At 36.5% G+C, this 69,029-nt stretch overlaps 8 protein-coding genes and 1 long non-coding RNA gene across 18 annotated transcripts; 5 read left to right on the top strand and 4 right to left on the bottom strand.

Annotated features, from left to right (window-relative positions):
* Positions 1-6,482: 6,482 nt before the first annotated feature.
* Positions 6,483-11,583, top strand: LOC121985537 (transcription termination factor MTERF15, mitochondrial-like). Its single transcript, XM_042539056.1, has 2 exons — positions 6,483-7,730; positions 11,175-11,583. Exon 1 carries the CDS (start codon positions 6,561-6,563, stop codon positions 7,677-7,679), a length of 1,119 nt encoding a protein of 372 aa, XP_042394990.1. The 5' UTR covers positions 6,483-6,560; the 3' UTR covers positions 7,680-7,730; positions 11,175-11,583.
* A 14,513-nt stretch (positions 11,584-26,096) lies between these two features.
* On the top strand, positions 26,097-31,470 carry LOC121985536. Of its 3 annotated transcripts, XR_006113210.1 has the most exons (4): positions 26,098-26,264; positions 26,352-26,890; positions 26,972-27,638; positions 31,085-31,470. XR_006113210.1 is itself a non-coding variant. In XM_042539055.1 (3 exons), exons 2-3 carry the CDS (start codon positions 26,469-26,471, stop codon positions 31,137-31,139), a joined length of 735 nt encoding a protein of 244 aa, XP_042394989.1. In that variant the 5' UTR covers positions 26,097-26,264; positions 26,352-26,468; the 3' UTR covers positions 31,140-31,470. The 3 variants fall into 3 exon arrangements, 1 of the variants encoding a protein (XP_042394989.1); XM_042539055.1 differs by having other exon boundaries at positions 26,097-26,264; positions 26,352-27,148; XR_006113209.1 differs by having other exon boundaries at positions 26,103-26,264; positions 26,352-27,638.
* A 464-nt stretch (positions 31,471-31,934) lies between these two features.
* Positions 31,935-33,428, top strand: LOC121987777. The gene is made up of 2 exons (XR_006113723.1): positions 31,935-33,086; positions 33,140-33,428. It is a non-coding gene; the product is annotated as an uncharacterized LOC121987777 (long non-coding RNA).
* A 218-nt stretch (positions 33,429-33,646) lies between these two features.
* On the bottom strand, positions 33,647-38,868 carry LOC121985534 (Golgi SNAP receptor complex member 1-1-like). Its single transcript, XM_042539052.1, has 5 exons — positions 38,684-38,868; positions 35,273-35,500; positions 34,987-35,151; positions 34,081-34,194; positions 33,647-33,974 (listed from the first exon to the last, which is right to left on the bottom strand). Exons 1-5 carry the CDS (start codon positions 38,717-38,719, stop codon positions 33,861-33,863), a joined length of 657 nt encoding a protein of 218 aa, XP_042394986.1. The 5' UTR covers positions 38,720-38,868; the 3' UTR covers positions 33,647-33,860.
* A 208-nt stretch (positions 38,869-39,076) lies between these two features.
* On the bottom strand, positions 39,077-43,138 carry LOC121985535. The gene is made up of 3 exons (XM_042539054.1): positions 42,827-43,138; positions 40,975-40,998; positions 39,077-39,570 (listed from the first exon to the last, which is right to left on the bottom strand). Exons 1-3 carry the CDS (start codon positions 43,044-43,046, stop codon positions 39,269-39,271), a joined length of 546 nt encoding a protein of 181 aa, XP_042394988.1. The 5' UTR covers positions 43,047-43,138; the 3' UTR covers positions 39,077-39,268.
* Positions 43,139-43,784: 646 nt separating this feature from the next.
* On the top strand, positions 43,785-53,579 carry LOC121985530. 5 transcript variants are annotated; one of them, XM_042539043.1, is made up of 15 exons: positions 43,785-43,974; positions 44,075-44,236; positions 45,432-45,635; positions 45,730-45,911; positions 46,858-46,984; positions 47,062-47,259; positions 48,266-48,308; positions 48,387-48,524; positions 48,642-49,030; positions 50,415-50,500; positions 51,237-51,288; positions 51,389-51,475; positions 51,551-51,594; positions 52,475-52,549; positions 52,625-53,579. In XM_042539043.1, exons 2-15 carry the CDS (start codon positions 44,135-44,137, stop codon positions 53,160-53,162), a joined length of 2,265 nt encoding a protein of 754 aa, XP_042394977.1. In that variant the 5' UTR covers positions 43,785-43,974; positions 44,075-44,134; the 3' UTR covers positions 53,163-53,579. The 5 variants fall into 5 exon arrangements, with proteins under 5 accessions (XP_042394977.1, XP_042394975.1, XP_042394976.1 ...); XM_042539041.1 differs by having other exon boundaries at positions 44,091-44,236; positions 48,266-48,524; XM_042539042.1 differs by having other exon boundaries at positions 48,266-48,524; positions 48,663-49,030.
* A 537-nt stretch (positions 53,580-54,116) lies between these two features.
* Positions 54,117-56,763, top strand: LOC121985532 (bHLH transcription factor RHL1-like). 2 transcript variants are annotated; one of them, XM_042539049.1, is made up of 7 exons: positions 54,120-54,752; positions 54,839-54,937; positions 55,032-55,202; positions 55,432-55,497; positions 55,619-55,684; positions 56,039-56,107; positions 56,282-56,763. In XM_042539049.1, the coding sequence occupies exons 1-7, from the start codon at positions 54,240-54,242 to the stop codon at positions 56,606-56,608; spliced, it is 1,311 nt and encodes a 436-aa protein (XP_042394983.1). In that variant the 5' UTR covers positions 54,120-54,239; the 3' UTR covers positions 56,609-56,763. The 2 variants fall into 2 exon arrangements, with proteins under 2 accessions (XP_042394984.1, XP_042394983.1); XM_042539050.1 differs by lacking the exon at positions 55,032-55,202 and having other exon boundaries at positions 54,117-54,752.
* A 790-nt stretch (positions 56,764-57,553) lies between these two features.
* LOC121985531 (omega-6 fatty acid desaturase, chloroplastic-like) lies at positions 57,554-61,355 on the bottom strand. 3 transcript variants are annotated; one of them, XM_042539046.1, is made up of 10 exons: positions 61,170-61,355; positions 61,022-61,073; positions 59,971-60,206; positions 59,758-59,901; positions 59,263-59,600; positions 58,999-59,121; positions 58,691-58,868; positions 58,483-58,601; positions 58,079-58,193; positions 57,554-57,938 (listed from the first exon to the last, which is right to left on the bottom strand). In XM_042539046.1, the coding sequence occupies exons 1-10, from the start codon at positions 61,206-61,208 to the stop codon at positions 57,777-57,779; spliced, it is 1,506 nt and encodes a 501-aa protein (XP_042394980.1). In that variant the 5' UTR covers positions 61,209-61,355; the 3' UTR covers positions 57,554-57,776. The 3 variants fall into 3 exon arrangements, with proteins under 3 accessions (XP_042394980.1, XP_042394982.1, XP_042394981.1); XM_042539048.1 differs by having other exon boundaries at positions 59,449-59,600; XM_042539047.1 differs by having other exon boundaries at positions 59,971-60,194.
* Positions 61,356-62,657: 1,302 nt separating this feature from the next.
* LOC121985533 (probable WRKY transcription factor 40) lies at positions 62,658-64,254 on the bottom strand. Its single transcript, XM_042539051.1, has 5 exons — positions 64,112-64,254; positions 63,677-64,045; positions 63,452-63,568; positions 62,956-63,358; positions 62,658-62,846 (listed from the first exon to the last, which is right to left on the bottom strand). Exons 1-4 carry the CDS (start codon positions 64,178-64,180, stop codon positions 63,014-63,016), a joined length of 900 nt encoding a protein of 299 aa, XP_042394985.1. The 5' UTR covers positions 64,181-64,254; the 3' UTR covers positions 62,658-62,846; positions 62,956-63,013.
* Positions 64,255-69,029: the final 4,775 nt, after the last annotated feature.

The following is a 69,029-nucleotide window of genomic DNA, read 5'->3' as shown; positions in this document are numbered from 1 at the left end:
AATAAAACTACCTTTTCAAAAGAAAAGGTGTAAAAGATTTTGAAAAGGTGTAAAAGAAAAATAAAATAAAACTACCTTTTCAAAAGAAAAGGTGTAAAAGAAAAATAAAATAAAAATATATTTTCATGAGAAAATGTCAAATTAAAACTTATCTAAAATAAAAAAAAAATCTAAAATTTATTTTAAAAAGAAAATAAAATTAATAGATTTATTTGAAAAGATCATTAAAGGATCTTATAGCCGTAGTATCCCGCCATACTGCCGACCCAGTAACCTATTATCCTCCTCCTTCTCCACTGCCTCCGCAGTTCCTCCGCTGAACCGGTTTTCCGTTGTCGAGTACCTTGTAGATTCCTGGGGTTTATCTGCCGCCGAGGCATCCAAGGCCTCTCTCTCCTTATCTGGTCTCAAATCTAGTAAGAAACCCGACTACTTCCTCAACTTCTTGAAGTCCCAGGGATTCACCGACTCCCACATCAAGAGGATTATCAATATCAGCCCCGCAAGCATCTGCATTAAGGTGGAGCCAAAGTTCCGATCTTTGCTCGACGCGGGCTTCTCGCAGTCCGACCTAGTCGAGATAATTACATCATATCCACGTATCCTCTGCCATAGCATGCGTTCTGTCGTCCCCAGGTTGGAGTTCTGGGATCGTCTGTTTGGATCGAGGGAGCTTCTTGTTAAGCGTTTAAAGCAAAAATGGTTTTTCGGTGGCAGTGTCGAGAAAAGAATCCTTCCCAACCTCAAGTTTTTTATGGACGTGTGCGGAATGTCTGAAGAGAAGGCGTATCAAGCAATGAGAAACCACCCTGACTTCCTTGTCCAGAAACCAGATTCACTCCAGATTTTGGTCCGTAGAGCCGACGAGCTGGGCGTCGCCCGACAATCTTCAATGTACCCACACTTGCTCATTACTCTTTACGGTATCAACAAAGAAAAATTCGAGGCCAAACACAAATTGTTTACGAGCCTTGGTTGGTCGGAGTCAGACTTCTTCACTGCAGTCAGGAAGACGCCAACCTTGTTAAATATTTCCCAACCTGAGATACGGAGGAAGATAGAATTTTTCGTCAAGAAAGTTGGCTATTCTCCTTCTTTCATCACTCAACATCCATTAATTCTGCTATATAGTTTGGATAAAAGGGTGGTTCCTAGGTTTCAGGCGTTGGAGTTGTTGAAGTCCGAAAATTTATGGACTGGAAAAATGAGTCTGCTCTCTTGTATATGCCTATCTGACAAAAAGTTCATTGAGAAGTTTGTGCTTCCATATAAAGAGAAGGTCCCTAAGCTAGTTGACATTTATCTCTGGCCGTCAAGGGAGGTGTCCGTCTAATTTTCAGCTCTAGCATCCCTATAAAAGAGATTTTTAGAATATGTATTCAGGTGCGAGACTCTTCCTTAGCTAACAGATAAATCAACAATAATTCTGCACTGATCTATTTGTGTTTTCAATCGATCTTGTTTTCCGAACATTTTTCTGGATACTCTCTGCTTCAAAATTCAGTTTATTTAACTAGTGATTGTTTCTATTAAACACCCTGTGATAGCTATTATAAATAGTTAACTGGTCAATGACCTTTCATCATAAGTTTGTTTAAAGAATGTCTTACCATGGATCATAATTATGCATCTCATTATGTAGAAGTCATTCAGGTGTTGATGGGTATGTTTTCCTAGGTATAGCACCAAATGAACCCTTCCATCTGTTTGCCATTTGAATGGTTGCTTTGAAGGCTCTGCATTGGTATCAACAACATATTGTCTTCACATTCAAAATGTTGTGTCTATTAAACAGTTGCAGTCCATGTAGTCATTAGAAAGTACCTATTTAGCAACCAACTTCCACTACGATTGAAAGGTGCTCTAATTGTGACATTCTATGGTAAACATTCTATTGATGCCAAAACTATAATCTGTTATTCCTATAAGTATGTAACCACACTGCGAAGTTCCAAAAGTCTCTTTTCTGTTAACAAGCTCTAAGATGTTCAGTAGAATATGAAACAAAGATGATCCTTTGCATTCTTAGTTGATTCAGATCAATTTTTGCAGTTGCCTTAGACAATAAGCTTAGTTGCTATCTTATGCTTCTCATTTGCTTTTCTTATATGCAATTATTTATCACAAAGTAAGCAAATGACAATTTTGCTATACTAGATAGGAACATTCCTGCATTTGTAGATTTGTATTCTTAGGACAGAATAGTGAAATCCTATAACCTAATTGGCGCATTGCTTTCAAATGATATTGATCCAACTGATGAGAGTTTAAATAGATTAACTCAAAGCATGAATTGTGGAGAGAAAGTTTAGAAATCAAATGTTTTAAGTTGAGCAGATCTAATATTGAATATATGATATAATCCACCAAAATTAAAGACTAAAAAAATAGTTTGGATGGATGGACTTGAAATTCAATAAGAAAGAGACATTAATGAAAATTTGAAGAAAGAAAAGGAAGCATTGGAAGTCATATATTATCTTTGTGTGGCTCTTTGGTCTGAAGGGATTTTTTTAAAGAAATATGGTATAACATGCCATAATATATTAGAATGTCAAACAATTAGGAGATAACACACATAAAGAATTGATGTAGGAGAGAGGAGAATTCTCAAATAGATACATAGAGTTAATATAGAAGATAAAATAAAAATGGTATTTTACGGAACCACGTAAGCAAGTTTCAATATTACTCATTTTATGTACCCAAGTTTCAAAATTCAAAAAATAAGTAGCGTTTTCCCATTATACCTTTTCCTTCTTTCCACATTAAAATTTTTTTCCCTACCCATTCAAAAATTTAGGGTTCTTAATTTACGTTGTCAAATTTATATCTAAGGACATGGATACATTAAGGAGGCTTGTAAGAGCATATTGGTTTTAGTTTGAAATAATTAGGAGTTCCCTAGGTCTATCACCTAGTTTCGAACAAAACTGGTTGATGGAACTAAATAACTCTAAATCACTTCAAACCAAAGCCAATATACTCATGGAAGTCTCCTTAATATATCTATGCTCTTAGATCTGAATTCGACAATGTAAATTGTGAGTGGTGAATTTTTAAACTCGTAAAGGTTTAATAAAATTTATCACAAACTCATTATAAGACCTAGGACAATGATACTCACTAACCAATACCATCAATGGGTTCCTAGGACTCTTCTGACTTGAAAAATATCAAACTTATGAATTTTCGAATGATGTAGGTCCATCAACGGACAAAACTGGTTGATGGATCTAGAGAACTCCGAATCACTTCAAATCAAAACCAATGTACTTCTAAAAGCCTTCTTAATATATCCATGCCTTCTGATTTGAATTCAACAGTGTAAATTAAGAGTAGTGAATCTTTGAATGGGTAGAGCAAAATTTGAATGTGGAAAGAAGAGAAGGGGTATAATGGGAAAGTGCTATGTGTTTTTAGAGTTTTAAAACTTGGATATGTGAAATGAGTAGTACTGAAACTTACTCACACGATTCAGTAAAATGCAAAAATAAAAAATACTGCTATCAATGATCAATTAGGAGAGAATATGGTACGAAGATGTGCAAAAACAATTTATAAATCTCTATAGTTAGATATGTTGAACTGAATATAAGATATGTTGAATTGATTTGAGTTGAAGGTATAAGAATAACACATACAAAAATTTGATGTTGCAATATGAAATTCTAAGATGGATGCACAAAGATACTAGAATAGATAAAATTAAATAAAACAATACTACTACCATTGAGGAAATAATAGAGAAAACATATTAAGATGACCTGAACACCTTTGAAGATGATTAATGATTAGGCGGCCACCCAACTACATAGTGTCTAAGAAGTCGACATTAAAATTATTAACATAGGCATAATGATATTAAGTTAAGAATGATTAATATTAACTTCTATATATAACAACTGAATCCTTGTCCTAGGGCCTAGCCGATGTAGTCATCATTTGGTAGGTTTGCAGAACTAGGTAAGGGTCAATTCTTGGCAAAATTGGCGAAAATACCCTCTCATGTGGTGACCTACTCGATTTCTTAATTTACCTCTCTACAGATGACTGTGGGCTAGCCGTGTAGGGCACTTGTGTCAGCATGACCTTTTGCATAAACTGAATCCTTAATCTATTAAGATAATTTTTGCAATCACAAAAATAACATATTATAATTTATAAATAAACACTAAATAATAAGCATAACCAATAAACTATTTTATATTTTGCATTTTTACAATAAAACATAAAATTTAATAATTCATAGTCATAAATTTAAATTGCAAGAAAAGATATAGTAAATTTATAATTAGTGTTATATTGCAATATTAAAATTAGAAAAGTTAACTATGTCAAATGAATAAACAACTTATTAAAAAAAATCTTAGACTTGTTTAGATCTCGGCATGGACCCCTTTTTAAAAAGAGCCACCTAACCACTAGGTTGAACGACTATTGTTGAAACCTCCTAGGATGCCTTTTTGAACAATCCAATTCATAAAATTAGGTAGATTTGATTTATAATAGTTTGAAAACATTACATGTACAAGGAGGTCAAAGAATGCGTATTACTAGAGATTTATTTCTACATCAACCTCAATGGAGATGAAATTCAGGTAGCCAAATGCAAATGCTTAAATAATTTAGACTTGGATTAACCTTCAAACTCATTTTTTTTATAACAGTTCAAAAAAAAATTGATGTTACATTTTGGCACATTCAACTATCGCGGCTCGAGACACACTTGGACAACTTACCCTGCTCAAACTTAAGCATTTCACCATTCACACCATTCACACATTTGACGACTCAAAAACACTGAATCTGAATTCTTAATTGGCACATCAATAACTATAGCTTGATAAGAAGTCAAGATTTGCTATATTCAGTTGCCATTGATCCTAGAATTATATCGAGAGAGAGAGAGCAAAGAATGGCATGAGCGTTTCAAGAGAACTGATGGTATTTGAAGCAGCACCGATCTCACAAACATGAAGATGTAAAGGGTATGGTAGTCTAATGTTTTGGAATTTATTGTGTTTTAGGAGAAGAATTTTCTCCATTTCAATCCTACATGATTTGAGTAGCCTATCTTTACGGCTTTGCTGCCTTGCATCCCAATTCATGCCGTTTGTACCATAATTTTAATCAGAGTGCAGATTGAATCATCGTATTTGACTTGGAAGGAGGATTGTATTGTAGTAAAAGGTGATTATACTCATCGTAGGTGCCTTGCACAATCTGTTTTTTAAATTGTGTGAAGGGAGATAAATTATACAGTTGACTTATAGTCGACCGCATTGAGGGATGGGTGGAATTTTTTTTTCCGAGAGTATTCCTCCGTTGGAAATTAATTCTTTGTTCCATTGTAGTAAATTTAACATGTGTCATTTGCTACCATTTGTCATTTTCTAACCGTTATTCAACACTTGGTTTCCATTGTGCAACTTACAATTTGAATAATTGCATTATATATATATATATATATATATATATACTCTGGAAGCCTCAATATCATTTGCAAAATCATGAGCATCTAAAATCAAGTCGCTCGTGATGTTATTTAGGTTTCGGTTTAAAAAAAAATTCATTCAATTATGTTAACTGAGTCGAACTTGAGTTTGATTTTGTGGTCGAAATCATTATGGAGTTGAGTTTAAAAATATTATTAGTATTTGATTTGTTAATCTGTAAACATGTTCGTTTAAAGTCTTGTATTTTTTTTTTATATAAAGAGGTTCGTGAATATATTCCATCGTTTAAGGAAAATTCAATCCCTCTAAATTTAAATTGGACGGAAATCAAACGGAAAGAAAGAATAAAAAAACAAAATGACATTAAAAACAAAATAATCCTTCGGCGGATAATAAAATTAGGTTTTATTTTCCCTCTGCTCTTTCTGTCATCCGTCGTACCAGCGCGTCCATATAATTAGGGACCGTCACAGCGACGCAACAATTTGTTCTGTGTAACAGTCCATATAATTATGAGCTTTCAATCTCGGTGGCCTTTTGTCCATTTGTCGTTATCAAAAAGCTCGTTTCCAATTAATGTCAGATGAACACCTCCATTTAACACGAACAACGGAAAATTCTTAACTTATTTCATCATTCGGCCCTCTAAAACTAGCAATTAATTTGTATAATAGCAATTTTATATATTTTAATTTTACTTTTCTGATAATTTAGTTAAAATAACATTTCATTTTAATTAGGCACTCGCTATATGCATATTGTTTATACATGATTTTATATTATTTTAATTTTATCTTTTTAAATGAAACTTGATTAAAATACTTCATCGAGTAAAATAAATATATAGATTCCATAATATTTATTACATATAAAAATTAGTATGTAAACTAGCTTCTACAATAATATGGAATCAATGATAAAATGATAGGAGAGCGTCCATTTGATTTAATTTGGAACGCCCTTCTAATTTTCCCCCAATAAAATTTATATTAAAACGTGTCAGCTTCACAGCAACACGTCACTTTTCTCTGCGTAACGCTTCCCATAAGGTAACTAGGTTTCGCTTCTCCGTGCGATAAACACTCAAACTGCGCCGCCGCGATGCTGGCGTTCGTCATCCGCCGCCATAGCCGTAGTATCCCGGCACACTTCCGACCCAGTAACCTATTCTCTTCTTCCTCCGCTGCCTCCGCAGTTCCTCCGCTGAAACCGTTTTCCGTTGTCGAGTACCTAGTAGATTCCTGGGGTTTATCTGCCGCCGAGGCATCCAAGGTCTCCCGCTCCTTATCAGATCTCAAATCTAGTAAGAAACCCGACTACTTCCTCAAATTCTTGAAGTCCCAGGGCTTCACCGACTCCCACATCAAGAGGATTATCAATATCAACCCCAGAAGTGTCTGCGTAAAGGTGGAGCCAAAGTTCCGATCTTGGCTTGACGCGGGAATCTCTCAGTCCGACCTAGTAGAGATAATTACATCATATTCACGTATCCTCCACTATAACATCCGTTCTGTCGTCTCCAAGTTGGAGTTCTGGGATCGTCTGTTTGGATCGAGGGAGCTTCTTCTTAAGCGTTTAAAGGAAAAATGGTTTTTTACCTGCAGTGTTGAGAAAAGAATCCTTCCCAACCTCAAGTTTCTTATGGACGTGTGCGGTATCTCAGAAGAGAAGGCGTCTCAAGTAATGAGAAGCCGCCCTGAGTTCCTTGCCCAGAAACTAGATTCACTCCAGACTTTGGTCCGTAGAGCCGACGAGTTGGGCGTCCCCCGACAATCGGCAATGTATCCACTCTTGCTTATTGTTCTTTACGGTGTCGACCAAGAAAAATTCGAAGCCAAAATCAAATTTTTTAAGAGCCTTGGTTGGTCGGAGTCAGACTTCTCCACTGCAGTCAGGATAACGCCAACCTTGTTAACTATTTCTCAACCTTACCTTCAGAGGAAGATAGAATTTTTCGTCAACGAAGTTGGCTATTCTCCTTCCTTCATCACTCAACGTCCATTAATTCTGCTATATAGTTTGGATAAAAGGGTGATTCCTAGGTTTCAGGTGTTGGAGTTGTTGAAGTCCGAAAGTTTATGGACTGCAAAAGGGACTTTCTTCTCTTATATGAGACTATCTGATAAAAAGTTCATTGAGAAGTTTGTGCTTCCATATAAAGAGAAGGTCCCTAAGCTAGTTGACATTTATTACTTGCCGTCAACGGAGGTGTCGGTCTAATTTTGAGTTCTAGCAATCCCTATAGAAGATATTTTTAGAATATGTATTCAGGTGCGAGACTCTTCCTTAGCTAACAGATAAATCACAATATATTCTGCATTGATCTATTTGTGCTTTCAATTGATCTTGTTTTCCTAACATTTTCTGGATACTATCTGCATTAAAATTCATTTTATTTAAGTAGTGATTGTTTCTATTAAATACCGTGTCATAGCTATTATAAATAGTTAACTAGTCAATAACCTTTCTTCATAATAAATGAACGGCGCGTTTGTTTAGAGAAAGTCTTATCATGAATCATAATTATGGATCTCATTATGTAGAAGTTATTCAGGTGTTGTTGGGTATGTTTTCCTAGGTGTATCACCAAATGAATCCTTCCATCTGTTTGCCATTTGAATGTTTGCTTTGAAGGCTCTGCATTGGCATCAACAACATATTGTCTTCACATTCAATTTTTTGTGCCTATTAAACAGTTGCAGTCTATGTAGTCATTAGAAAGTACCTATTTAGCAATCAACTTCCACTAGGATTGAAAGGTACTCTAATTGTGGCACATTGGATGTGATAAAAGCATTTTTTATGGTGTAACATTCTATTGGTGCCAAAACTATAATCTGTTATTTCTATAAGTACGTAACCCAACTGTGAAGTTCCATAAGTCTCTTTTCTGTTAACAAGCTCTAAGATGTTCAGTAGAATATGAAACAAAGATGATCCTTTGCATTCTTAGTTGATTCAGATCCATAAATTAATTCTCACAGTTTCCTTAGACAATAAGCTTAGTTGCTATCTTATGTTTCTCATTTGCTTTTCTTATCTGCAATTATTTATCACAAAGTAAGCAAATGACAATTTTGTTATACTACATAGGAGCATTTCTGCATTTGTATAATTGTATCCTTAGGACTGAATTGTGAAATTCTATAACCTAACTGGTGCATTTGCTTTCAAATGATATTTGATCCAACTAATGAGAGTTTTAATAGATTAACTCAAAGTATGGATTGTGGAGAGAGAGTTTAGAAATAAAAAATTTTAAGTTGAGCAGATCTAATATTGAATATATGATATAATTCACAAAAATTAAAGATTAAAAAAATAGTTTGGATGGATGGACTTGAAATTCAATAAGAAAGTGACATTAATGAAAATTTGAAGAAAGAGCGACTGAGATGAAAAGAAGCATTGTAAGTCATATATTATCTTTGTGTGGCTCTTTGGTCCGATGGGACTTTTTTAAAGAAATATGGTATAACATGCCTTGATATATTAGAATGTTAAACTATTGGGAGATAACACATACAAAGAGTTGATGTAGGAGAGAGGAGAATTCTGAAATGGCTACATAGAGTTAATATAGAAGGTATTTTAAACCGTGTAAACAAGTTTCAGTATTACTCATTTTACGTACTCAAGTTTCAAAATTCCAAAAACATGTAGTGCTTTCCCATTATACCGCTCCCTTCTTTCCACATTCAAATTTTTGCTGTACCCATTCAAAATTTCACTGCTATTTACGTTGTCGAATTTATATTTCAGGACATTGATACATTAAGGAGGCTTGTAAGAGTAATTGGTTTAGTTTGAAGTAATTAGGAGTTCTCTAGGTTTATTTGCCAACAAAAGTGGCTAATGGACTAGAGAACTCCAAATCACTTCAAATCAATACCAATAATCTGAATTCAACAATGTAAATTGAGAGTAGTGAATTTTTAAACTCACAAAGGTTTAATAAAATTTATGACAAGCTTATTATAAGACCTAGGATAATGACACTAACCAACACTAGTTGATGGACTTAGAGAACTTCGAATGACTTCAAACCAAAACCAATGTACTCTTGAAACACTCTTAATGTATCCATGCCTTCAAATTTGAATTCGTCATCGTAAATTAAGAGTAATGATTTTTTGAATGGGTTGAGCAAAAATTTGAATTTGGAAAGAAGAGAGGGGTATAATGGAAAAGTGCTACGTGTTTTTGGAGTTTTAAAATTAGATATGTGAAATGAGTAATACTGAATTTGTTCACGCGGTTCAGTAAAATGTAAAAATAAAAAATACTACTATTATGGAACAATTAGGAGAGAAAATATGGGATGAAGATGTGCAAAAGCAATTTATAAATCTCTATAGTTAGTTATGTTGGACTGAATATAGATATGTTGAATTGATTTGAGTTGAAGGTGTAAGAATAACTCATACAAAAATTTGATGTTGCAATATGAAATTCTAAGATGGATGCACAAAGATACTAGCATAGATAAAATTAAATTAAACACCATTGAGGATATAATAGAGAAAACATATTAAGATTGTCTGAACACCTTTGAAGATGATTAACGATGTTTCTAAGTTATAGGCGGTCGCCAACTACCTAGTGTCTAAGAAGTCGACATTAAAATTATTAACATAGGCATAAGGATATTAAATTAAGAATGATTAATATTAACTTCTATGTAGAACAACTGAATCCTTAATCTATCAAGATAATTTTTGCAATCACAAAAATAACAGATTATAATTTATAAATAAACAGTATATAATAAGCATAACCAATAAACCATTTTATATTTTTCATTTCAATTAAGAAATTAAATATTACAATAAACATAAAATTTAATAATTCATAGTCATAAATTTAAATTGCAATAAAATATATAATAAATTTATAATTAGTGTTATATTGCAATATTAAAATTAGAAAAGTTAACTAATGTCAAATGAACAAACAACTTATTAAAAAAAATCTTGACTTGGTTAGGTCTCTGCCTGGGCCCCTTTTTAAAAGAGCCACCTAGCCACTAGGTGGAACTACTATTGTTGAAACCTCCTAGGACGCCTTTTTGAAAAATACAATTCTTAAAATTAGGTAGATTTAATTTATAATAGTTAGAAAACATTACATGTAGAAGGAGGTCAAAGAATGTGTATTACTAGAGATTTATTTCTACATAAACTTCAATGGAGTTGAAATTCAGGTCGCCAAATGCAAATGCTTAAATAGTTTAGACAAGCACAGGTTTAGGATTTGATTTGCTGAATTTTGATTGACTTTCAGTATGATTTTTCTGTTGATAGCTGAAGAATAATTGAAATTTGATGAATTTTCCAAATAGCTTAGACAAACACAATTTATGGATTTGATTTGGTGCATTTTGATTAACCTTCAAACTCATTTTTTTATGACGGTTCAAAAAAAAAAAAGAACTTTGATGCTATACTGGCACATTCAACTATCTCAGGTCACACTTGGACAACCTACCCTGCTCAAATTTAAGCATTTTACAATTCACATCATTCACACATTTGACAACTCAAAAACACTGAAAATCTGGATTCTTAATTGACACATCAATAACTATAACTTGTTAAGAATTCAAGATTTTTGCTATATTCAGTTGCCATTGATCATTGTCTTTTAAAGTTGTAGTATTGCTATTCTAATGGTTCATTAAAGAAGTAATAACTAATCCTTGAATTATATCCACAGAGAGATCAAAGAATGGCATGAGACTTTCAAGAGAATTTTGTGATGGTATTTGAGGCAGCACCGAGCTCACAAACATGAAGATGAAAAGGGTATTGGTAGTCTAATGTTTTGGAATTTAGTGTGTTTTAGTAGAAGAATTTTCTCCATTTCCAGCCATCATACATGATTTGAGTAGCAGAACTTTACGGTTTGCTTCCCTGCATCCCAATCCAAGCCGTTTCTACCATAATTTTGATCAGAGTGCAAGATTGAATCATCCTGTTTGACTTGGAAGGAGGATTGCATAATGCTACGATGTGTCATTTGCTAACATGTATTCAACACTTGGTTTCCAATGTGCTACTTGCAATTTGGATATCTGCATCACAATTTTCATCTTTCAACACAGTTTATTGTGTTCCTCGTGAAATATGTCTACTCTGAAAGCCTTGATATCATTTGCAAAATGATGAGCATATCTCCGTTGTCTTTACTTTATTAGCTCAGTGTAAACGAGTCAAGTTACTTGCGAGCTCGGGTCTCATTAAAAAAAAAAAGTTTATTTGAGTTCATTCAATTAAGTTAGCGAGTTGAGCTCGAGTCTGATTTCGAGCTTAAAAATATTATCGAGTTGAGTTCGAACTTATTAGTATTCGGTTTGTGAACTCGTGAATATGTTTGTTTAGAAGGTCACGAACGTATTTATTAAGAGGCTAGTACATAGTGTGTGTATATATATACTAATATTTTTTCTTTTTTTCCATCCGATTATCATCATTCAACAAAAATATATTATAGTTAACATCATATTATATATACACACATACACACAAATTTGATATCCCGGGCGGCATCCATGCACGAGGCGCCTCCTATGCAGAGAGGCGTTCATGCGTGTCATGCACGGATGTCGTCGAATATATATATATATATATATATATATATATATATATATATATATATATATATATATATATATATATATATATATATATTACCTTATTTACTTTATTGATGTGGGTTCGACAGAGTAATTTTTCGAATGTCATAACTTTTGGCTTAGGGCACATAATCAGGCTCTATCAGTGCTTGTGCATGTAGAATTCAGAGATCTACATTTATTATTAGGAACCCGTAATCACCAAGTTTTGGATCCAAAAAACATCTTTTAGGTCCTTTTTGGAACCTCCGAAGATCTTTTTGCTATTTTTAATAATTTTTATTTTTATGATATTTAGGGTAATTTTGGTATTTCTGATATTTATGGGTTCAAGCTTCTCTTTGTTAATTTTTATTTCTGTTAAGATTTTTTTTTGGAAGAATTTATTTTCTTTCTTTATAAGTTAGAAAAAAAGGTCCATATATTGAGATTTCTTTCCTTTCTTTGACTGTTATTAGAGTCTATATAAATAATTGTTTGAATTGATGTAATAGATAATTTTTTATTAATGCTATTTTTGGCTCCCGTTTCCTCCTTGGAATGATAGGCTTTTTCTTTTTCCTGATATTCTTGTGTGAATCAACAGGAATTAGAAGGTTATTTTTGGTATTCGTGTGTAAATAAATAGATTTGATAGTCACTTCCCATATTCGTGTGTGAATCAACGAAACCGATAATTATCCGCTGCATCAGTTTGGTATCAGAGTCAAGTCGTTCTTGTGGAATCATGCTGCCGAGAAGACAACAACACATTGACGATATCAACTTGTACGAATGTGATTTGGAGCAGCAGGTTCGAGCTATTAGTGAATGGATGGAACAAATGGAATTGGTTGTGGAAAGGATGCTACGATGCTTGAAAATTAAAATAGAAGAAATTTGGTTTAACACCCACATTGGGCAAACTTGAATGAAATAGATGATGGAGAGGAGGAGGATGTTTATGAAGAGGAGGTTTCTTATCGGCGACGCATAACAATAATAGAGGGTAATCGCAAGTGCTGGGAGACGAGATTGAGAACGGAAATCCTTGAGCTTTATAATAGCTTACAACTTGAGGAGTTCTTGAATTGGTTAGCCTATGTGGAGGAAATCTTGGATTTTAAAGAGGTGTCTGAAGACAAGTGTGCCCTTGGTCACAACGAGATTGTGTGGTAGAGCGATTGCATGGTGGTAACAATTAAAACTGACACAAAATATATTAGGCAAGACCAAAATTTCCTTTTGGGAGAAGATGCACAAACTCATGTGGAAAACCTTTTTGATATACAATTTCTAACGAATAATGTATTAAATTACATAATCTAAAGCAAGACACTCGATTAGTGGAAGAATATACTTCTTATTTTTTTAACTAATTGCAAGGAACAAAATTCATGAGACGGAAGATCAATTGGTAGCGCGATATATTGGGAGTTTGAAATACTAGATTCAAGACGTCGTTAATATGTTTGACCATGTTTCTATATCTACGGCACACCAGAGGACGTCAATTGTGGAAAAACATACATGCTGAACAGTGAAATTTTTCCTACAAGTGCTGTTAGAGGGGGTTTGAGGATAGGGACGGTTGAAAATGACAGTGATATGGGAGTCAATAAAGGTAGTGAGAAATTTAATAGAAGTACTGGTAGAGTTTGCAGCCTAAAGTGTTTCAATTGTGCAGAGATTGGACACAGACAGTGAGAGTGTAAGAAGGTGCTAGGAAAGAAATCACTGTTTTTGACAACGAAGATTGTGAAGAGGAAGAAGTAGAGATCATAGGAGACCTAGTGTTTGACGAAGAAGCCGTAAAACGAAATACTAGTGGAGGGAGATGTTGGGATGACATTGGTCATACGACACTCCTATTTGATGCCGAAGGTGGTAGCGGATGATGATTTACTATGGCGCAGTGTTTGAAAAAATGCCTTAGGCGGCCACCTAGGCGTCGCCTAGGCATTGTGCGGTAGCAAGTCGCGCCGAAAACTAGCCAGGTGGATGACCTAGGCGGCTGGGCTGCCTCGGCGGGCTTTGGCGGCCATCGCAGGCTTCGGTGGGCCTAGGTATTTTAGGCATATTTTAGGTTTTTTAATACTAAATCGGATTTGCCGAGGCGCTTAGTCTTCTTTCATCACCTACTCTTCGTCTTCTCTCATCGCGGCTTGCTTCGGGTAAGTTTTTAACTTTTTATTTTTCGTTTCTGTTAATTTATTTGTTTGTTTCTCACGTCGCGGCAACACCGGACACATCGCAGGGCGTCAGAGGCCTGGTGGCGTCCGGTGGCGGTTGCGCGAACGGTGCATTTTTTTTTGTAATTTTTTTAGCTTTAATAAATTAAAATAATTTCTAACTAGGATAATTTTAATAATAGGGTTCAAAAGTCTAATTAAATGATGTCAATTAAATATATTTAAAATTTACTTTTTTATAATAAATATTATTAATTTATATAAAACAAATTTAAATATATAAAATTCTAATAAACATAATTAATTTATATAAATCTGATTATATATATAAATAATATATATATTTTTAATAAATATTATTAAATATTAATTTATATAACAGATTTAAAAAATTATATTTAAAAAATTATATTTAAAAAATTCTAATAAATATTATCATTTATCAGATTTAAAAATATAAAAAAATATTTAAAATTTTAAAAATTATAATACATATTATTAATTTATATAATTCATATTTATAAATTTTATATATTATTAATTTATATTAATTAGATTTATAAATATTAAAATTATATTAAAACTTTAAAAATTCTAATAAATATTATTAATTTATATAAATCAGTTTTAAAAATATAAAAAATAAATTAAAATTTTAAAATTTTCAATAAATATTATTAATTTATATATAAAACAGATTTAAAAATATAAAAATATATTTAAAATTTATTTTTTTTAAAAAAATATCTAATAAATTTTATTAATTAGATTAAGATATATAAAAAAATATTCTTAGACTTGTGAATGTTATATTTCATTATTTTGTATTGTATGGTATAATTAAATTTTATTATTATGTTATGTTGTTATATATATTTTTTTCAAGTTATCTGTTATCATAATGGCAAGCAATCCATCTTCGACAACATCTGTCACTCAACCCGAACCCGGGATTCTTAGAAGAAAGTCAAATGACATCGAATGGGAGTTTGAGATATTGATTGATCCTAAGAACTTTGACAAAATTAAATGCAAGTTATGTGGAAAAACAATGTCAGGGGGAGTGTATAGGATAAAGGAGTACATTGAAAATATACCTGGAAATGTATCTGGTTGTCGAAGAATATCTCAAGAAGACAAAAATAAGTGCAAACAAGCTATTTTAGAAGGGAGGAATAGAAAGAAGAACAAAATAATAGAAGAACAAAGTTGTAGAGTAGAGGTGGCTATTTCTCTAGACGAAGAAGAAGGCCTTGAAATTGAAGGGATGGATGGAATTAAAAAACCTCTTCCATTTGGCCCCATGGATAGATATGCATCGACAATTGCTCCAGAAAATGCAGGCTCTGGTGGAAGTAAAGTGTTTTGCCAAAGAGAGAACTCAACAAGTTTAACAATATGTTGGGAGATGAGTTTATGAAAATGGAATCTCATTCAATGCTGTTGATAATGATAGCTTCAAGCAACTAATGGAGGCAGTGAGTTAATTTGGACCTGGATTCAAGCCTCTAACTTAGGGATGTAAACGAGCCGAACCGAGCCGAACAATATTAGGCTCGAGCTCGAATCGAGCTTTTATCACAAGGCTTGAGCTCGGCTCGTTTTAGAATTATCAAGCTCGCGAACAGTTCGAGCTCGGCTCGTTATTAGCTTGATTATCAAAGTTAACGAGCTTAACTCGTTAAGCGAGCTAGGACTCATTTTCGGGCTCGTTTAGAGCTCGTTATTAGCTCGATTATCAAAGTTAACGAGCCTAACACGTTAAGCGAGCTTGGGCTCATTTTTGAGCTTGTTTTGGCTCATTTTAAAGCTCATTTTAAGGCTCATTTTAGAGCTCATTTTTTTAGCTCGTTTTTTGGCTTGGTTTAAGGCTTGTTTTTTTGGCTCGCGAGCCTATAAACGAACATGTTCGCGAGCTCACGAGCCGAATATCCTTAAGCTCGAGCTCGGCTCGATAAGATAAACGAACTAACTCGAACGAGCTTTTTACCGAATCGAGCTCCGAATAGCTCGCGAACCATTTGGTTCATTTACATCCCTACTCTAACTCAATATCAACTTAGGGAGCCACTGTTGAAAGCTGGAGTTGAAAGAACAAAACAATTGCTGCAGAAACATGAAGAAGAATGGGAAAAGAATAGATGCTCGATCATGACAGATGCATGGAGTGATAGAAAAAGAAGAAGCATCTTAAATTTGTGTGTTAATTGCAAGGAGGGTACTACATTTTTAGAGTCTAAGGAGTTTTTAGACGAGGCACATACAGCTAAACTTATTTTTGAGTATGTTGACAAGCGTGTTGAATAAGTAGGAGCTTAGAATATTGTTCAGATTGTAACATACAATACCACCAACAATATGGCTGCAACTAAATTGATGAGAGAAAAGCAACCTGAGATTTTTTGGAGTTCATGTGCAACTCACACGGTTAATCTCATGCTTGAAAGTATTGACAAACTTCCACGATATAAAAAGGTTATTGACCAATTCAAGTCTTTTACCAATTTCATCTATGCTCACTATAAGACTTTGTCATTGATGAGAAGTTTCACGAATAAGAGAGACATAGTCCGACCAGGAGTTACTAGATTTGCATCAAATTTCCTCACATTGCAAAGTTTGATTGAAAAAAAAGCTACTTTAAGGGTCATGTTTATAAGTGATATGTGGGAGAAATATAAATGGTCAAAAATAAACAAAGAAAAATTGGCTTACTCTACAGTGACGAGCATGAGTTTTTGGAATGATGTGACACTTTGTTTGAAAATATTTGCTCCTTTGGTAAGAGTTCTTCGATTGGTAGATGGAGATAGAAAGCCATCGATGGGGTTTCTATATGGGGAGTTTCTTCAAGCCAAAGAAGATATCAAGGTGACTCTGAACAACGCGGAATCAAATTATCAGCCTATCATAGTCATTATTGAATCAAAAATAAAGGATAGACTTGATACATCATTGCATACCACTATTTTTTTGTTGAATTCTTATTTTTACTATAAAGATAGTTCTATTGCTCTTTATGACGAGGTCGCGATGAGGATTTTTGAATGCATGAAAACTTTACATGCCAATGAGTTAGATCAACAAGATACAATTATTAACAAGGAATTTCTAAAATATAGAGATAAGACTGGGTTATTTGGAAAAACATTGGCAGCAAAAGCATGTGAAAAAAATGATGATACATTTGATCCATGTGAATGGTGGAGTACATATGGTGCTCACACACCTAACTTGCTAAGGGTGACATTGAGGATACTTTCATTAACTACAAGTTCATCTGGGTGTGAAAAAAATTGAAGTACATTTGAAGGAGTAAATTTTAAACTTTCAGTCTTTAATTAAATTAGTTATAATTTTTAACGTCTATACTCTATATTCAGGTACTAACTATAATATTTACTTTCTTTATTTTTTTAGATTCACACAAAGAAAAGAAATAGGTCATATGCCAACAGGTTGAACAATCTAATATTTGTCCAATTTAATGTTAGATTGTTGAACAAACAAAAAAGAGAAAAAGAAAGAAATATCGATGTCCTTCTTGCAAAAGATGCTTCAAATGCACAAGGTTGGATTGTGGATGGTGGGGAAGATGATGAAGTTGAACTAGGTTCCGGGCTCACTTGGCAAATGGTTGATGAAGCAAGTGGAGTAGATGAAAATCTACAACCTCGAAGAAGCTCTAGAGTGAGAGAACTTCATGAAGATGATTTTGCATCCGAAGAAGAAGAGGAGGATCACAATAATGATATTGAGTTTGTGTCTGCTGAAGAGCAAGTTATTAAAAATTATGGAGAAGAAAAAGTACAATAAATTTGAGTTTATGAGATATTATTAGTTGTGCAATTTTGAACTCATTTTGTTAAGACATGATTTATGTTTTCAACAATTATATTTTTCTTAGTGGTTACTGGTTCACAATGATGAAATCTTGAATTAAACTATTGCTATTATTTTCTAATGTTTTCCACCACTAAAGTTGTTTTAGCTTATAGCAAGGTTTTAAAATTCGAGTTGGATATATGTTCTGCTGTTTACTATATGATTATGATAACTTACTGCATGTTCTACTATTCAACTGTTTCTTTTACTCGTATTTACTGAGTCTAGTATATTTCCTTTGCACAAAACTGTTAGTTTTCTTTTATAATTTTTCATTTTTTTGGTATTAGAAAGTATGCATTTATTTCAGCATACATAGTTAGATCTCCATTACTATGAAATTGTTTAAGACAACATTTAGATTTGCATATGGTATTGTCTACAGTCCACATAAAATAAGGGATACCGAAGAATCCGCCTAGCGGCGCCTAGTCCCCACCTAGGCGCTAAGCGCTGGTCTGCTGCCCGACTAGCGTCTAGCGAATTTTAGAACCTTGCTATAGAGTAATATTTTTCAGTCAACTTGTTCCATTGTGTCCGTTAAATTTATGCAGAGATTGAATATCCAAACTGAGAGTCACCCTAAACCCTATAAATTGACATGGCTTTAGGGTTGGGGGTTTCCATTTTGTGTTGATTCAAAATATAAAGATGTTATTTAAAGTGTTGTTGTAGTGATGGATGCTTGCCATTTGTTGAATCACGATGGGCTCGTCAATACTTACAACTTTGTGTTTGAGGGAATTAAAATTATTCTCCTACCTTGTAGACATTCGATGGAACGTCCCAAACCTATAAGAGAAGCTGCGACTTTATTGTCTTGGGCTCAACTTGATCAGGAGTTGCTGCAAGCAGAAAAGAGGTATATGTTGATGGGAAAGGAAGTGTCAAAATTCAACACTATTCCAAAATATGTGGCTCCACTCATTTTCAAATTTAGTGAGTTTTTTCCCAAAGAGCTACCAAGCAAAGGTCCTCCTTAGCGTGATATTCGGCATTATATTGATTTGGAGTCTGGAGCAATATTGCCAAACAGAGCACATTATAGGATGAGCCCGCACGAGCATGAGTAGCTAAGGTGATAGTGTTGGTCCCTTGGAAGCAGACAAAAGGGGGTAAATTGCCCTGAAATGAAAAACAAACCTTTCTCGACTTTTCAAACTAAATTAGAAACACTTGTTTATAAACAAATAGTAAATGCATAAAATAAGGACAGAAGCAATAAAGATTTACTTGGTTTACAATCATAGGATTACTAATTCAAGATAAATGAAGCTCACTAAAATCTCCTTTAGGTGGAGTAGTCTCTTTACAACATTGACAGCTCACAAAAATAGTGGAATAGAAAGAGAATTTGTTTATAAGTGTTGTGTCTAACTATTGAAATCAGGGTTGTATTAATAGACCTGATTCGGACGCCTAGAAGGGTTCCGGGTGCCTGAGCGTGGATAAAATTTTATCTACATCGCAACAGATCGCGATAGCATTACACAGATAGAGTTTTCTAGTCCGGGCGCCTGGACCAGGTTCGGGCATCTAGACCAGGCTGAACCAACCCTCGACCAGGGTGCGAGCTTGGGTGCCTTGGCTGCCCAGGGGGTCTGGGCTGGACAGTCAACCGCTTGTCGACTATCCGATTTCTCCCCATTCCGACTCCGCTCGATTGGGTATTTTCGGCCATCCGGAATAGGGCTCACCTGAATCTATTTTTCGACATTCTCGAACAACCTTCAGCTCTGATTTCTTGTCCCTCAGAAACGTCATACACTTCTTTCTCGTCCGCTAGCGTACTCTTGCTTGACTTCCTATACTCCTAAGTTCTTGCACACTTAGACACAAGGCATCAGACCACAACATGACCTAACTTGACTTGGTTGATCATATCAAAACCACCACGGGATATTTACAATCTCCCCCTTTTGATGTGGATCAATTCAAATTAAGTTAGGGTACAACAGTACATTAAATTAAATGAATATGTAAGTTTAAAATATTAGATGTACAATATTTTGAAAAAAAAATGTATCTCCCCCTTAAACTTTAACTTCTAACTCTCCTCCTTTGATCACATTAAAAATAAGGATTCTGCTAAATTAAATTGAAATTAAAGTCTAAGGAATACTCGAACAATGACTAACACTTAGAAAAAAAATATGAAATTTATTCTCGAAATTCTGATTTTTTTGATTAAAAAGTAATTTTCAACAAAAAAAATTATTTTATTCTTTGAAAAATTTTGAAAATTTTTTATAAAGGTTACGCATACATATCCAAAGTAGTAATAAAATTTTAAAAATTGAGTGTTCAAGAATTTTTAATATTAAAAATTAGTATTTGGATAAATAATTCATAGAAAATTAAATATTGATCAAAAAATTTTCAAAAATATTTTGTTGATCAGTGAATATGATACGTTTTTATTGAAAAATAAATTTTGTAAAAATAGCTCTATGAAATATTTTTAAGTTGAAAAATATAATATTTGATAGAAAAATTCATAAAAAATAATAAAATAGTCAAAAAAATTTAAATTTTTTTCTACAGATAAAAAAATAAAATCCTCTTTTTTTAGAAAAATTAATACCTTATTAATTTTGAACATAAATTATATGAAGAAATTTATTTTTAGCACATTAAGTAATTAAAAGGAAAATATTAAATCAAATTAAAATTAGAAATATGTACTTTGATAATATCTAAAATTTGATCATGCAGAATTTTTAAAAATTTATATTCGTTCATTTAAATTAGCATTTTCAGCTTTTAATTTTTCAAGATCCTCTATTAAATAAGATTTTGCCAAGATTTTTTTTATTTCTAAATTCTCCTTTTTAAAATTTTTATTTTTAGTTTTTAATTTATACATTGATCTAGACATTGATTTAATACCATAATACAATTTATTTGGAGTTAAGAGACATACCTTACTTTTCATGTCAGATCTGAAGCTTGATTCTCTCCCTTCTTCGTCGCATTCAGTTGATGTTACTCCCCCTTTACTGATACTGGCTTTTGAGGTGCTTTGTTCTTTGTGACTAACCATTGGTGTTAGTCTGGCGTATGCTTCTATTTCTGACTCGGATGATGAGCTTTCGTCCCAAGTGACCTTGAGATTCTTGTGCTTCTTTTGCTTGAGTCCTTTGTCTTTTTCCTTTTTGAGCTCTGGGAAGTCCTCTTTTATGTGTCCTTTTTGACACTAGTAGCATCGAACCTTTCTTCTATTTCTTGGATTTTTTTATACTATATTTCTTTAAATTTATTAGATTTAAAAAACTTTTTAAACTTCCTTACCATATAAGCTTCTTGGTCTACTTTGAGATCTGAGTCTGACTCGGACTCGTCCTTCTTGGTATCTCTTAGTGTCAGGTTTTGTCTTGGCTCTTTTGTTGTACCTGCACATCTAATTTCATGTAATTCTAAAGTCGAAAAAAGTTCCTCTAGTGTACTTACCTTCAGGTCCTTCGAGATGTAGTAGGCGTCTATTATTGAAGTCCATTCTAGAGTTTTGGGAAAAGCGTTGAGTGCGTAGCGTACAGTGTCTTGGTTGGTTACCGTTTCGTCGAGGTTGACCAATTCGGTGATCAACTCCTTGATCTTCGCGTGTAGTTGGGTTACCTTTGATCTCACCTTTTTCTAGATGAATGTTTGTTAGCTTGTTCCGAAGGATGTCCGTCGTGTAAGCTTCGCTTTGGATGTGCCTTCATGGAGTTCTAAGAATTCTCCAAGAGATCTTTGGCCGAAGTGTAGCTTCCAATGAGATTGACTTCTTGATGCGGTAATACACTTAGTAAGTGATATATTCCACTCTATTGTTGGCTACGAAGTCACTTTGCTCCTTTTTCATCTAAAGGTACTCTTCTTTCTTCACTCCTTGTTGATCCTTAGGAATTACAAAATCATACTTGATTATTAAAAGTATTTTAAAATCAGTTTTTAGGAATACCCCTATTCGGCATTTTCAGTGTGCGAACTCTCCCTCGAACTTTGGCGGGATGAGGCTTGGTCCAGTCATTAATTTCATTGTTTCGGTAGATGGTTAGTCCTTCTGAAGCGTCCTTGCTCTAATATCAATTGTTAGTCCTTTGGAGGTTGGCAAGAGGGGGGTGAATTGCCCTGAAATGAAAAACAAACCTTTCTCGACTTTTCAAACTAAATTAGAAATACTTGTTTATAAACAAATAGTAAATGCATAAAATAAGGACAGAGGCATAAAAGATTTACTTGGTTTGTAATCAGAGGATTGCTAATTCAAGGTAAATGAAACTCACTAAAATCTCCTTTAGGCAGAGTAGCATCTTTATAACGTTGACAGCTTACAAAAATAGTAGAACAGAAAGAGAATTCATTTACAAGTATTGTATTTAAATACTGAAATCAGGGCTATATTTATAGACTTGATCCAGGCGCTTGGAAGGATTCCGGATGCCTGGGCATGGATAAAATTTTATCCACGTCGCAACTAATCGCGACAGCATGGCACAGATAGAGTTTTCTGGTCTGGGCGCTTGGACCAGGTCTGGGTGCCCGAACCGAGTTGAACCATCTCTCGACCAGGGTGTGAGCTCGAGGCGCCCTGGCTACCTCGAGGGTCTGTGAACAGGTCCTCAAAAATTCCACTGCTGTTTAGTGGGAGACTACAGGAAGAGCTGGGGACCGGTCAAGCATGACCCAGTCTTGCAAACTGGCGAGCCGAGTCCATTCCAGGTGGTTTACTTAGCTCAACCTCATGGTTCACTGGATTTGTTGACATTGCCTAGTACGAGTCTAGTACATTGGAGGGCAGCTGACTTCTTGGATAGTTTGCTAGAGATCCATAAAACAGTACACGATCATTTGTTTATCTCTAATTACAAGTACAAAGAAAGAGCAGATCAAAACCGGTGACACTTGGAGTTTGATATTGGTGATTTCGTGTGGGCAATTTAAACAAAGGATTGTTTTATCACTGGGGATTACAATTAATTATCAACTAAGAAAATTGATTTGATCGAGATCCATAAAATGGTACACAATCATTTGTCTATCTCTAATTCGAAGTACAAAGAAAGAGCAGATCAAAACCGGTGACACTTGGAGTTTGATATTGGTGATTTCGTGTGGGCAGTTTAAACAAAGGATTGTTTTGTCGCTGGGGATTACAATTAATTATCAACTAAGAAAATTGATCTAATCGAGATTATTGAGAAGATAAATCTCAATGCGTATCGTTTGAAATTGCCTAGTCTACTTATACTGTCGTTTTTAATGTGAAGCATTTGATTCCCTTCTATGATGATTCTTCTGATGTTGAAGAGGCCGACAATTCGAGAGTGAATTTTCTTCACCCTGGTAAGAATTATGCGAGTTCAACAGAGTAATTTTTCAGAGACTATAACTTTGTTCACGGGACTCAGAATCAGAATTTGTCAGCACTCATGTATGTAGAATTCATAGATCTACATTTATTATGGGGGAACACATAAAAATATGGATTAGGCCCTTTTCGGAGCCTCTGAAGATCTTTTTGCTTTTTTTTAGTAATTTTTAATTTTATGATATTTAGGATAATTTTGATATTTCTAGTATTTATGAGTTAGAGGTTGTCTATATCAACGCCCGTTTTGTTAATTTCGATTTCTGTTAAGAAATTTTTATTTTTTTCATTACAAGATAAGAATTGAGGTCCATATATCAAAGATGATCAGTAGAATATGAAACAAAGATGATCCTTTGCATTCTTAGTTGATTCAGATCCATTAATTAATTTTTACAGTTGCCTTAGACAATTAGCTTAGTTGCTATCATATGTTTCTATTTTGCTTTTCTTATCTGCAATTATTTATCACAAAGTAAGCAAATGACAATTTTGTTATACTACATAGGAGCATTTCTGCATTTGTAAAATTGTATCCTCAGCACATAATTGTGAAATCCTATAACCTAATTGATGCATTTGCTTTCAAATGATATTGATAACTCTAAGCATGAATTGTGGAGAGAAAGTTTAGAAATCAAAAGTGTTAAGTTGAGCAGATCTAATCTTGAATATATGATATAATTCACAAAATTTACAGATTAAAAAATTATTTTGGATGGATGAATATGAAATTCAATAAGAAAGAGACATTAATGAAAATTTGAAGAAAGAGTGACTGAGATGAAAAGAAGCATTGTAAGTCATATATTATCTTCTTTATTAGAATGTTAAACAAATAGGAGATAACACATACAAAGAGTTGATGTTGGATAACACATACAAATTTCATGTTGCAATATGAAAATGCTAAGATGGATGCACAAAGATACTAGCAATGATAAAATCAAATAAAACAATACTGCTATCTTTGAGGAAATAATAGAGAAAATATATTAAGGGGCTGCTTGTTTAGAGAGTTTGATGAATAGGGAATGGGAAAGGAATGAAATATAGGTGCTTGATTTGAGGGTTTCATTTTTTCACAAGGGTATCGTTCCTTATTTGTTAGCAATCATTCATTCCCCACTAAAACTAGTGGTTTAAAACTCATTCCTTGAAAAAACCTCCCATTACTAATGATACTCATTCCCCTTGCTAAACCAAGCAACCCCATTAAATTAATGATACCCATTATCATTCTCCATTAATATCATTCTCATTCCTATTCTCATTTCCCTTATTGAACCAAGCATCCCCTAAGTTCGTAGGACCACCTTTGAAGACAGTTAAAGATGTTTCTAAGTTGTAGGTTGTCACCCCACTACCTAGTGTCTAAGAAGTCAACATTAAACTTATTAACCAAGGCAATGAGATATTAAATTAGGAATGATTAATATTAACTTTTACATATAACAACTAAATCGAAGGGAGCCTTGGTGCAATGATAAAATTATTGTTGTGTGACCTGAGGTCAAGGGTTCGAGTTTCATAAACAAGCTCTTGCAAAACAAGGTAAAACCGCCTACAATAAACTCTTCTTGGACCTACATTGATGGAAACTTCATGGCTACCCTTATATAACAACTAAATCCTTAATCTATCAAGATAATTTTTGCAATCACAAAAAAATATCGAGATTATAATTTATAAATAAACACTAAATAATAAACATATAATACTGATAAACTATTTTATATTTTTAATTTCAATTATGAAATTAAATATGACAACAAAACATAAAATTTAATAATTCATATTGATAAATTTAAATTGCAAGAAAATATATAGTAAATTTATAAGTAGTGTTTTATTGCAATATCAAAATTAAAAAAGTTAACTAATGTCGAATGAACAAACAACTTATCATCTTAGACTTGTTTATTCCACCTGGTTGGTCTCTGCTGGGGCCCCTTTTTAAAAGGGCCACCTAGCCACTAGGTGGAACAACTCTTGTCCTCCTAGGATGCCTTTTTGAACAATACAATTCATAAAATTAAGTACATTCAGTTTTAATAGTTAGAAAGCAATGCATGTAGAAGGAGTTCAAAGAATGTGTATTACTAGAGATTTATTTCTACATCAACTTCAATGGAGATGAAATTAAGGTAGCCAAATGCAAATGCTTAACTTTCATTATGATTTGGTTTGGACAAACACAGCCTTAGGATTGGATTTGGTGAATTTTGATTAACTTTCATTATGATTTTTTGTTGGTAGCTGAAGAAGAATTGAATTTTGATGATTCCTAAATAGCTTAGACAAACGCAATTTATGGATTTGATTTGGTGCATTTTGATTAACCTTCAATCTTGTCTTTTTAGTGACAGTTCAAAAAAAGAAAAGAAATGAACTTTGATGTTACACATTGGCACATTCAACTATCTCAGGTTACACTTGGATAACTCACCCTGCTCAAACTTGCATTTTACAATCCACACCATTTGCACATTGGACAACTCAAAAACACTGGAAACCTGAATTCATAATTGGCACGTCAAAACTATAGCTTGTTAAGAATTCAGGATTTGCAATATTCAGTTGCCATTGATCATTGTCTATTAAAGTTGTAGTATTGCTATTCTAATGGTTGATCAAAGAAGTGATGACTAAACCTAGAATTATATCCACAGACAGAGCAAAGAATGGTAATAAGAGTTTCAAGAGAACTTTGTGATGGTATTTGAAGCGGCACCGAACTCACAAACATGAAGATGAAAAGGGTATGGTAGTCTAATATTTTTGAATTTAGTGTGTTTGAGGAGAAAAATTTCTCCATTTTAAGTCATCATACATGATTTGAGTAACAGATCTTCGTGGCTTTGCTGCCCTGCATCCCAATTCAGCTTCACAGCAACAAGTCACTTTTCTCTGCGTAATTAGGTTTTGCTTCTCCGTGCGATAAACACTCAAACTGCGCCGCCGCGATGCTGGCGTTCGTCATCCGCCGCCATAGCCGTAGTATCCACGCACACTTCCGACCCAGTAACCTATTCTCTTCTTCCTCCGCTGCCTCCGCAGTTCCTCCGCTGAAACCGTTTTCCGTTGTCGAGTACCTAGTAGATTCCTGGGGTTTATCTGCCGCCGAGGCATCCAAGGCCTCCCGTTCCTTATCAGATGTCAAATCTAGTAAGAAACCCGACTACTTCTTCAACTTCTTGAAGTCCCAGGGCTTCACCGACTCCAACATCAAGAGGATTATCAATGTCAACCCCAGAAGTGTCTGCGTAAAGGTGGAGCCAAAGTTCCGATCTTGGCTTGACGCGGGAATCTCGCAGTCCGACCTAGTAGAGATAATTACATCATATCCACGTATCCTCCACTATAGCATCCGTTCTGTCGTCTCCAGGTTGGAGTTCTGGGATCGTCTGTTTGGATCGAGGAAGCTTCTTGTTAAGCGTTTAAAGGAAAAATGGTTTTTTACCTGCAGTGTTGAGAAAAGAATCCTTCCCAACCTCAAATTTCTTATGGACGTGTGCGGTATCTCAGAAGAGAAGGCGTCTCGAGCAATGAGAAGCCGCCCTGAGTTACTTGCCAAGAAACTAGATTCACTCCAGACTTTGGTCCGTAGAGCCGACGAGCTGGGCGTCCCTCGACAATCTCCAATGTATCCACTCTTGCTTATTGTTCTTTATGGTATCGACAAAGAAAAATTCGAAGCCAAAAGCAAATTTTTTAAGAGCCTTGGTTGGTCGGAGTCAGACTTCTTCACTGCAGTCAGGACAACGCCAACCTTGTTAACTATTTCTCAACCTTACCTACAGAGGAAGATAGAATTTTTCGTTAAGGAAGTTGGCTATTCTCCTTCCTTCATAACTCAACGTCCATTAATTCTGCTATTTAGTTTGGATAAAAGGGTGATTCCTAGGTTTCAAGTGTTGGAGTTGTTGAAGTCCGAAAATTTATGGACTGCAAAAGGGACTTTCTTCTATTATATGAAGCTATCTGACAAAAAGTTCATTGAGAAGTTTGTGATTCCATATAAAGAGAAGGTCCCTAAGCTAGTAGACATTTATTCCTTGCCGTCAACGGAGGTGTCCGTCTAATTTTGAGTTCTAGCAATCCCTATAGAAGATATTTTTAGAATATGTATTCAGGTGCGAGACTCTTCCTTAGCTAACAGATAAATCAACAATATATTCTGCATTGATCTATTTGTGCCTTTTCAATTGATCTTGTTTTCCTAACATTTTCTGGATACTATCTGCATCAATATTCATTTTATTTAACTAGTGATTGTTTCTATTAAACACCCTGTCATAGCTATTATAAATAGTTAACTGGTCAATAACCTTTCTTCATAATAAATGAATGGCGAGTTTGTTTAGAGAGAGTCTTATCATGAATCATAATTATGGATCTCATTATGTAGAAGTTGTTCAGGTGTTGTTGGGTATGTTTTCCTAGGTGTATCACCAAATGAATCCTTCCATCTGTTTGCCATTTGAATGTTTGCTTTGAAGGCTCTGCATTGGCATCAACAACATATTGTCTTCACATTCAATTTTTTGTGCCTATTAAACAGTTGCAGTCTATGTAGTCATTAGAAAGTACCTATTTAGCAATCAACTTCCACTAGGATTGAAAGGTACTCTAATTGTGGCACATTGGATGTGATAAAAGCATTTTTTATGGTGTAACATTCTATTGGTGCCAAAACTATAATCTGTTATTTCTATAAGTACGTAACCCAACTGTGAAGTTCCATAAGTCTCTTTTCTGTTAACAAGCTCTAAGATGTTCAGTAGAATATGAAACAAAGATGATCCTTTGCATTCTTAGTTGATTCAGATCCATAAATTAATTCTCACAGTTTCCTTAGACAATAAGCTTAGTTGCTATCTTATGTTTCTCATTTACTTTTCTTATCTACAATTATTTATCACAAAGTAAGCAAATGACAATTTTGTTATACTACATAGGAGCATTTCTGCATTTGTATAATTGTATCCTTAGGACTGAATTGTGAAATTCTATAACCTAATTGGTGCATTTGCTTTCAAATGATATTTGATCCAACTGATGAGAGTTTTAATAGATTAACTCAAAGTATGGATTGTGGAGAGAGAGTTTAGAAATAAAAAATTTTAAGTTGAGCAGATCTAATATTGAATATATGATATAATTCACAAAAATTAAAGATTAAAAAAATAGTTTGGATGGATGGACTTGAAATTCAATAAGAAAGTGACATTAATGAAAATTTGAAGAAAGAGCGACTGAGATGAAAAGAAGCATTGTAAGTCATATATTATCTTTGTGTGGCTCTTTGGTCCGATGGGACTTTTTTAAAGAAATATGGTATAACACATGCCTTGATATATTAGAATGTTAAACAATTAGGACATACCACATACAAAGAGTTGATGTAGGAGAGGAGAATTTTGAAATGGCTACATAGAGTTAATATAGAAGGCATTTTACTGAACCGTGTGAGCAAGTTTCAGTATTACTCATTTTACGTACTTAAGTTTCAAAATTCCAAAAACATATAGTGCTTTCCCATTATACCGCTCCCTTCTTTCCACATTCAAATATTTGCTCTACCCATTCAAAAATTCACTGCTCTTAATTTATGTTCAATTTATATTTGAGGACATTGATACATTAAGGAGGCTTGTAAGAGTAATTGGTTTAGTTTGAAGTAATTAGGTGTTCTCTAAGTTTATTTGCCAACAAAAGTGGCTAATGGACTAGAGAACTCCAAAACACTTCAAATCAATACCAATCATCTGAATTCAGCAATGTAAATTGTGAGCAGTGAATTTTTAAACTCGTTAAGGTTTAAAAAGATTTATGACAAGCTCATTATAAGACCTAGGATAATGTCACTAACCAACACTGGTTGATGGACTTTGAGAACTCCGAATGACTTCAAACCAAAACCAATGTACTCTTGAAAATGTTCTTAATGTATCCATGCCTTCAAATTTGAATTCGACTTTGTAAATTAATAGTAATTATTTTTTGAATGGGTAGAGCAAAATTTTGAATTTGGAAAGAAGAGAGGGGTATAATGGAAAAGTGCTACGTGTTTTTGGAGTTTTAAAACTAGATACGTGAAATGAGTAATACTGAATTTGCTCACGTGTTCAGTAAAATGTAAAAATAAAAAATACTACTATTATGGAGCAATTAGGAGAGAAAATATGGTATGAAGATGTGCAAAACCAATTTATAAATCTCTATAGTTAGATATGTTGAACTGAATATAGATATGTTGAATTTATTTGAGTTGAAGGTATAAGAATAACACATACAAAAATTTGATGTTGCAATATGAAATTCTAAGATGGATGCACAAAGATACTAGAATAGATAAAATTAAATAAAACACCATTGAGGAAATAATAGAGAAAACATATTAAGATTATCTGAACACCTTTGAATATGATTAACGATGTTTCTAAGTTATAGGTGGTCGCCAACTACCTAGCGTCTAAGAAGTTGACATTTAAATTATTAACATAGGCATAATGATATTAAATTAAGAATGATTAATATTAACTTCTATATAGAACAACTGAATCCTTAATCTATCAAGATAATTTTTGCAATCACAAAAATAACAGATTATAATTTATAAATAAACACTAAATAATAAGCTTAACCAATAAACTATTTTATATTTTTCATTTCAATTAAGAAATTTAATATTACAATAAAACATAAAATTTAATAATTCATAGTCATAAATTTAAATTACAATAAAATATAAAATAAATTTATAATTTGTGTTGTATTGCAATATTAAAATTAGAAAAGTTAACTAATGTCAAATGAACAAACAACTTATTAAAAAAAATCTTGAGTTGGTTAGGTCTCTGCCTGGGCCCCTTTTTAAAAGAGCCACCTAGCCACTAGGTGGAACTACTATTGTTGAAACCTCCTAGGACGCCTTTTTGAAAAATACAATCCATAAAATTAGGTAGATTTAATTTATAATAGTTAGAAAACATTACTTGTAGAAGGTCAAAGAATGTGTATTACTAGAGATTTATTTCTACATCAGCTTCAATGGAGATGAAATTCAGGTCGCCAAATGCAATTGAATAGTTTAGACAAGCACAGGTTTAGGATTTGACTTGCTGAATTTTGATTAACTTTCAGTATGATTTTTCTGTTGATAGCTGAAGACTAATTGAAATTTGATGAATTTTCCAAATAGCTTAGACAAACACAATTTATGGATTTGATTTGGTGCATTTTGATTAACCTTCAAACTCATCTTTTTTTATGACAGTTAAAAAAAAAAAAACTTTGATGCTATACTTTGGCACATTCAACTATCTCGGGTCACAATCGGACAACTTACCCTGCTCAAATTTAAGCATTTTACAATTCATATCATTCACACATTTGACAACTCAAAAACACTGAAAATCTGGATTCTTAATTGGCACATCAATAACTATAACTTGTTAAGAATTCAAGATTTTTGCTATATTCAGTTGACATTGATCATTGTCTTTTAAAGTTGTAGTATTGCTATTATAATGGTTCATTAAAGAAGTAATGACTAATCCTTGAATTATATCCACAGAAAGAGATCAAAGAATGGTACGAGAGTTTCAAGAGAATTTTGTGATGGTATTTGAGGCAGCACCGAGCTCACAAACATGAAGATGAAAAGGGTATGGTAGTCTAATGTTTTGGAATTTAGTGTGTTTTAGTAGAAGAATTTTCTCCATTTCCAGCGATCATACATGATTTGAGTAGCAGATCTTTACGGTTTGCTTCCCTGCATCCCAATTCAAGCCGTAAACCTACCATAATTTTGATCAGAGTGCAAGATTGAATCATCCTGTTTGACTTGGAAGGAGGATTGCATAATGCTACCATGTGTCATTTGCTAACATGTACTTACAATTTGGATATCTGCATCACAATTTTCATCTTTCAACACAGTTTATTGTGTTCCTCATGAAATATGTCTACGCTGAAAGCCAAAGCATTTCATTTGCAAAATCATGAGCATAGCTCCATTGTGTTTACTTTATTAACTCGGTGTAAATGAGTCAAGCCACTTGCGAACGGTTCTCGGTTCGAAAAAAAAAATTATTTGAGTTCATTCGATTAAGTTAACGATTTGAACTCGAGTATGCTTTCGAGCTTAAAAATATTATCGAGTTGAGTTCGAGCTTATTAATATTCGGTTTGTGAACTCATGAATTTGTTTGTTTAGAACAACCGAACCAGGGGTGCTCTGGTTATGACGTTGTACCCTTTGACTGAGGTGCCAGGTTCGAGCACCCCCCTGTCCCATGGGGTGTTGCCACATGAGGTCTTGGGGTCGAAACTCGGTGTGACCGAGCATAACCTCCCCCATGTCTTAGCCATTTGCACTAATGGCTAGTAGTCACCCGTGATTTACCTCCTCCGTGTTGGCCTAGGGACGGGTTGGCGGGGGCGCTGGGGGCGAGCGAATCGCCTTTTTGCCACATGAATTTGTTTGTTTAGAGATTCATGAATGTGTTTTGGATGTCATAACTTTTGACTTAGGGCACATAATGAGGCTCTATTAGTGCTTATACATGCAGAATTCAAAGATCTACATTTATCATTGGGAACCCATAATCGCCAAGTTTTGGACCCAAAAAAACACCGTTTAGGTTCTTTTTAGAGCATCTGAAGATCTTTTTGCTATTTTTAATAATTTTTATTTTTATGATATTTAAGATAATTTTAGTATTTTTAGTATTTATGAGTTCGAGTTTGTCGCATCCTGATTCGTCCCCAAGTTGGAGTTCTGGGATCGTCTGTTTGGATCGAGGGAGCTTCTTCTTAGGCATTTGAAGACAAAATGGTTCTTCGGCTTCAGTATCAAGAAAAGAATCCTTCCCAATCTCAAGTTTTTCATGGGTGTGCGCGGTATCTCCGAAGAGAAGGCGTCTCAAGCAATGAGAAGCCGCCCTAAGTTCCTTGCCCAGAATCTAGATTCACTCCAGTCTTTGGTCCGCAGAGCCGACGAGCTGGGGGTGCCCCGACAATCTCCAACGTTCCTGTTGTTACTCGTCGTTCTCCAGAGTATCAGCAAAAAAACCTTGGAAGCCAAACATAAATTATTGTCGGGCCTTGGCTTGTCAGAGTCAGACTTCTTCACTGCAATCAGGAAGAAGCCAACTTATGTTGAATATTTCTCAACCTCACATGCGGAGAAAGATAGAGTTCTTCATCAAGGAAGTTGGCTATCAGCCTTCTTTCGTTGTCCAACACCCATTGTTACTTCTGTTTAGCTTGGAGAAGAGGGTGATTCCAAGATTTCGGGTGATGGAGTTGTTGAAGTTGAAAAATTTATGGACCGAACAAACGTGTCTGCTCTCTTGTTTATGCTTATCTGATAAAAAATTCATGGACAGGTTTGTGCTCCCATATCAAAAAGAAGCTCCCTGAGCTACTTGACATTTGTGATTCGCCATCAAGTGTGCCGTGCCTGTGATTGAGTTCCAGAATCATTATGGAAGAGGTTTTTTTGGAAGATTTATTCAGATGTGAGACTCTTCTACTTGGGCTTTTAATTTATGCTGTTGCATGGCATTTTCTGGGTACTATCTCCATCCAAATTATGTTCTGTCGGTGTAGTCTTCACTGGTCATAGGTTGTCAAGAATTGGCACATCAATAACCACAGGTTGTCAAGAATTCAAGATTCACAATATTCAGTTGCGATCAGTCGTTGTTGATTAAACTTGTAATATTGCTATTCTAATGGTTCATCATAGAAGTCATGATTGATTGTAGTATTATGTCCACAGTAAGAGAGCAAAGAATGCAAGAGAGTTTCAAGAGAACTTTGTGATGGTAATTAGGGCAGCAACTAGCTCACAAACATGAAGATGAAGATGAAAATGGTAAAGAGCATCAGATCAGTATATACTTTATCGTTAATATGTTTTTGCACAACAAAGTTCTTAAAAATCAGTGTTTTCAATACCAGTCAGACGGACCAACTCAACCAATTAACGTAAAACCAGAAGGCAGGCAAACGGATCCAGTTAGATCGATAGTAAATTTCCAGTCCAATCCTATTCAACTAGAAAAAACTGGAACCGGCTGTCAATTTGACCCATAAAACCGGTTTTAAAAATACTACTTAAAACACTGAATTGGATCTTTCAAATTTTCAGTATTCAAAATCACATAAAATAGCAAGTTACTGAATACACACAGACTCAAATGTACCTGTAAGTTACATGCAAAACCGTCAAACCGATAACCTGTTGAGTGTTCACGTAGATTTGTTCTGATGGTATAAATGAAAAACTTTATAAAGTACATAATGGTGATTTTTTGACAGGCTTCATTTGTTAACGACTACTTTCACTTAGACAACCAGTAAATTAACATGAGAAATGTACAAAGAGAAGCGACGAGAGAGAGAATTATGGTGTCCATAGACTTTTTCCTTCTAATTGAAGACAAAATGTGATTTACCTGCAGAGAAAGGCAAAGGCAGATTATATGATGCTATGAATTGTATTGATAAAATAATAATAAAAATAAAAAAAGAGTGTGTCCATCCCATATAGCATTAGCATACCGTAGGAAGTCTACTGCTGACATTGCTGATCTTTGTGGTGATGCCACCGAATGTGGAACGCTGAAGAACCAGTGTTCCTAGAGTAGCTTGGGCGTGAGAAATTACATGATCCATCTGCAGTAAGGCAAACATGGAGTGCAATTAGAAGTTAAATGAATAAGAGGATTAATCACTTAATATAAAAGATAATTTCCAGGCTAATGATGTATGAGGCAATTCTTTGCATGGATGGGCAATCTACCGTCGTATTTGGAATCCTTGGTTCATATGTGAATGAGCAGGATTAAATGTGACTATAAAACCTGGGAATTGTTAGTAACTTCTAAATTATTATGCTGTGAAGCACTCTGCAATCCTTCAAAATGATTGACCTCGTCATTCACAGAAGTAACTTTCTTTGTATATATATCTCATACCCGACGGCCACCACTTTTTTTAATGCAAATGAGGATGGCAGTGTTGCGGAGAAGAGATTTAACTTCTCTCCTTTGCCCCACCTTTTGTATGAGGTGGAGTGGATCAAGTTAGACGCAAAACTAAGACATTGTTACTTGCATTCACAAAAAACAATATTTATAATGGTACGTGGTAAATCAACATTGGACAAAGTGGGGTTCGAATTGAACAGATACTCTAGATACTCGGTTAGGTATTTACAATCAAGACCTGAATAAACAATTTACTTCATGTTATTTGACACCAAACTTTTAGTAATTTTGCCTGCATCCAGTAAAATACATCCAGAGTAGGCTCACGAAAGTTCTAATTACGTGCTCATATGTGTGACTACAGCAAAAAGGAAAATATGGATGGAGATTAAAATGGAATCATCCATAAGATAGAGTAAAATAAGATTTAAAGGGGATACATAGAAGTTGAGATGGAGTGATGAGACAGAAATGGCACCTGCCCTGAACTTCTACTTATAGCTGCTTGTTCTTTAAGTAAAGCGTGTTCAGCAGAATCAGCACCATCTTCCATGTCTGCTTTTGCTCTATCATAATCTCTAAATTCTAGAAGCGATGATCGTTCTTGCTTTACTCTAAGGCCAGAATGAAGCCTATAAAATTCCTGAAAGATCCCACATTAAATGACAGGTTAATTGCTACAATTTTTGTGTACCATAATCTTATTTTTAAAAATTTTGCAAAACCTTTTACAAACTAAAAAAATATTAGTAATATATTTGTACCTGAGTAAGATCTTGTAGTATTTCTTTATGTCGCGTCAATGTATGGGAAATGATCTGAGAGCCTCCGGAAGATACCCAAGTCTGCATTTGCAAATTGACTTGCTGGAGTTGCTTCAGTAAATGTTCAATTCCAGATTCCAAATCTGCTACCAAACCATCAGGTTTTGATGAAACCAGTCTACGATATGAGGTCATCTGTTCATCCAACTGAGCTTCAAGCTTCCTTGCCTATCAAAAAGAAATAAATGTATCTACTGAATAAGGAGAAAAATGCATAATGGTTGGACATTCTGTCTTTATACCCATCATAAAAGATTGTCCTAAGAAATAACCGTAAATTGTCTATCATGATTGCCAAACAAGCCCCAAACTGAAATTAATCCACAAGCTAACCTTGCATGCTGACATTGACTTGTAGCGACAAATTGAGGTAGGTTATCTCCACCAAATAAAATACAATATCACTAGAGAAAATAAAATTTCTGTGCATCATCTCACTACTACTGTTCATTTTCTTGGTAGTATTTTTGATGTAATTTTTTTTGTTATATGGAGCTGAATGTTGGGCTATAACTCGAGCACATGAGCAAAAGAAGAGAGTTGCAGAAATGAGGATGTTAAGGTGGATGTGTGGACATACGAGAATGGACAAAATAAGAAATAAGAGCATTAGAGAGAAAGTCGAAGTTGCATCTATTGAGGAAAAGCTCCGAAAGACACATTTAAGATGGTACAGACATGTACTTGGACGACCAATAAATGCTCCAGTTAGGCGATATGAAACTATGATAAACATGCATATCAAACGAGGAAGAGGAAGACCAAAAAAGACTTGGTTAGCAACAATAAAATAAGATAAAATTTATTTAAATATAGATGATGATATAGTAGGAGATAAAACTCAATGGCGTAAAAGGATTCATACAGCTGACCCCACCTAGTGGGAAAAGGTTTGGCTGTTGTTGTTCTTGTTGTTGTTGTATTCATGTTGTTTTCCAGATGAACCAAGAACTAAGACAATTCATAATTAGAAAGACAGTAAATGAAAATATATACCTATAATGTTAAAGGGTAATGCTCCTAAGTATAATTACGCAAGGCAAGGAATAGAAAATAATAGTGACATTTGATACAGATGTCCCCTCTTGAATCATGGAGAACTGAGTACCCTTGGGTTCCTTGATAATGCACTTAAGTTTGACAGTGGCTCAATACGAATGAGTTCAATAGTGGTCATGTAGTTTATCGTGAACCCAGACATACATCAAGTTTTGTGTTGCTTAGGATTGTTTGGTAAGGTAATTGATCAAAACTGAGCCTAAAATTAAACAAGTTGCTAAAATGACCAAGCCAAATTTGGTTCTTATTTTGAGCGAGTTTGGTTCAAGCATAAGCCAAGCTTTGTTCATTTAGATGTTATTACTCTCTTAATTTAAGCTTGTCAACAAGTTTGATGTTCCAAATTTGTTTGTTTGTTTTGTGAATTATTTAATTATATTTTTATAGTTTAATTATGAATATGTTTTGTTAGTGAATATGCTCATAATAGTTCACAATCTTTGTTCACAAATATTAACAAATTAAACATATGGATTTATGCTTGTTAATTTATTTTAATGAGTTGTTCAAGTTCGTTTAATTAATTTGTACATATCGTATGTCCATAAACAAGCTCTTACCAAGAAGAATACAAAGCTTGTTCACGAACGTTTAGTTCATTTACAACTCTATAGGTAAACAAAAAAGGAGAAAAGAAAAATCCCTCTAGAAATTGTTGAAATGTATGGTCTGGAAACAAAGGTATCTTGTAAAAATCTGCTGACATGTTTTATCATAAGTAACTTCTTAAAGTTTTAAATGAAGATAATTTAATTCACTGACAACTTCAAAAAATAACAAAGAAAGTGCACAATCTCAATGCTTCCCCAGGAAAATAAAGTAATTTCTTGCTGAAAGGATCATGAATGCCATGTTTAGCACATTTCATTCTTTTTTCTTTTTGAAACTTTTGTGTTTCTTAAGGCACTATATTTGGCCATACGTGAGTAAAGTGAGATAATTTTGCTTATCGTGCATGAAACAATTAGTCACAGCTACAGAAAGCCGTTGTAAACCTAACTAATGGCGTTTGCTCCATAAATTTTATCCTTGCACTGAGCTCTATGCAAAGAATAAATCATCAAATAAAATTTCTTTGGTTACCATCTACATCTTGCATTGAGCATCTAATAACGACAATACAAGATATACATATCCATCAAACAAAGTCAATTGTCTAAAAATACAAGATCAACATATATATCAAATAAAGCATCAATAGACAATGGTTTGACATACACACCATTTTTTTCCCTTGGTACATAGTTTTGTTATCATTTTTCCATGTTCTTCTTTTTCTTCTTCCTTTTTTTTTTGTTTTTTTTAGTTTTTGCATATGGCATAGTGTTGTTTTTTGTATTGGGTACAATAAACCCAATGTAGTCCGACCCTTCTATGGACTTGCACTGAGCTTTGCGCACCGAATTGTTCTTTACATGCTGACATGGTCATTATATTGGCCAATAGAGTGGGACCAAAGTCAAAGACCATATCACTACCAGATCACATTCTGACTATTTTATTAATTAATAAGTCAAACATTCATCACTAAAATATAGAAAATAAATTTAAAATACTAATTATGGTTCATAAGATTGTGAATTAGCCTCCACATACCCATCACGCTTCATCAGTTCTAGTTGCCAAAGGTCTTTTTACCTTTTTCTAGAATAATTTCTATGATGGTCCAAAATGCACTTCAATATAAGCTTTTTCCCAAGCATCTTATTCAAATATGGATACCAGGAAATCATAATTAAGAAAAGTGAAATGTATAAAAAAAAATTATTAACATGAACGGTAGGAGTAAAAAGAACTTGATAGATTATTTGTATTTTGTGCGGTAACAGCTGATCCGAGTTATCATAGGTACTAAATGCTTATTCTTACATATTATATGGCATCAATATATTTATTCCATGATACAGTGAGATAGTAGCAACTAAGAATTTAAGTCGCCTAAACATTTCGAGGATCTGAAGCAAGCTTCCATGCTTTCAACTTCAAAGCGATGTAATAAAGAAAACTCTTTTAACAAAATTGATGAAAAACGGCCTTTAGGCAAACTAAAACAATTAACAATAGATCTTAGGCACAACGAATAAGACGCCCACATGTCCTACCAACGGAATCCAAATCCAGAGCAATCAAAATTTTACGGATCCATGATCAGACAGTCAGTTCAAGACAAAGTTAGCAGAATAAAAAGGAGCGAAGTAAAAAAAAAAAAACAATTTAGATGTTCATAATCCGATCAAGACCCAAACCTCGAGCAGATAAGATTTTACAAGGGATCTGAAAAAGTCAGGGCACCTGTTTCCTAAGGGCGTCCCATGAGGACGCCTCCATGCCCGCTCACCAGAGATCGACGCGTTGATCGAAGCGGCGAGGGTAAGCGAGAACGAAGGTTGCTTCGCGTTTCCGGGACGAGAACTTCTATCACGGAGAGTTGAAATCGATGGCCGAACCGATGGAGTTGGTAACTCCGCCAACCTCTAACGTCTACGCCCGGTTTATTTCGAGGCCGAGGAAAATAAACCGCCAGAGTCCGACCGGCTGGCTAGATCGGGAAAGGATCAGTAGTTTCAACCAGATATCGATTCGACCGGTTAATTGATGCAAAAGGCGATAAATACTAACATGAATCAAATGAAGATTAGGTTCAAATACCTTAATAATGATTAGGAGATTTCTTCCTGTTCCTTGTAAAGATAACACACGTCCAAATCCAACTAATAACTAATCAAGTACACAATAAATAACAAGTCTTCATGTTAGTTAACTGAATCTGATTGAACTCTACATTTTGCAAATGTTGATATTTTGATTCTAAATAGTCCGCTTTATGCAGTTTATTGTCACTGAGCGATGTTCTGGAGCAGTTACTGAAAACTTGGCTCATGCAGCTTGCCACCCTAGTTGACGGGCTCGTCGTTCCCAAAGAGCTGTTATCTTCTTTTCCTTCCTCAGGGATGCCTCAGCTCGTTCTCTAGCCTCCTCACATATCTCAGTTGCCGCAATGCACTTCTGAGCCTCTTTCTGGTACTGAGACGCTGATTTCTTGGCGTCGAGAAGGCTTGCATTCATGTGATGAGCATGCTCCTCAGCAACAGCCTCTTGTAGCTTCACTTCCTCTGTGAGGAGATCCACAAACTGCTTCTCCATCTCCTTGCTGAGCTCAGGATCATTTTTCCCACAATCTTCAACGCAGAGGGGTGTGTTAGATAACCATAGCTGATAACATTCGCAAAGGTGGATGTAAACATGATCAAAAATCACAAAATGTGTGGATAACCGTGCCAATAGTTAATGAAAATGACTAGTGAAAGCAGATAAATGAAACATGCAATATATTGTCTAAAAACAGCTATTGTTTACTTCAGAAATACAACACTGCATTATCATTCAGTTTCTCCACTCTGGGAAGAATTTTGAGTGTCTGCAGAAGCCTCAGTAATCTATTTCAATCACCATAAACACAAAGGATTGTTTTATTTTTATTTTTATTTCGAGTAAGGAAACTACAGTCACTAATTATGAATCTTTATCAAATGATTCCAATACATATGTGATCTAACTGTAATAGATTCATGTTCTTCTCTGTCCATTGTCAACCAATTCATAACTCTTATTAATTTGACATTTTGAAATAAAAACATTAATCAAATATGAGTTCAGTTTGATCAACTAATATAAACTCAGTCCCCGTAGGGCAAACGATGTCCATGAAGGTGTGATTAACAACTGCTGTAATCATATTCAAGAGGGATGCATGTAGCTGACTCTAATTTGTACCAATGACAGTTGTTAGTATCAATTTGCATACTGTTCACACACTGCGATGATGAAGAGAGTTGATTATGCTCCACCAGAATATAATAGATGAATAGGAATGACTCAAACTGGTTGTTTTGAGGTTGACTTGAGCAAGAAACTTACTGGTTCAGTTCATAATATGTCATTGACTAGGTTGGTAATGTCAGACTATACTTATATATGATAGGTCATTGACACAATCTGAGCTAGTTTTGGAAAGATAAGAAACCAGTAGTGAGATCCGAACCTTCAGAGAAGTTACTAGCTTTTGGATAAAAGATCCAATCAGAAATATTTCTTGGAACATTCCAGTCCTACAACAGCAAGCTATTTGACAAGATAGGTTAGTCTCAGAGATGATGATGGTGGTTCTTACTCTTGTTGGTTGAATTCTATCTCAATCATTCTGGAAAACCATATCTTCGCGATAAAAGAATACAATATGAAACAGGAATTGCATGTGCAACATCTTTCAAGCTCATAGTAACCTATCTGGAAATTCGTTGATCAGAATAATAAAGATGGATGAACAAAGGCATGATTTATCCAATCATTGCATTTTTTGCATAAAAAGGAGTTAGAAAATAATTATTCTTGCACCAGATGCTTTTTATCCCTGGACACACATGCCTAGGTTTTATAGATATTCGAAGGAACACAATGAAAGTTAAAAGAAATGAAAGGAGAAACAAGCCACCATGCCTAAATTCACTACAAAATATAGTTGGAAAACTTGGCATCATAATATAGCTTCAATGTCAATAAACAAACTACAAATGCTTCTTTACCTGTCACAGAGAGGTTCAACAATCCTGAAAAAGGTAAAAAAGGAAAATTACATTAGTACCAAGAAATAGAATGCAGTAGAATCCTTTATAAACTTCAAATAAACAATTTCATACATTGAACAAGAATAGAACTTGTACAAAGCTTCATACAGTTGGATGAAACAACAAACATGTGGGGTAAAATTCTAGATTGTAAAACTTCATACATGATTTGGCAACTTCAAATATCTCCAAAACAGGGCATTGAGAAGCAGAGAGAAACAACATGCTCTAATAATCGATTGAAGAGTGATGGAATTACTTTTAATAAATTTCTTATCAAGAAGGGTTTAACTTCAAGTGGGATTTGGTTGGGTTTTCATGAGAAAGAGAGATTCAAATGATGGAAGACCTGTGGATGTTGAGTGTTGGGCGATTAATGAATGTTGGCGATCTAGGCTTTCATGGCATTTAAAAGGTAACTAATTCTCTTCAATAACTAAGATAGATATCAAGAGTAATTTTTCAGGAAGAGGATGAAGGATATATAATAGGTTGCCATGCCAGGCTCGGATTTGGATGAACTCACTAGATCAGTTATTCACTTGAATTTCTACACCGGATAGAAGTTCTATTTCCATGTATTTTATCTTACAGTGAAAACCCCCAAAACTCCCAAAAAATGACTGAAATGTTCAAGAGATGGTAGCCTATGGAGGCCAATTGAAGCATATTTGTACGACTGATTTGAATTTGCTGTTTATGGAATCAATTGTTGGACTGTTATATTGTCAATGAGAAATGAAATTTCTCAGCAGAATAATGAGTAGGAGGCTAAAAGCGGCTAACTTTATTGCAAGTATGGAGCCTCTTGGGATTGGCTTAAGTTTATGGCAACTAAATGAAATCATGAATCATGTTGAATTGCTACTTGAATGGAAGACTTTTCAGATGAACAATAATCCACATAGTGGAAGGATATTAAGTTAAGAATGTTATGAAATGGATTTGACCAGTTTTTTCTGGGTTCAATGAGATTGAATGTCAATCCAGGGACACTTCTGTCTAGCAGTAGCAGGTTAGGGAGGTTGGGAAGAATTCTTCAAACATGGTCAGAGAGAGGGGGCAGAAATTTAACTTAATAGAGCTTATCTCTCCTACAAGAAGAACTATTACATCTTCATGGATTAGGCAAAATCATATTCAATCTCAAATTATGTATCTCGAGTCATAATTTTTTTTACTATAAAGGAACGAGACCAATCAAAGGGCAACGGGACACACTCTTCAAAATATATTTTTAACATAAGTATATATGAAACGTTCATAAGTGCATTAGAAAAAGGTAAATTTGTGCGGGGTGACAATGCAATGTCAAAGACTAGGTTAGTTTCAGAAATAAAAACACATAACATTCCCTAGAAAACAAGTTGATAAAATGGCGATTATAAATTCCCAATACCATCTTCATGTATGTTCTCGTTTTGTTATTTATAGGATCTAGTCCTAATTACCCTTCAACGATACACGCTTTTTGCCTGTCCTAGTAATTCACATACTGTATCACGAAATTGGACAGTCCCGAAAACTCCAACGAAGCAAAAATCCAATTATAGATGAGATAGAATGTCATACGCCTACAAGGAATTGCATATACAATGCATTAGTAATATTTGCCAAATCTGAAACCGAGAAAATTTGGATGAAACATATCTTCCCAGTCACTGACAGTTCCTAATTATCAAATTTTTCCAATTTTGACCAGATCCATCCTTCTAACTACGAAAAATATGGATCGGATCAACCACAATACCCAGATCAGTATTGAAGAAAGATAAACCAAGGGAGGAATTAAAAAAGAAGAAGGGATCACCAGGTGCGACGGCGTCGAGAGAGAGCGGCGGCGGGCAATCGCAGATGCAAGGGGCGCATCCGGGAAGGGTGGAGGAGGTAGAGAGAGATCGGGCGGTGGCGAAGCCTTTCTTGAAGCGCCAGTAGAGGGCGGGGCCGGAGACGCACAGCGCCGAGGTGACGGCGAAGGTCACCAGCAAGCATTTGAGGCACGCCCCCGACAGCCGACCCGCGCTCGACATCTCGTCCTTTTGTTTTCCTTCACTGAACGGCTTCGTCGTTCGAGTGGGCTTCAAGCTCAGTGAAAGCAACGGAAAGCGGAAGGAAGGAGCAGCTCGAATCAATAATATCATTCGGGTAAGTGAACCGCTCTTGGTCCGGTTCTACTCGTTAAACCGACTTAAACTTCGAGTCGATCAAAATTCTTGAAATGTGTCGGTCTTGGTCCGGTTCTACTGTCGACGGGAGGCAGCCTAGTAATTGGTTTCACTTCACGTGAGACGAAAAAAAACGAATGAACTCTTCCATTAGTTTGTCATTTGAATGTTTGCTTTGAAACTAATTTTAAAGTAATTTTAACTAAAACTATTTAAAATAGTTTTATTTTATATTATAATGGTTTTAATTAATGTTTTAATATGAGATGTTGGTTTGATAATAATAAAAATAACGAAAGTATTTTTTTTTAACCAAACGCACGGGATGAAATTGGAAAAAAGAACAGTAAATTTTTAGTCTTGGACAACAGTAAAATTATTACTGATGAATAATTCTTATAAAAAATAAGGATAGAATTATGTAAATCCTTCTCCAGGACTACATATAACGGGACATTCGTGCATTGTATTTTGTTTTTTTTAAAATTTTTTTTTTGAAATGAAGTAAAGGAATATCGCATGAACTACACGTCAGCGAGCGGAACCCGTCCATTTGAAATCCAGAAGCGGACGTGAACCTGTCTCAATAAATCCGATTGCATAGACCGGACGGGTAACGTCAGGCGTCAGGTCTGGCATTCAGTCTTCCGAGTAAACCAGACTCTTTCTCTCTCCTCCCCCCTCTCTCTCTCTCTCTCTCCCTCGTAACTTTTGAGCCGGTACACCTCCCCGGCCTCCAAAACCCTAGATTCGCCGGGGCGCTGAATAGCCGACGAACAAAGGAGAAGATAAGGTATGATTCGAAACGTATATCCTCTTCGTGGTCTTTTTAGCTAGGAGCCTGACGCTACGATCTATTTCCTTGTTTCCTTTATTTAATCTGGTGCTCCTAGGGTATTGATTTCTTAGATGTTCTGGGAGATCGATGAATCCCTGATCTGAAGCTCTGAGCAATGGCAACCAAGGAGAATGAGCTGGAGGATCAGCTCCGGGAGGTTGGAAGCAGGCTTTTGTCTCCTCCATCTGCTGTTGATGAACTTCTTTCGATTCTGGATGTAAGCCTCAGCAAATATTTACTGCCACTTTCCCCGCTAGTTGCTAAAGGAAGGACATTTTATTTGTATACATGTTTGAATTATGGTTTGTGTTACGTTGAATTACTTAAAATTGTATTGTCTGCTGCGTGAGTTTAGACTGTTCTCACCTGAAAATAATTTCTTATTATAAGAGTAATTTGCGCATAGATCCCAGAGGATATGTGCTCAAAGCGGAGGATCGGTCAGAGTTTATTGATGTAGTTGGTAGTTTTATTTAAAGTTTTATTTTTCTTTGTGTTATAGGGTTTTGACAACGTTGGCTACACATTCATCAGTTGTATCAAAGCAATGTTTATGCTACTTGCTCAATGTTGTTTCAGTATTGTCATAGTAAAATGCCCATTTTTTTCAGATGTTATATGGTTTGGTATAGCTCATTTCTTAGTTCTATTTACTATGGCATTCTGATTTATTGTCCAGTTAATCTCATACTACTTCTGTGATTCTTGCTTGTTGTTAAGGACCATGAAATCTTTTCTAGTGGCCTTCATTGTTGAATTTTCACATGCTGCATGCCAATGCTGCCAATATTCCTTGTGCATGCCTCTGTTCCAAATCTCACACTAAGATTCCACCTCTGCATCATCCAAATTACGCTGCATCCATCATGGCCAATAGAGTACCCTTCATCAATCATGTAGCTTTTCACATGCTGCAGCCTCTCTCTCTCTCTCTTCATTTTCCCTTTTTCGGAGTTGAACTGAGTGAGAGTTAATGAAACACCTAAATCTTGCTGATTTCTTGCTAAATCCATCCTATTTTAGGTAGTTTTACATATCTTTTGCTGGTTCTTTTGGCTGATTCAATAAGCTTTTTTTAGATAAAAATCAGATTTGCCAATGCCAATCATGATCCACTTGATAAATGTGGATAGGGATAAGTTGATTTTTAAAAGTTTATGTTTAACCCACTCAATATAGGCCATTTAGATAGACCCCAATTAGTTATTTATGGTTGTTCTGCTAGGAAACTCTATTTTTTATCTGAAATTATTTCCTATCAGATTCTTGATTTCCAGGTGATATATTGAAATCAGTGCATGATTGGTAATCTAAGTAATTCTTTCATTCTTTAATTTTGTTTGCTTGTGTGTTTTTTAAGTGAAAAATTCATTGCTAGTTGCATTGTTTCACTTTCATCTGTCATTTCCCAGAAAACTGAGAGCTTGTTAGCAAAAGTGGAGCAATCCCCAGCACAATCAATGTCAAATGTACTTAACCCCTTGATTAGATCATTTGTGGCTAAGGAGCTGTTGAGACATTCAGATGTAGATGTTAAAGTGGCTGTTGCAGCATGCTTTAGTGAAATCACAAGAATAACAGCACCTGAAGCTCCATATGATGATGATCTAATGAAGGTTAGTAAAGCTGTATTTATGTAGATATCCTTTAGATAACCACTGTGTCGTTTAGTTTCAGTTTTAGTGACATTTTCAAACTTGAAATTTTCAGGAAATATTTCAGTTGATTGTCCAAGCATTTGAAAATTTGGATGATTTGTCAAGTCGCTCATTTCCCAAGAGAGTTTCAATGCTGGAAACTGTTGCAAAAGTTAGGTCATGTGTTCTGATGTTGGATCTTGAATGTGATGCTTTGATTCTAGAAATGTTTTCCCATTTTCTAAAGACGATAAGGTAATAAGTAAATTTGATGCTTATTTATTTATTTATTTTTTTGATATTTCCCTGTTTTTGATGCACTACATTTTAATCAATAAGAATTTACTGGGAACTCATTCATAGACTTCATGCCTTATGAATGGAGAAGCTAATCTGATGGTAGAATCTGGGACTACATTGGATTCTAAATATACACAAATTTGGACACTATAATGGTTGGAGGGCATTATAAACTTAGAAAAAATTTATTTATTCAGAAATACGCACTCATGGGTTAATCTTGGAATAAAAATCTTGGCAACATTTCCAGTATTTTGATACAATCCGACAAAGATCAGAAAAGGATCAAGGATTCTTAAGAGAGAAAAGCATGTTCCTTCTCTAAGGTTTGATGTTTTGGGTTGTAGATATAATGGTTCCTTAAATCCTATATCAAGTTTAGACTGTTGCTTTGGGCAATACAATTTGAATGTGAACTTGGAAGGATGATAGAGGAGATCCTTGCCTGAGGCAATCTTAGGAAGTGAAGATTGGCCATAGTTGCTATTCGATTTTATCACTAAGGATTCATAAGATTCAAGGGATCCAAATTATATGCCAAACAGGCTCATTTTCTACTGTCACAGTATGCTACACAAGAGTGATCTATAGATAGAAGTGCCTCTATGCCGGTATTAGGGATTTACCAAAAATCAAGATCAAAAGCTTTGTTCCGACAGATTTCAAAGTTTTGGTAATGTAGTCAAAGTGATGCTGTTAATGTACTCTGCAAATTACAAGTACAGGTTTACGTTTATGATCTGATTCATCTTTCTACATCTGAAGCATCCACTTTAATTTTTTTCTTGTCAGTAGGTGGATAGTATCGTTTGTGTCTTTCTTTTACTTGTTGATTCAACTGATTTTATTACTTATTACTTTATTAGAGCACTAGTAAGCTAATTTTTGTTTGATTTTTCAGGCCAAACCACTCTGAGGTGGTCTTATCTTCGATGGAGATGATTATGACTGTGGTTATAGAGGAAAGTGAAGATATTTCCTCGGAGTTAATATCATGTCTGCTGAATACTGTTAAAAATTATGATAAAGTAAATGTTTGCCTTTCAACATTTATTGTCTCATTTAGTGAAATTATTATCTAATCTAACTTTTTGTTTGTCCTCAGGATATTTTGCCTGCTGTACGCAAACTAGGGGAAAAAGTTATCAGGAATTGTGCTGGGAAATTAAAACCATATTTTTTGGAATTATCACAATCTGTTGGCTCATTTTCTAATGATTATGGTAAACTTGTAGACTCCATATGCCAAGAAAGTTATGGTGGAATAAAGCAAAATGACAGAAATACATCAGGTGAAATTACGGTGCGTATGCCTTTTTATTTCTCATTAATTTTGGATTTTTTTTTTTTTTTTGCAATTTCAAAGTTGGACACGCATGATGGAACTGTGGGAGATATCAAAGAATTTATCTAGGTACAATAATATTGGAGATTCTATTCTTGATTTTTGCATATGTTGAGTTTAGGTGATTTTCCTTTAACTTGTAGGACAAAATGAGATTCATTCCACAACATGGAGAATGGATGTATGCTTGTGATGTAGTCAACTTATCTAAAATATTGATGCTATTGTCTATAAGTAACAATTAATCTTGGAGATTAAGTAACATATACATAGATGAATATATGGGGTTACTTGAAAGTAATTAAAAATGAATACAATCCCGAAGTAATTATGTGTTGTTGTAATAGAAGATAAAAATAAAGAAATAAGTTGATGCAAATATGTTCAAAGACAAACAAGTGTATAGTTGGACAAGTTAAATCAATTAGAATTGTAGGTGCAAAGGATAGAGGAGAATCTGTATTAATGCTGTTATAAATTAGGTAAAAGTTCAAAATTATATTAATGATATATCTTTGCCTAGGGAATAATACTAATGATGTATCTTTGCCTAGGGTTCAAATGAAGGTATAAGATCTGTCTCTGGCCAAAAATGGATGAGATTAAACAGAATTTTATGATCATCATCTATTAATTTATATTTTCACTCATTCTTTCTCACCAACTTCATGTCATCACATTTCTGTTTTTTTAGTTTTTTGTAGTATTACAAATGAGTGTGTTTGTTTTTCTCAACATGCACCTTGGGTCCCACATATTTGCCAAAAGGGTGTTATCTATTTTTATTAATTTTAATGCCTATCTCTCTTTGATAGATTTGTTAGATAATTCATCATTTGTTTTTGTTTTTCATCATTTGATTACCCACTCATTAGTCTTTCAGGCAGATGACAACTGTCTGAAATGGCTGTTTCTGATAGGTTTCTTCAGGTGCATGAATGGATGTTGATTCCTTCTATTTCAGGAATCTGCAAAGGTGGAAGTAACAGTACTTTGCCCTGAAGAAGGTACTGCTCCAGAGAAATCGCTTAACTCAGTAAAGAGTAATAATATTAGTGAATCAACACTCAGATCCTCTTATCCAGAGCACAAGCCTGAATCTTCTATTCTGGCTGATCAATCCAAAACAGCTGGTGCAGCTGACAAAGATGTTTCAGTCAAGATGGGACCAAAAGATGTAAAGCAAGATGCTGTTTTGGATCTTGAATCCCGCAAAACTAATGGTAAGTATGCTGCTGCTCTGCCTTTTTTTTTTTGAGATGGTACTGATTTTTTTTAGACATCTCATACTAAAGATCATAGAACCATAAAATATACATGACCTGCCTCTGCTTGTACAGCTGATGTTGCTGCTGATACAGATTCATCCGCAGCCCAAATGAAAATTCCTAATGCAACCCAACGAAAACGGGGCCGATTTGGTTCAAATTTATCTGCATCAAAACAATCTGTGTCTGCTTTGCAAGAGAGAGTAGCTAAGGTGGTTGACAAAAGTTTCTTTCTGAAAGATACTGAGTTGAAAGAATTAGATAATGAGGATTGTGCTAATATCAAACAAGCAACTGTCGCAAAAGATCTGGTGGAGAAATCTCAAAGAAGAAGAGGAAGAAAGGGTTCAACAAGCAAGACTAATGATGAAGTTACATTACAAAAACTACGGAAATCCAAAATTAAGCAGCATGACAATCTCAAGGCTCAAGATGATACAACCACGGAACCAGTTGTAAAGGTGTTGTCTTCAACCAATAACTTGGACTATTGTAGGATTTCTTATGTTCATCTCAGTAATAATTATTGGAGAGCTGTTACAAACTGGTATAACATTAACCAACTTATCTTTTTTTCGTATGTTATTCTTTTTCTTTTTTAAATACATTTGTAAGAGCGTCCACACTGTGTCAATGTGAGGAAGATGATTCATTGTCGTCCCATAGTGTTGGTCAGCCAGCTGAATGAGATGTTTCAGAATAGTTTCACTCCTCTTTACTATTGTGCTTCAAGATATCTACTGTTGTGTTTTCTAGACATCTGTTATCACGGCTCTAAGTATCATGTTATTCGACAATTATAGGCCTTTCCCTTCTGGCTGCATAATGCATATTGGAGCCCATCCAGGGTTCTATTTCTTGATTTTTCCCTAAATGTCTGCTAGTTTAACTTTGAATTTTTCTTTAGTTAGCATTTGTGTAGTTTTGGTTATATTGCAACTTGTAACATCTGAGTTGTACAAGTTTGGTTGGGTATATAGATAGTTCAGACTGACAAGTGTGCTTGTTAAAGCCTTGGGTTTGTGAACTATAGAATTACTTGCTTTTATTCAGTGATTTTACAATACTGTTTCTTAATGTACAGTGTTTTTATGAGAGTTCGGACTGACAAGTATGTTTGTTAGAGCCTAAGGATTATTTTCCCAAGGGTTACTTGCTTTCATTCTGTGACTTTACAATTCTGTTGCTTCATGCATAGTGGTTTCTATGTTCCTGTACAACATCTATATTTGATAAATTGTACACACTTGCAATTTACCAGTATTCCATATACCTCCATGCTTTTTAAAATGTTCACTCATAGTATTATTGATTTATTTCTGTTTAATATAAGTTGTTACGCATGATGCTTATAATTTTTTTTTACCCTTTATCCTTCATACACAATGCCGCAATGGTAAAGTTGTTGTTGTGTGACCTAGAGGTCACGGGTTCGAGTCTCAGAAAATAGTTTCTTGTAAAGCAGGATAAAGTTATGTATAATAGACTCTTCCCTGTGACCCCGCATTGGCGGGAATTTCGTGCACCGGGCTGCCCTTTATCCTTTATACACAATGGTCATTATCTATTTAGATAGTCATCTAAGTAACATAATATTGGCTTAACTCAAATTAAAAGATTTGAGAAGTCCATATTATGAACTATAGTTGAGATTTTATCTGTAATTATTTTTTTGTAGATTAGGATGATTTGGAATCACTTTTATTTTCTTTAGACTATAATTATTATATAGTTTAGACATTTATTTTGCTTCTTTTTTGTCTTCTACTGTGTATTGCCATTATTCATTTTCCCTCTTAGTTCATAAATATGAGGTTTGATTTTTAAGCACTTCTATTCATTTAGATTTTTGGAATACGAACTCGCAAGAAAGAATTGGGCGAGGACCTTGTTGGTTCCAAAATTAGTGTATGGTGGCCAATGGATAAGAAGTGAGTATAATTTTGTTTATGTATGAAATTTGCTCTGGTTTTTTGTTGGCCTATGTGATTTCACTGTTAGAAACATTTTCACTTGAAGCCAAATGGCTATTTGTTGCAAATTCTGAAAAATCATTTCCTGGTTGGGTTACAGAAGGAAAGATTCCTTGTCAACAGAATAGTATGGATGTACTGCATGTGCTGTGTGCACTATAATTTTGTTGTTTCATTTTGTTGTATTCCTCCTATAACCTTATTTATAGTTAAATGTATTACTTTAATTGATTCTTTTATTTGTTTTCCTTTCTTAGATTTTATATTCTCCCATCATTATCTATAACTAAACCATTTATTTGGTTTCCATCTGCATCACGTCTTTTGGATATTCTCTCATACATCTAGGAATGCTATCCTCAATCAGCAAAAATAGCAATCATATGCATATCTCATTTCTCTACATATCAACTTCCAACCCACAAATTTGGTTGTTGAACCCTTTGGTTTTGCCCATTGTTTTCTTACTCTGTTAATGGTTTTCAACCTACATCTAGTAGATGGACATAATTAAGTGACTTGGCTAAACTGAAGTTTGCATTACTATGTCTCTCTTACTGCCATTGATATTTAGTACTTTGTATCAATGGTGTCATTACATCCTAGCTTGTCCTTTTCCAAGGTTTCTTGATAGTACTTAACTATTATGTTATTTAGTTGACAATTGTTATTTTGCATTAATTTCTTCTCTCAGGTTTTATGACGGTGTTGTTGATTCTTATGACAATGTTTCTAGAAAGCACAAGGTATAAATAATGTCAGCTTCTGCCTGTGGCTTTTGTTGGTTCTGCAATCTAGTATGACATGTGACTTTTATTTTTTGTACAACATTTCAATGCTGTTCAGGTTACCTATATTGATGGTGAGGTAGAAATACTATTTTTGAGTAAAGAACGTTGGAAATTGATTAAGGATGGCAGCGAACATGATACGGTCTGTGAATTATTCCAAATCTCTTTTTATATGTCATGTTGCTTTTGTACTAATTTCCACTGATTTGGCCTGCAGGAACAAATAGAAGATTCCAAAAATCGTGATGCTTCTTCAGAAGAGTATGTTGTGTTACCATTTCACGTAACTAAAAACTCTTCTGAATTTTATTCTGCTTTTATGTATTCCGGTGTAAATACATTTCCACAATTTATTTTCTGCAGGTTTGTTGCGATGAATAATTAATTATTCATATTAATTCTTAATATTTGCTCAGGGAATTATGCTAAATCAGATTTGTTAACCTTTCTCTATGTATTTCTGATGGTTTCTGAACTTCACCTCAGGTTTTGATTGCAAATAAAATCCTTTTCTAAACTTTCAACTTGAATTTCCTTATTCAGGCTGAATCAAAACGTCAACAACTTTTGAAATAGCATAATATTATATTTCAGTGCATAATATCAAACTGCATTGTAATTAGAAGAATTGTGGATATTACTCAGCCTTATGGTAGTTATGATTTGAAACATCTTGAAAAATTACTAAACAATGATGCTCTGCGCTAAGGTTTTTACTTTTTAACATGGCTCTGTACTTACTTTTAGGATCTTACATGTGTGTAGAACCCCATGAAATTTTCAGATTGCAACTCACTACTATTTTGGTTTCTCATTTATATCTGTAGTTGTTTGTATACCATTATGAAATTATAATATTTTTTTATTCAGAAACAAACATTTCTGCTACTTAACCTGATATTTTTTCAATTATCTACATCTATATTCCTCATTAATTTATATTTTGAGCAACAAGACCTTTCAGAGATTGCATGTCTGATGCTAGTCCGCTAGATTAATTGAAATTATAAAAAGTCTTGCAAAATTCTAACATGAATTTGGTGTTTCAGATAGTAGAGTACAGTTACTTTTTGGAGAAAGGTTGTTTTATTTATGTCAAAATATTTTTCTGTTTGATGTTTGTTATTTTCAATTGAATTAGACCAAGAAGGAAACGCACGAAATTAACATCAACCTCCATCTCAAAGGAACCTGATAGAGATCCAACTGCAAAAAGGTTGATAAGAACTATACTTAAATACTTATTTGTTACCCAATTTATTTAAGTGTAATATTTTCTCTCTGACACCAGTAACACAGCATCTGGATCTGGTCATCGCCGCAAAGGTAGACCATCTAAAGCTGCCTCTTCAAACCTTCATGATACCACCAGCTCTTCGATTAAAATAACAGAGAGTGCTGCAAGTAAATCGAAAGATGGCAGCACTGAGCCTGGCAATAAGTTTAAGAAAGAACTTACGAGGCCCAAGGATGGCAGTTTGAAGGTTGATCAATCTTCTGATATAGCTGGAACTGAGGTGAAGGATAACGTTTACAAATCTGGCAGGAAATCTATTGATGGCTCTCGTAAGTCTGTTGGTAGGAAGGTCAGAAGGGATTCCCTGAAAGGCAAACTAAACAGTGACAATTCAAACTCTGTGTTGAAAATAAAGGATGACATCACTCTGGAATCAGGCACTGAAACAATGGCGAATATTGCTTCTGGAAAGGGGAGAGTCAAGCTTAGAGGATCAGAGGAACCAGGAAAGGTGCAGTTGAATACAACGCATGAGACCTCAGTGAGTGATGCTCCCAGTAGGAAGAAAAGGAAGAGAAAAAGACGGACCTGAGTGTCTATCAACAACTCATTCTAATACCTGAATTTCATTAGGCCCAGTATCACTGTATTTTATCATTGGGTATTACCCAACGAGGGTGCTGATATCCCGACTGGAGAATTGAGAGTACCAAGCTTGCAATCTGCGACTCTATTGTAGTTTCCCACTATATGGATGGAAAAACAAACCAATTTCTGAAAATTTTAAGGTAGCTAAGTTCTAATTAGTCTATTTGTATAGTTAAAATTACCTACAACTTCTGACCTGGCCACTGTAAAGATTAAATGCCTCAACCATGGCGTTGTAGACTTGTAGTTGCCCGTGTTGGTCATTTTGTGTAGTCACTTGTGTTTCTACACGGCGCTAGCATGTTAGTTTTTCAGGTGTAACATCAATGGTACAAAGTATTATAGGAGTAATTTTCTTGTTTCTCTGCGACCACAATAATATTTGTTAGTCCTTGTGTAATCTTTAATTGCTTTGTTTTTTAATGCTGACTTTGCAATTCTGTGATCCTTCAATTGTTTAGTTTGTACGATGTTGACATTTTTGATATTCAATCTTCCTAAGTGCAGTTTCTGTAACCCACGGCCATTGATTAATGGCTATGCTTCTTCCATTGAGCAGCAATTAAGTGTTCAACAAACATATAACATGATCGAGTTTATGGTGACTTCTTCCTCTCTAGTTACTTTATAATTCTTAGCTTGGCCTTAAAAGTAGATGACTTTTTAAGCATTTTTAATAGCTATTCCCTTAGTTCTTTGAGTTAACTGCTGGGTGCTCTTGGATCTTGCAATTATATTTGAGTGTCAAAAAATCAGCACCGGTCGTCATACGATCATCTACATTTTCATTTTCAACATGTTCTGTCAAGCATTACTTTAATAGCGTAATTGCTTTGGTGGACAACCTGTAGAACGCAGTGTAATAAGAAATAGCGTGTCACTGCGATCGCATGCTAAACTGCGGGTTTTATAAATACTCCCCACTGCAACACCATCATGGCCGTCTTCCACCTCCAGCTTTCTCCTCCTCCAGCGAAACCCTGATCCAAAACTTTAGGTTTTTGGTAGCTGAGGTGAAGATATGCAGCCCTGCAGCAAGGAGATGCAAGGAGTAGCGACGTCCCTTGGCGGAATGGTACCCTCTGGCCTCGCCGCCCACATCGGCCCCCATGAGCTCCAGAATGGCGGTGGCGGCGGCGGAGGAAGCGACGAGTTCTTCGATCAGATGATATCCGGCTTCGGAGCTACCTGGTCACAGGGGCTCGGGAGGTCGCTCGATAAGGCCGTTAGGTCGCCGGAGGAGCAGGCAGCGTATGAAGGCATCCGGTACGCGCCCTACGATGAGTCGTCATCACTTCTTGCTTCACGTATCCGGCAGCAACAGGCTTCTGAAGCCGAAGAAAGCTCTCCGATGGAGAAGTCGATGCTGCAGCGGATGCTACTCCAGTCGTTAGGGCGAATGCCGGAGGCCGGCGGCGACACGGGGCTCTTTGTCCCGCTTCCGCTCTCCCTCGGCAACGGAGGGGCAGGGGATTCGAGTCTGGTCGACAGATCGCCAGAGGTCGATGCGCGCTTCAAAACCCCCAATCCTTTGGTACGCAATTGTTTTACTAATTTCCTCTTGACGAGAGAAAGCAAGTCTCCGTTTCTGCTAAAGGTGAGGTTTTTAATGATCTGAAGGAGGCAGAAGTATTGTACAACGGTAGCTTCCTTGGATCATTTCAGCACCCAGCTCCGACGCCAAACCAACACCACCATTTCCAGCATCACAATGCTCAGGTCTCTTCTATTTCTTCTAATCGTACAAACCAATACATGTAAAGAAAAACAAAGAAATCAGCACATGCTTTGCTTGGGTCAATGAATGTCGCAGAGCTACGGAGGATTATCGTCAGCGGCGACCACCACCGGGGCGGGACAGCCCTCTGCTGTAACGGCGCCGGTCTCTTCTGCGCACACAGGCGGAGGCTCGCAGGCACCTCCAAGACCAAGGATCAGGGCGAGGCGAGGGCAAGCTACCGATCCACATAGCATCGCAGAAAGAGTAGGCCCATCTGCAAAAGAAGCAGAAAGATTCTTTCTTCTTCTTCTTCTTCTTCTTCTTGCTTTCTAATCTTGCTTCTCTGAATCTTAATTGGTTCAAGATCAAATGCTTCTGCGCTCTCTTCCATATTCCCTATTCCGAAATTTTGGTTTTTTCTTGCCTGTTTACTTCTTCGTCTCTCCTACCAAACTTTTGTCTTCAACCGCTCTTGTTTGTTTATGTGATTCAGCTACGGAGGGAGAGGATCGCAGAGAGAATGAAAGCCTTGCAGGAGTTGCTGCCCAGCGCAAACAAGGTCTTCTTCTTCCTCGCCCGCCCTTAATTTCTTTCCTCGAACTCTCCACTAGGAGTACTATGCTGCGACAACATACAAAAGCATTGCACATTCTAATTGAATTTTGACGTTGGTGGTGCAGACGGACAAGGCATCGATGCTGGATGAAATCATTGACTACGTTAAATTCCTGCAGCTCCAGGTGAAGGTATGATTTCACTCTTTCCTCATCTCATCATCTTTAATAAATTAATTTCTTTATTTTCTTCACACATACGATGCACCAAATCCGGATAACATATATATCCACGTTTTCCCGATGCGGATAACATATCTCTAAGAACAGCTCCAAGTCTTTTAATGGCTTGAAGCTTCATTAATGGCTTCTCTTCCCTAGTTCTAGCGTATTATTCCTGGGACCATTTTAACATGGATTTAGATAGTCTTTCTGCTTTATTATATTTGCTAGGGTTAATTACAATTGATTAGAGTGTAGTTAAGCTTTGATCAAAGAGTAGATGATCAGACTGTTTACTAATCATCTCCAAACGATGCAGTACAGATCTTGAGCATGAGCAGATTAGGCGGAGCAACCTTGGTCGCACCACTGGTCGGCGATGCGTCTCCAGAGGTACGTACGCACAGGGATCAACAATTGTTGCGTACTTTCTTTTTTTTTTATGAAACAATTGCTGCGTACTTTGATATATATATATATATAGAGGATCGAATTTAATCGATAAGATTGGTAATTGAGATGATGATGCATTCAAAAATCTGCACAAAATTTTTTTTTACATGACAGAGAGGAGCAGAACGGCCAGGATCCGTCATTGCTGCGGCTGCCGTGGGCAACGACGGCCTGACGACAGCGGAGCGGCAGGTGGCGAAGCTGATGGCGGAGGACATGGGATCGGCCATGCAGTACCTGCAGGGGAAGGGCCTCTGCCTGATGCCCATCTCCCTCGCCTCCGTCCTCTCCTGTCACCCCTCCTCCGCCGCCGCCCAGTTCAACCGCCGCCCCCCTCTGCCGCTTCCTCCGCACGTCGTCGACGCCCCCTCCTCTCCCAGCATGTCCGCGCTCACAGTGCAGTCGACCACCGCCACCGGCGCTGACACCTCGAGACAGTGATGTACGTCGTCGTTGCTCCTCGATTTTTGCGCCTGGAATCGGAACTCCGTTAATTTTTTGGCTTCCTTTTGCTGTTCATCCGCTTTTCTTCCTCGTGTTTTTTTAATGTATGATCTTTCCGGGCGATTCACTTTATCTTCTTTGTTGGAGTTTTCTATAGCATGCTTTCACGTTCCACGCTTTGTCGTATTACACGACCTTAGTTGGAAGGCTAGCTACTCGATTCCATTGCGAGTGCGAGTGCGAGTGCGAGTGCGAGTGCGAGCTGGTGGGGTTGGAGTAGGGTATAGAGGGACTGGGAATGATGGAGCATCTAATAAACTATCGGAAGCACCAGCAGAAAAAAAAAAGAGGACAAAGTGGCTTGTTAGTGGGGTACTGAGAAGTGAAAGTCTAATTAATTAATTAATGGGCTATAACGGTACTGATTGAGTTACCTTAATATATTAGTAGAGAATGTAGAGCAGCACAATCCACGGATCCATAGTTTTTTTCAATAGGAAGTTTGCTATTGTGTTTCGTAGTATTAAATGTGGTTATAAAAAATTATGACATCCTTAATAATTAGTATTATAATTTATTTGTTATCTAATGCTGGTGACGCGACTATCTATGATTGGAGTAGATGGCGACTTCTCAAATGATTAGGACTAGTGAGTCTTTAGTGGATAATTAGGTGAGTCAGGTGACTGAAGTAAATGGTAAGCGAGGTTTTGGATCGGGTGTTAATATATAACTACAGGTGATATGCTTTCGCTTTACTTGTTTGTATTTTATCCTCAAGTCTGTCCCTGTTTTTTAGTATGCTTCATTTTGAAACACTTTCAGTGGGGCGCAGACCTTTTTAAATGTGTGTGATCACAAAAAGTATCATTATTGTCCCCCGTTTTTATAAAGATAAAGAATGGAAAGGAAATGCACCTATAACACTAACAATGAACGCAATGAAAGCCGAAACCACAAGAACCAATCTTGTATGTATGCAAATTCTGGATAAGAAGGTCACATTGTTGTCCTTGTGATAAGTCAAAATTTCAGCATCTCTTCAGAGGAAAAGTGACAAATCTGAGCACCATAAACTTGTCTTGGACTCTAATCGTCTCATTTGGTTGATAAAAAAAAATGAAGGGGGAAAAAAAATAGAAATGAAAATTGAGTTGCGCCTCTATCATGCATAATCAGGCATGGTTTCCTTCAGAAATTGGATGGGGTAGGATTCATCAGGAGCAATTTCATCAAACGGCACGTAGTACCGCTCGTGATCATACACATGACACACGGTCAGTATCGTCTTCATCAGACGCCAGTTCCAGTTGGCCTCGTTGAGATACTGTCAAATTCATGTCCACAGGATAATAATGTTAATGAAAACGATAAGCAGTTTAAGGCATCCAATTCTGATGATGCTACAGTTTTAGCCTCGTCTATCAATGAGTAACTCTTTCAGTGGGATGAAAAATTATCACGCACCTCTCCCCAGTTATCTTGGAGCACCTTATGAGCTTCCCGGAGATTGTAACTCGGAATCCTCGAAGAAATATGGTGGGGGATATGAACATTGATATCGTGGCATAAGATCTCAATCCTACAAAAGAAAAAAGGTAACTCCCTTAATCCTTCCACAAAAAAAAAGAAAGTAATTTTGATCAATTGATATTCATTATGTCAACAGGACGGGAGAGATGCAATTTGTTATTGTTTGAATACCTTTACAATAAAACAATTATTGATTCTTTGTACACACATTGTCCAAGTGTAAAACATTTAAACTTATAAATCTATTCTTCCGTTGGGTAGTACCAAAAAGTAAAGATGAAATGCATTCTGAATTGAAACAAAAACCTAAGCAAAAGGTAGGCGAAGAATTAACCTACCAACGCGGATAATTGCAATGAACTGTTCCATTGAGTTGTGCCTGAGCGGCATGCCATTCGTCTGATGTTTTGAAAGGTATGTGAGGTGCGGTATGGTGGACCATTGTGAAGGTACTCATCTAGAAAATTTCAAAGAAGTTAAAGAGGGATAACTAAGGTTGTTCACAAGAACTACTAGAATGAAACTAAAGTAACAAAAAAAAAATACCCAAAAGTGATATCCCAACCATGGCATGAGCCAAAACTTGATCCATCCTGTGATTCCCGTCTTGTAAATAATCAGTGGCCACCCAATTGCCATAAATGCAAAAACACACGCCAAGCTAATCTTCACCCTTCCAATTTCTGCAGGCCGGAACTTTTTCAAATTGAAATGCCAAATCAACCTATTAGGAAATTTGATAATTTAGGAAAGATTAACATCAAAATACTATGATATTTACTTGCTATTAAATATTATAGAAGCTAAGAAAATCTGGGTCAACGTCTACAATCAAAGTAGCAGCTGATACGTACCAATGAGTAATTGACATCCAAGTCTTCAAAGGTCCATAACCATATATTATCGCCTTTCTCATGAGAGGGGAGGACTCGAACTCATCTCTCATTACAGGGTTCCAAGCAGTATCTTCTGATAACCTGATATTTGGGCAAATAATTCAGAAAATCTAGGAAAAGAACAAAATTTTCCATTTGTTCACACATTAAACCATACACGTAGTAGTCACTTGACAAAAGAAGTCAACCACAGAATCTGATAGAGAAAGGAAAGAAAATCACCTTCTCTTTGAGTTTCTTAGTTGAGCACATGTATATTTACCATACTCAATTATATTGTTACTGAATCGATTGTGTATGGATAATGAGCTAGAATATAATTCTTGAAGATGCTCCGTCTCCAAGGAATCTAAGATTAAAAAAGCAAATATAAGAAAACTAAAATGAAAAGTGTAATAGGGAACTAACATGTTTGTCTTAGCATGATGTCTATCATGCTTAAACCGCCATGGCTCGTAAGGGTATATTAGAGGCAAAAAGGCTAGAGTTCCAACAATATCTTCAACTAATTTGTTCCTTGAGAATGCTTTGTGGGCACAATCATGACCTATCACAAAGAACTTTAAAATACAAGTGTTATCAAGGCAAAGACAAAAATACCACATACCCAAAAAAAAAAAAAATACAAAGTGAGCATTATTGCATAGGGAGGAATCAAGTGCAGCATCATATATAATGAATTAAAGACAAGCATGCCAAGCAGGTGAAGAAACCAACCCCTGTAATTGCTGTGCCAGTCCATGCCCATGCCAGAGGAAGCAAATACCATGGAGCCTTTGCGATCATAAAAATTCCCAATGCGTATGAAGTCACAGATATTAAAACTGACCTCCAGGGTTTCATGTCATCAATTTCAAATAGCTTCATTTAAATGTCCAAAAATTAGACAGACTTTAAAAGAAGACTAAAAAAAACTGAGGGAATTAGTACCTTCTTAGGCAATGTATCCATGATGTCCTTCATGGTAATATTATTTGGAAGTGGTTTCCCAATTTGCATAAATCCATACTTTTCAGCCAACAGTTTTCTTTCTTCTGCATTATCTAGAAACGTGGGTGAAGCTGTCACAGCTGCTGCCCGAACCCTGTAGGACACCTTTTGGGAGAAAGAATGATGACACAAGAAGCTCCTTCTCACCGCTAAGCTGTCTAAACCTGAATGACGTACTGAAAAATCAAGAAAGTTTACAGGGCTATTTGCCATAACTGCTAAGTCGATGGAGAATACAACAACAGCAAGTTGTACTATTCACAACTAAAAGTCCTTGTTTGAGTATTTGGCAAAATCAGGATATATTTGATAATGATTCAATGAGATAAATCAACAAAGGTCTACACCCCTCACTATTTTTAAAAGCATAACATACTAAATTGTCACTTTGCTAACAACTCAAACTTTTGGGACAATTGATGATCAAGCAAACAATTTGACATGATATCAGAGAATAATAAGTCATGTTTGTTTGAATACTGTCAGTGTTTTTATTTTGGAAAAAAATTATAAGATACCAAATAACAGGAAACAAAGCAGTTTCTGGTAAAGTGGAAATTGATAGGGGAAACTAGTACAATTTGCTATCCGAAGCACGATTACGTGAGGGTACTGTATAAATAGGAGAATTTGACTTATATAAGATGTTTCCTCCTTTTTTTTTTTATTTCACATTGGCTCAGAATGTATCTCGTGATTGTGACTAGGATATTTTTAGCAGTTCAGGTTGTGACAAAGATCAATTCCACATCAAGTGCATGTATCATCCTGAAATATTTTAACTGCTTGCTAACCAATCATAGAATGCAACATGGGGTATCCCCGCGAGAGTTCGAATCTCTGAGGCGACGGAATTCTTTTATTTCAATTGTTTTTTTAATAAAAAATTCTCTCAAACCCTAGATTTTCCCAAAAACGCTAATCCCCGAAAGAAAACAAAGAAAATCGAATACGGACACACATGAATCATAGCAAAGCTTGATAAGACTACCTAGACATGACCCCGACCTCGCTCCGCAAGCTGCTCCGCGAGATTTCACCGCCTAAATAACATTCAGAAGGAAGCCAAAGGCCGTATAGATCAATCCGAGTACAAAGAACCATGGGCGGCGCAGGGAATGAAATCGATAGCGATTTACCTCGAGGCGAAAGGTAGGGGCGGAGACTACGCACGCCATCCGCCGGGAAGCAGAGCGGGAAGGAAACTCGCCCGAAGCGGAGGCGAGAGGAGGAGGCGGTGACCAAGGAATCGAAGCGGGCAACGATAGAGTGCCGGAGCTGTGTTACTTGTGGATGGGGCGGTGGATGGAGTCCTCAAACGATCACGTTTGTGGCTATTGCGGCCCAATCTTTAGGACCGGAGGATCTGAGCTGATCTTTGGGACGGTTGGGCAGCTGGAGTCAACGACGCAATTAACAACTTTTGACTCGGTTCGATAGCTCTCACTCCAGCCCGGCCAAGCCCGGCCCGGCCCGGCCAACGAAAGAGGAGTAGAACTGTAGAAGACGGACGGCGGCGGGAGGGTTTCTTGGACCTGACCGACTCCGAGGCAGACGGTGAGCCGCCGACTTCCATTCTTGTCCATAGGAGTTTTGTGTTCACAGTTCGAAATGTGTTGCGTATGTTACTGTTGCCGTGTAGAAATCTGTAAGAAAATCTCCCCTATTACTCAAAGATCGCATCTTGTTTGGTGAAAAGCACACATGCGAATCACGTTTTCGTGTTTTTGCCCCCTTTTCTTATGCTCCACATGTTTTTGCATCTTGATTTGAATGGAACTTCGTAAGCTCCGCATTATCACTGTTGCAATAAGAATTCAGTTAAAATGCTTTTGTTTTTTTTATTCAAGGAGTCTACTAAATCCATCCATTTCTTGATTGAATTTGTTTTATGCAAAATCTGCAATTAAAAGAAAACTTGTTACCCTGGGTTGACATCTTCCAAAACATGTTAGGAAAAATGGAGTTGGAGTTAGACCATTAAAATTGGGAACGCGTATGAATGTGTAAAGTTTGTAGACAAACCCATCTATCAAGTGAAATCTCAGGAAGGTTAGAAAAATTACAAGTTTGGTGTTGGAAAATCATTATCGGTGATTGCGAAGATTGGATTTCGAATATGAAGGCTAAGCCAGAGACTATGGGTATCTATAGCAAACATTGTGTATCATATTGAACACCTAAGCCAGTTTCACATAATAAAACCAATTAAATCCTGAAAACAAGAAAGTGACTTAGCACTATAAGTGATAGATAAAAAATGGAGAGGAACATCAGACGACTGACCAAGGGCACCTCATATAGTATTTGGTCATCGACTTTATAAAGATAAAGTCAAAGGAGCCTTCTGATGCTCTCTATCATTAGGAAAAGGTGTAAAACAGATGATTTCTTTCTTATTGTCATTAATCCTTTTATCTCTGCTCATTAGATCAAGATTTGCATTTATGTCTCTTATCAAATTTTCTTTAAGAGAATATAATATATACTTTTGAAAGAATCCAACAGAATAAAGCTTGCTTTCTCGTGGTGCAGAATGAAAAATAAGAACAAATGATTTGATGAGTAGAGTTAAAAAGAGTTAGAAGGATCAATAATAATACTTGGGATGGTGAAGAATTGGAGAATCCTCTGGTTTTATAGTTTTTTTCATATTACAGGATATTTGAAAATGCTCTTAGTCTTATCTTTGTAAAACTGTATGAATTGCACTATCAAGTGATTACATCTCGACAAGTAATTTGCAGGTGCTAGAACAACATATGGCCGTCCGGGACCAGCAATGGAAGATTCAAATAGCTCAGCAATTGCTTCCACTGTTGAAGAAAATAGACAAAACAAGGAGAGTTTATAAAAGCAGTTTGGCATTGAACGATTGATGTTTTGGCATATTGAGGATTATTAGCACATAAGTATATGATACACCTGTATCTAGACAACAAGTAGGCAGAGAAGTTGTGTTCATCCAGATTCCTATTACTATTTAAGTTGGTGGCTGTTGAAACATTTTCTCAGATATTGCAAGGGCGATTGCAGCAGTGAAGTCTGGATCTTTTGCCAATGACGCGGCAGTCTGCTCAGCTAGCAACCTCTGCAGGTTTGGCAATTCAAGCATTTCTCTCAAAACCAAATCAATCTTATCAGCTTGCATGTCTTGTTGACTGGCGTTAAGATCAATCGTTTGGGTAGCAGAAGATTTGGATCCAGTGGGAGATGGTTGGGTACTTGGACTACTGCAGAGTTCATCATCCCTTGAAGGGGGTTGGTGATTGTGTTCACCTTCATATGTCGCCACCAAGATTGATCTGTCTTCTGCACTTGGTTGCACCTAATCATGAATTGACATCATCACAAAACATTAAGAAGGTAATTGTTCAGATATATGAACTTTTTTAATGTTTCATCTGTGAATTAAATATACCCTCTTCTTAACAGGACATGAAGGGGCAAAGGAGCATCTGAAGTAAGCTCTGGGGAATGGATTGTCTCTAGTCACCTTCTGTCCATATTTCCTCCAATGGTATCCATCCTTTACCACCTAATGAATTAAAGGTATGTAGCAAAGCATAAACCGATGAGCTATGTTTGAATTATGCTACCAAGTATCTGAACATGAAATTTATCATTGTTGGGATATCGAACTCACCATGCTTGAATCAGTAGGGTTGCTCCGAACACAGATCCTGGAGCTCTTAGCCATGGTGTCCACTCTCAATCTTTTGCATGGATTTTCATATGATGGATTGCTCTTGAACGGTCCACTAAGCTCATTGAATGTCTCACTGCTAGGATCTTTGCAGAAGACGATCCTCTTCCCTTTCCACAAGACGGCTTGTTCATTTTCTCTAGGATTGGTATTGCTCGAGAAATCAAAGGATCCGCTATGTTTCAAAAGCAAGTCAGTCACCATCTCAGCCAACCTCCTGTTCTCTTCACTGATCTCATGCAGCTTTACTTCCATGGCATCTCTTCTGGGGAAGCTTTCTCGCACAAAAGAATCAACTTGCGGTTCTCTCTGCAAACATATTTCATTCAGTACAATACAAGCAAGGTGTTATAAAGCATAACCAGTCGAACTCACCGGAGCTTCATTGCTCTCAAGGGAGAGTCGGAGTCCGAGCGGCATCTGGCTGGCTGTATCGAAATCCATAGATTCTTGAGCGGCAATTAGCAAAACTGAATGAAGTCGAGCAAATTAAGAAGGGAAGGAGGAAAGTGTTCCTGTTGAATGGATGAGGAAACCAAAAAGACTAGAAAAAAATCAGATTGGAACATTTGCAGAAGTAAACAGGGCAGGGAACTATATGAACTAATATGCCGGATAGCTACACGCAATGTGCTCTACGTCATCAATCTTGCGTCATGGTCATGTCACCAATCGATGGATCAAGTCAATGGAGTGAGGTAAGCTAAAATGTATTGGTTGGTTGGACATGAAGCAAGGTCCTAACCGAGTATCCGAAATTTTCTTATTCAAAGACTTGATTGACTTCAGTATTTTTATTTTTATTTTATTCTTTTTTGCTGTCAGGTTTACGGATGAGCTTAAAAGAATCTTTTCCAGGACAATTTGAACTCAAAATAGATTGGAGAGAGGCATTGAAAGTTCAATCAAGTCACAATTGCATTCGTTGAGGATGTCCGCATCCAGCCACATCTGTTGGCAGGCAACGACATGGCAATATTTTGAAGTCAAAGAACGTGATTCTCGAGTTGTGCATGATGCAAGCAAAACTTACGTCGACGGTATAGGTCACTGTGACGTATTATGTATACGTAGGCCCCCAAATTACTTGGGGCAAAAATTATAAGGACACCTTAAATTATGAAAATTATCATAAAGATATTTTTTTATATAAAAAATATTTAAAAAGTGCCCAATCAAAAATTTTGTTGAATATCTCTTATTTGATGGTATTATAGCAATTATTATAACGTGTAAAAGTATCTAAGTAGTAGCGGTTACAAATGATTTTATGATTTATACTTTAGGATTTAGAATTTAATATTTAATTATAACTATTTTAAGTAATTCAGCTACGGATAATTGCTATATAATTGTAGTAGTTATTGGTAGTAGTTTAAAATCAGGAATTCTAAATCTTAAACTTTCAATATTATTATATTGAAATATTTTTTTTATTAATTTAATTAAAATTATTTTAATTTTATCAAAATTATTTTTAAAATAGTTATAACAATTGTTTAGTAGCTTTTACATGTTATATCATGACATAGTTATTTGGTAACTTCTATATATTGTAATAATGATAATTTTTTTTTTTAAGTAACTATATATAGTTGACATAATGGATAAGGGGTGTTTAAGGTAAGAACTTTTCATGGTTTTTTCAAAAAGGATTGTCGATTTGATGATTTGCCTAATTTGAGCTATGAAGGAATGCATTGGAAGGACAAGTCACTGAAAAGTCATTTGATCCGGTGATAAGTAGGGGTCTCGGTCAGCAGGATGGTCAATGAAAGGGTGGAGGTCAAAGTCAAGTTGGTCAACGTCCCGATATTATCGTTCGATCGGACAACCCTCTTTTCCGACTGGGAGGAAGAACCGCCAAGTCTACATGAAGCAGACGTTAGCACAGCTTGGTCAGGTACCGAGCTTCCGGTGCTCAGACAGACAAGGCATGTAACAACCGGCAAGCCCGCTCGGACTCACACCGGCAAAACAGTGACGACCGAGCAGACTACATTCAGACACAGCTTCTCCGTTCTACATAGCAGCGAAGCCTGGACAATGGATACTGGTCGAGAGGCCATTCCACTCGGCTCGAGGACAAGATCGCCCGGACGACTGATAGATGGTCGAGCGACTCTTCTGTTTGGCTTGTAACGGACAAAAGGAAGATCAGAGGATATCCTTCTGGGAACCTGTGCCATCAACAGACAGCATGCTTGGCGACATGGTCAGGCAAAAGATCGTACGATGGAAGCTTCCGCTTTCTTATCAGAGATATGCTCGGGTCGTTAAGGTATGGTGTCAGGGACACTTTTCTGACACGTCTCTTCAGGGCACGCTTTGAGGAGTGTGCGCACATCAAGGAGCGTGCACGCGCTCTCAGGGAGTCCTATATAAAGACCCCCAAGCTTCGACGGAGGTATGCATAATCTCTACTGTAGCCACAATTACTCTATCATTTTGCTTCCTCGTTTCTTCTAAATCGTCGGTGTTTGACTTGAGGGTCGGAGGACCATCCCCGGGGAACCCCTCCCCGACTCGGCACTGACGTTGCTATGGTTGCAGGCTTCATTGACGAGGATTCCACCACCAGTCATCAGGAACACCACGTCCCCAGCATTCATTGCCTCGACTCTCGGACAGGATCAAATTTGGTGTCGTCTGTGGGAATGCACCTGCATATGGGTTGGGAAAATGGAAGAAGCTGGACGACTTCACACCGTGACGCTCACTCAAGAAGAGCTCGACGCGCTAATACAAGTGGGAGTGACAAAGATCGTTGAGCAACAGCAGCAAAAGGCACTAGCCGATCGACTAGCACAACAAGCAACGTCGGCTTCTAGAGGTCGAGCGGCTCACGACGATCGACCGGAGCAATAATCTATTTGAGGGGCAAAATAGACTGCCGACCAGCATGCATAGAGAAGCTCCACCCGCGCCTATTCCATTCCATCGGGCTCTATTCCAAACGCATCAGAGATTACGCAAGCAAATCAGGAGAAAGGATCTTCTTCAGACGAAGCACCTGTTTGGGACGCAAGGAAGGGCAAGGTGCCTAGAGTCGATGCGTCTCCCGAGTGGATTAACCGCCAGTTCTCCCCTGGCAATCAGAGAATACAACGGATCGGCCGATCCGGACGATCATTTGGGAAAGTTTGACAACGCTGCTACACTTCACCAATACGCAGATGGGGTGAAGTGCCGAGTCTTTCTCACAACACTATCCAGCTCGGCCCAACGATGGTTCAGGAGGATGTCGGACAGATCAATACAGAGCTTCAAGGATTTTTGAGCGGCCTTCCTCCACCATTTTACAATCAGCAGTCGCTACCAAAAGACGAGCGTCAATATGTTTTCTTTGAAGCAAAGGCCGAGAGAAACCCTCCGAGCATACATCCAATGCTTCAACCAGGTAGCTATGGATATCCCCTCGGTCTCATCTGAGACCGCCTTCACCCAGGGGCTCGTAGAGGTAGACTTCTTCCGGCTGCTCATCAGGAAGCCGTCCCGCGACTATGATCATATGCTCAAGAAGGCTAATGAATATATAAACATGGAGGAAGCCCAGGCAGCCAGAAGGAAAGAGGCGTCATCTGAGCCCGCGGTGCCAACTGAACGACGACCACCAAGTAGCCACCAACCACCAAGAGGGTCGAGAGCTGAAGGTCGGCTGCACCAAGAAACAAGGGAGCAGGTCGTGCAACATGTGGCTTCTGAGCTACCAAAACCAACGAAGGGCAAGCTATGGACGCCTATGTTTTGTTCCTTCCACCAGTCAGCTTCACACAATACCCGTGAATGTCGCGGGTTTACACTGATCGCCCGACCGGCGCCAAGGGGTTATCGTCACCGATCGCCTTCACCCAACCGGCAACACGGGCATCAAACCGCCGGACGGCGAGAAGATGCTAGGCGATCACCCGAGTGGCAGCACCACCATCAATAGAGGAGCAATGACCATTCCCGAGCCTCACACGAACGACACAGACCAAGCGCTCGGGAGGAGGAAAATAGAAGCAATGCCGCTCGGGGGGAGATAAACATCATCGTCGGTGGACCGACCAACGGAGACTCCAATTGAGCCAGAAAGTCATACGCTCGGTGCTTGGAAATTCATGTCGTTGGCTGTAGTCAGGAGAAGGCGAGCGGGCTTGAAATCAGCTTCGGACCCCGAGACCTCGAAGGAGTGGAAGTCTCTCATGATGACGCTCTCATCATTCGAGAGGTAATCGCCAACTATACAATTCACCAGATTTTTATTGACACAGGGAGCTCGGTGAATATAATTTTCAAGAAGGCTTTCGATCAGCTTCAGATCAACCGTGGCGAGCTACTGCCGATGACAACCCCACTATATGGGTTCACTGACAACGAGGTTCTGCCGATTGGCCAAGCCAAGTTGGTCATATCGCTCGGAGAGGAGCCGCTCAAAAGGACCAAGACCACGAACTTCATTGTGGTGGATGCCCCCTCAGCCTACAACGTCATTCTGGGCTGACCGGTCCTCAACGAATTCCGAGCGGCAGTCTCAACATATTACCAGAAGATCAAGTTCCCAGTAGAAGACCGGGTAGGAGAGGTCAAAGGCGACCAGTTGGCCGCTCGCCACTGTTATGTTGAGATGGCCAAAACCAAAGCCAAGTCCGCTCGGAAGACACCCCGACTAAAGGTAAGCGCCATCACTAAAAGACCCCTTACTCTAGTCTATGAAGAAAAGGAAGAAGTACAGATCCATCCTTGCCGAGCGGGGGCAATGACTTTCATTCCATCCGACCTGGGAGCTGAGCAGAAGGCAAAGCTGGTCGCCTGTCTCCAACAAAACCACGACGTATTCGTGTGGTCGACGCACGAGATCCTCGGGATCTCCCCGAGTGTCGCGCAGCATAAGCTCCATGTCAGGCCAGACGCTCGGCCAGTAAAGCAGAGAAAGAGACTTCAGCGTCGAAAAAATTTGATCATCCGAGCGGAAACAGAGAAGCTCTTGGAAGCTGGCCACATACGCGATGTTCAATTCCCGAGCTGGCTCGCGAATGTGGTGTTGGTCTTAAAGTCGGGCAACAAGTGACGAGTCTGCATCGACTTCAGAGACCTCAACAAGGCATGCCCGAAGGACTTCTACCCACTACCCCGGATTGATCAGATGGTAGACTCCACTGCCGGGTGCGAGCTAATATGCATGCTGGATGCGTATCAAGGGTACCACCAAGTGCCACTCGCCCGAGAAGATCAAGAGAATGTTAGTTTCATCACGATCGATGGAACCTACTGCTATAACGTCATGCCGTTCGAGCTAAAGAATGCTGGC

This window comes from Zingiber officinale, chromosome 5B (genome assembly GCF_018446385.1).
Source record: "Zingiber officinale cultivar Zhangliang chromosome 5B, Zo_v1.1, whole genome shotgun sequence".
In the NCBI taxonomy this organism is placed as follows: domain Eukaryota; kingdom Viridiplantae; phylum Streptophyta; class Magnoliopsida; order Zingiberales; family Zingiberaceae; genus Zingiber; species Zingiber officinale.
Note: the sequence above shows the minus strand (reverse complement) of the source record. Positions and strands in the feature narration are given on the sequence as shown.

What these genes read in the sequence shown, in the direction of transcription:
- LOC121985537 (XM_042539056.1), top strand. Translation starts at nt 6,561, where the DNA reads ATGCTGGCGTTCGTCATCCGCCGCCATAGCCGTAGTATCCCGGCACAC.
- LOC121985536 (XM_042539055.1), top strand. Translation starts at nt 26,469, where the DNA reads ATGCTGGCGTTCGTCATCCGCCGCCATAGCCGTAGTATCCACGCACAC. An exon ending in GTCCCTCGACAATCTCCAAT is followed by an intron (nt 27,149 to 31,084) that starts GTATCCACTCTT and finishes TTATATCCACAG; the next exon opens with AAAGAGATCAAAGAATGGTA.
- LOC121985534 (XM_042539052.1), bottom strand. Translation starts at nt 38,719, where the DNA reads ATGGAGGCGTCCTCATGGGACGCCCTTAGGAAACAG. An exon ending in GGGACGCCCTTAGGAAACAG is followed by an intron (nt 35,501 to 38,683) that starts GTGCCCTGACTT and finishes TCTTTTTGATAG; the next exon opens with GCAAGGAAGCTTGAAGCTCA. An exon ending in TCAGCAGTAGACTTCCTACG is followed by an intron (nt 33,975 to 34,080) that starts GTATGCTAATGC and finishes CTTTCTCTGCAG; the next exon opens with GTAAATCACATTTTGTCTTC.
- LOC121985535 (XM_042539054.1), bottom strand. Translation starts at nt 43,046, where the DNA reads ATGTCGAGCGCGGGTCGGCTGTCGGGGGCGTGCCTCAAATGCTTGCTG. An exon ending in TCTCGACGCCGTCGCACCTG is followed by an intron (nt 40,999 to 42,826) that starts GTGATCCCTTCT and finishes TACCTTTTTCAG; the next exon opens with GATTGTTGAACCTCTCTGTG. An exon ending in GTTGAACCTCTCTGTGACAG is followed by an intron (nt 39,571 to 40,974) that starts GTAAAGAAGCAT and finishes TCTGCGTTGAAG; the next exon opens with ATTGTGGGAAAAATGATCCT.
- LOC121985530 (XM_042539041.1), top strand. Translation starts at nt 44,135, where the DNA reads ATGGCAACCAAGGAGAATGAGCTGGAGGATCAGCTCCGGGAGGTTGGA. An exon ending in TGGTGGCCAATGGATAAGAA is followed by an intron (nt 50,501 to 51,236) that starts GTGAGTATAATT and finishes TTCTTCTCTCAG; the next exon opens with GTTTTATGACGGTGTTGTTG. An exon ending in ATGGCAGCGAACATGATACG is followed by an intron (nt 51,476 to 51,550) that starts GTCTGTGAATTA and finishes TTTGGCCTGCAG; the next exon opens with GAACAAATAGAAGATTCCAA.
- LOC121985532 (XM_042539049.1), top strand. Translation starts at nt 54,240, where the DNA reads ATGCAGCCCTGCAGCAAGGAGATGCAAGGAGTAGCGACGTCCCTTGGC. An exon ending in TCAAAACCCCCAATCCTTTG is followed by an intron (nt 54,753 to 54,838) that starts GTACGCAATTGT and finishes AATGATCTGAAG; the next exon opens with GAGGCAGAAGTATTGTACAA. An exon ending in TCGGCGATGCGTCTCCAGAG is followed by an intron (nt 56,108 to 56,281) that starts GTACGTACGCAC and finishes TTTACATGACAG; the next exon opens with AGAGGAGCAGAACGGCCAGG.
- LOC121985531 (XM_042539046.1), bottom strand. Translation starts at nt 61,208, where the DNA reads ATGGCGTGCGTAGTCTCCGCCCCTACCTTTCGCCTCGAG. An exon ending in GGTTGGGATATCACTTTTGG is followed by an intron (nt 58,602 to 58,690) that starts GTATTTTTTTTT and finishes GAAATTTTCTAG; the next exon opens with ATGAGTACCTTCACAATGGT. An exon ending in TCCAAGATAACTGGGGAGAG is followed by an intron (nt 57,939 to 58,078) that starts GTGCGTGATAAT and finishes TGAATTTGACAG; the next exon opens with TATCTCAACGAGGCCAACTG.
- LOC121985533 (XM_042539051.1), bottom strand. Translation starts at nt 64,180, where the DNA reads ATGGATTTCGATACAGCCAGCCAGATGCCGCTCGGACTCCGACTCTCC. An exon ending in TTGAGAGCAATGAAGCTCCG is followed by an intron (nt 64,046 to 64,111) that starts GTGAGTTCGACT and finishes ATATGTTTGCAG; the next exon opens with AGAGAACCGCAAGTTGATTC. An exon ending in ACCCTACTGATTCAAGCATG is followed by an intron (nt 63,569 to 63,676) that starts GTGAGTTCGATA and finishes TTAATTCATTAG; the next exon opens with GTGGTAAAGGATGGATACCA.